At 37.8% G+C, this 72,089-nt stretch overlaps 1 protein-coding gene across 1 annotated transcript; it reads right to left on the reverse strand.

Annotated features, from left to right (window-relative positions):
* Positions 1 to 28,979: 28,979 nt before the first annotated feature.
* On the reverse strand, positions 28,980 to 29,900 carry LOC111891779 (uncharacterized). Its single transcript, XM_023887840.3, has one exon. It carries the CDS (start codon positions 29,512 to 29,514, stop codon positions 29,080 to 29,082), a length of 435 nt encoding a protein of 144 aa, XP_023743608.1. The 5' UTR covers positions 29,515 to 29,900; the 3' UTR covers positions 28,980 to 29,079.
* Between the last annotated feature and the right edge of the window lie 42,189 nt (positions 29,901 to 72,089).

A 72,089-nucleotide genomic window follows, 5' to 3' on the forward strand; every position in this document is an offset into this window, starting at 1 on the left:
CAGTTTCTTGGGCACTCCACTAGATGATAACTAACAAGTACAAATGACACACATATCTAACAAATCAACACAACCTAACGTCATACTCGATACTAGGATACCGGTCTAACAGATTACTACAACATAGCAACATACTAAATATCAACAATCTAAGTAATGCATGATCGTATATAATTAGAGGTGAGATAAGCAACCGGACAGGTGATCCTACTCTAGAATCACAACCAAACAAGGAACAGGTAAAAGAGCCTAGATCAAGAGTCGATAATCTATCCTACATGAGTACGTATATTCCCTAGACATTCTTCTACTAAAAGATAATCAAAACTAGTGGGACGACATTAGTGCCTTCGACCCACAAGTACAGTGAGGCGAAACTCACCTCGATATGCATGTACGTCACCACCATAGTAACAAAGAACTCTACTAGCTTCAACTCACTTCCAATCACCTACAGAAAGATACTTGAGTCAATCCTTAACCACAGGTCATAGTTACTTGCAACAGTGACTACTTCACATGAAATGACGATTAGGGTTCCACATGAAATGACTATTAGGGTTAAGTAAGGACACTTAACCCATTAATGACTTAACCAACTAAGAGTAGCGTTGATTAAAGTTTGACCTAGTCATTCTCGGGTATAATAATAATCCAAGCAACAGCCCAAATACGTGCTCTGATCATTGCCCAAATTAGGGTTTCCTGATTCTAGGATTTCCCACATAAAATCATGACTAGGGTTAGTGTTCCACACTTAACCCATTAAGGACTTAATTCATTAAGTCCAATACTGTATTAAGTTAATACTTAATCATAGGGCATTATCGAGTAAACTTAAAGTCCAATTAACAGTTCAACAAGGGTCCCAACAAAACTTCAAAACTAGGGTTTTCTTGACATTAGGTTTTTCTAAACCCCAGTTAGGGTTTCCAATCCAAACATGTGCCACTCGGTCTAAGGTTAGATGCTTAGGTTATTTATTATTGAGTAAGTCGGACACCACCCACTGCTACCTCAGGCAATGGTGGTTGGCGGCGGTTGATGGCAGCAGCCACCCACTCGCGGCGATGGTGGTGGTTTTGAGTTAGAATCCGACCAAATAACTCCCACTACAACAACCATGCAGAAAACCACTCATACACATAATATTACACACACACAACCACCTTACACGATGACTGGTGGTGGCAGGATTTAGCAACAAAGCAATAGCCACCATGGTTGGCTACCATGGTGGTTTTCTTCGTTTTATCGGCCAACCAAGACGCACACATACACACACACACCTCACAACTTGTAGAATCAAAACACACACACACACACGTGCAAAACACAAACACCACCACTACCAACTTCTTGGAGGAGAAAGACAGTCGGAGGAACAATAAAAGGGACAGCCGCTCGGAGCAGCGGTAGCGGTGGCGATGCTATCAATTGGCAATATCGGTGGCATGGCAGAAAGCTATTCAGAGAAGAGAAAGGTTGAGCGACCCCAACCAAGAACACAACATCATCCACGAGCTTCCGTTCTTCCAATCTCCCCACTGTTACGATGTCGACCTCGTCTTCGCCGGCAGCAGTAGCGGCGGTGGTTGCTCGGTGGTTCAAGACTATGACAAAGGTGATGGAGGTGGTTGGAGATTGGAGGGATAATGTGGAGGCTGAGAAGGTATTAGGGTTAGGGTTTGTTTAAATGAGAGGTCAAGGGAGGGGTGTCGGGTTTTAGTCTCGACTCCTACTTTCAAACTTAAACTTGTTTTTCCACTTTTAGCCCCCCTGCCACAAACATTTTCAGATTAAGTCCATTAATTACCAAACATCCCCCCAGCTTCCATAATTCTATTCATAACTAGTCTGAAAGTTACACTTCAACCCTCGATTTCCATAATTTATAACATCTAACTCCTTGAGGCTAACACTTTCATAAATTATTACAAATTTAGGACTACAATGATATATATATATATATATATATATATATATATATATATATATATATATATATACATCTTGGTGTTTTAGGGTTTATTTATTTACTATTTTATTTATTTATTTTGTTTATATAAATGGCATGTTACAGGAGAGAGAGAGAGAGAGAGAGAGAGGTCTCATGTTATTTTCTATTATTAACAAGGTATAAATAAATAAAAGAGAAAAGAAAAAGGGTATTGGAAAGGGTAAAAAAATCTTTTTATATGGATAAGGGACGGACATTGTAATTTCTTTAAACCATAGGTATGCAAATTGACAACTTTTCAAATTATGGACAAAAAAGGTGAATTTTACCAAAATACAAGGACCAGAGTTCTAATTAACTCTTTTATTTATATACTAAATTTATAATTAGACAATTGATTAAGTGATTCGATGAGTAGTGGGTAAAGTGATAATCAACATGTTGTGTGTTTTGACAAACACATTTGTTAATTTAATATTCAAACTTGTTGATGTTTTAAATGTGATTTATTGAATATAGAATTTGCAAAAAGAAGGTTTTAAAGTTGAAATTGTAAAATTCCATCAAACAATTTTGATGACGATCGAAGAAAACCTTCTAGATAAAATCTTTAATCAAGACATAAACAATTTTGATGACAGAAGGATCACAATCTTCAAATGGAAGTAAGGTCTTTTTCTTATTTTATTTTGCATTCAAAAGATTTTACGTTGTTATATAGAAATTAAAAAGAAATGCATATAATTTTATAATTTGTTCGCTTTGCTACTTTAGGGGTCCAAATTTAGTAACTCATATAGGGCCCCGTAAAATGTTAGAGGCGGGCATGTGCACATATGAAACAATTGAACTGTATCAATATGCCGTGCATTAGCACCATACACCAAACAAACATCAATAGTTCCATTCAACTGTCGCAAGAACCACTTGACCACTTCCTAATGAGCTTTTCCCCGATTGCCTCTAACCACCAAAGAAGTACCAACAAGTTCAGACTGATCACAATAGAATGACCGCAAGACTTTCTCAAAGTTATGAGAAATGTAAAACCGTCCTGCTCTTCTATAACTCCAAATCTCCATCCTTGCTATCTTCCTTTCAGCTCCTAAATCGTTCATCACAAACTCATTCTCCAGAAGATTCTTCAATTTGTCTTTCCTGGTATCAACATCACTAGACACTTCTTCTAGGGGTTGAACAAGGGATTCATCATTTCTATGTTGTTCCATGCCACCATGTCGTTCCCCGTTTATCACAAAAATGTTTGGGGTTTCTGATTCAAACTCCACCTTCTGGCTAGCATCCTGATCATTCATCGCAAGACTTGTACCACCTCCTCTCTGGTTACACATAGTAGATTCAAAGGTCACATCTCTGCTAATAAAGAATTTTGGAGTTTGATCTTCTATACACCACAGACGATGACCTTTCCCTCTAGATGCACATTCTAGAAATATGCACTTCATTTCCCTACACTCCAGTTTACCATCATCCACACGAGCATAAGTAGAGCATCCAAACATTCATAAAAAGTTTTCTTAGAGGGTTTCCAGACCACACTTCTTGAGGACTCTTAAAATCAATTGAAGTTGAGGGAGATCTATTTTCCAGATAGCAAGAAATGTTGACTGCTTTTGCCCAAAATTGCTTTGATAAACCAGCAGATAATCGCATGCACTGAGCATGCTCCACCAGTGTTTGGTTCATCCGTTCTACCAATCTGCTTTGTTGTGGTGTTAGTCGTACAGTGTGATGCCTCACTGTACCTTCTGTATTTCAAAAGTTGTCAAACGAAGCCTTGCAGAACTCCAACCCATTTTCTGTTCTGAGTGACCTGACATGGTTCCCGATATGTTTCTCAACCATCGTCTTCCACTCCTTGAGCTGCCAAAACACTTCATCTTGGTCCTTTTTCTTCAGAAAGTACACCCAAGTCTTCCTTGAGTAATCATCAATAAAAGTCACAAAGTATTGACATCAACCATGAGACTCCACATGAGAGGAACGCCATATATATGAATGAACACACTCGAGAATCTACTTGCTTAAGTGTTGAACCTAAGTAAACTTCACCCTGCTTTATATCTCTTGAACACGAGCTTTACCAGCTTCAGCTTTTCCAGTTGCATCTCCGCTCGCTCTGGCCATCGGTCTGAGGGTCGTATGTTGTACTGAAATACAACTGAGTACCCAACTCCTCATGAAACTTCCTCTAGAACCTGGAGGTGAAACGATCATCTCGGTCAGAGACTACCGAAACTGGCACTCCGTGCCAAATACCACCTCCTAGACATAAGTATCAGCTAACTTCTTTGTGGATATGCTGCCTGCAATCGGTATGAAATGTGCAATGTCGGTTATTGTATCTATAATGAACCAGATAGAATTAACACCATGTGTCATCCTTGGCAATTTCGTGATGAAATTAATAGTGATCTCCTCCCACTTCCACATAGGAATGGGTAACGGCTGCACCCTGCCCTGGGGTCTCTGATGCTCTCCCTTGACCTTCCTGCAAGTTAGGCATTGCTCAACAAACCAAGCTATCTCCCTTTTCATACATGGTCGTCAATAACTCAACCTTAAATCATTGTACATCTTCGTGGCCCCCGGATGGATAGAAAAATTTGACTTATGCACCTCTTCTAGTACCGTATGTCTCACCCCACCTAATGTCTTGACCCAAACCATACCACATTGAGTCAAAAATCCATGACTATCCCTGATAAACAAGGGAAATTGCCCCCTGATCCGCTTGACCTTCCAATTCTCCTTTTTCAAAACCTCCACTTGAGCTTCCTTGATCAAATCCATCAAAGGCGAGGTGGGAACCATCCTCAAGAAAACATGTCTGACAGGAGTACACACCGCCTTGCGGCTCAAAGCATTAGCTACCACAATGGCCTTCCCAAGGTGGTACATAATCTCACAATCACAATCTTTTACCACGTCTAACCACCTCCATTGTTGCATGTTCAAATTTGGCTGGTCCATCAAATATCGCAATGTGGTCGGTGTAGATAGTACACCAGACCCCATACAAGTGCCTCCAGATCTTGAGGGCAAAAACAACGGCCCCTAATTCCAAATCATGAGTGAGGTAGTTCGCTTCATGAGGCTTCGTCTGCCTTGAAGTGTAAGCAATCACATGCTTCATCTGCATAAGAATAGCTCCCAAACCCGTAAAAGAGGCATCATAGTAAATCACAAAATCATCCAAACCCTCAGGGAGTGCAAGAATCGGAGCCTCACACAATCTATGCCTCAGAGTCTCAAAAGCCAAATGCTGATCAGGCCCTTACCGAAAGGTCACATTCTTCTTTGTTAAACGGGTCAATGGCACAACAATCTTGGAGAAATCCAGAATAATTCTCCGATGGTACCCCGCGAGACCTAAGAAACTCCGAATCTCCGAAGTGGTCCTCGGGACCTCCCAATGCATCATAACCTCGATCTTGGTCGGGTTGACCAAGATTCCTTTTTGGTTGACAATGTGCCCCAGAAACTATACCTTACACAACCAAAACTCACATTTGGAGAATTTGGCATACAACCTCTCCCTCCTCAGCATCTCCAACAGCTCTCGTAAATGCTCCTCGTGCTACTCCTTGGTCTTGGAGTAGATCCAGAATATCATCAATGAAAATAATCATAGACTGATCCAACATCACCCTGCAGACATGGTTCATGAGATCCATGAATATTGATTGTGCATTGATGAGCCCGAAAGGCATCACCACAAACTCGTAATGACCATAACCAGTTCTGAATTCTATCTTCTGCACATTCTCGTCCCAGACTCTGATCTGGTGGTATCCTAACCGCAAATCAATCTTGGAAAACCAAGATGCATCTTTAAACTGGTTAAACGAATCATCAATCTTTGGGAGTGGGTAACGGTTCTTCACCGTTAGCTTATTCAATTCCTGATAGTCAATGCACATCTTGTGTGACCCATCTTTCTTCTTCACAAATAGGATCGATGCTCCCAACGAAGAACTGCTCAGACGAATAAAACCCTTGTCTAGCATCTCCTACAGCTACATAGACAACTTTGCATCTGAGGTGGTGACAGGCAATACGATGCTTTAGCTATCAGAGCCACACTAGGTACCAAATCAATCTGAAACTTGACCTGCCTCTTGGGAGGCACTCCAGGAAACTCCTCGGGAAAGAAATCAGGAAAATTTCGCGGCATAGGTACCCTTCTCAACTCTGTGGCCTCAACCCGCGTGTCATAAATATAAGCTAAGAACCCATAACAACTCTACTGCAGATATCTCCTGACCCTCGTAGCCGAACAGAGAGCTGGCCCATGAAAAGCTCTCTCACCAGTAATAACCAATTCTCCCCCCACTTGGGGTTCAAACTCTCACCAGCTACCGCTCACAATTAATTACGACCCCATTGGGGCTCAACCAATCCATCCTGATGGTAACCTTCGATCCTATCAAGGGAATCGACACCAATTCAATAGAGAACCTCTCGCTAAACATGTTCAGGACACACCCATGGAAAACCCTTGAAGCAATCATGGTATGGTCATTCTCAATCTCTACCTCTAGAGGGGAATCCAAATTCATCGGAGTGTCTCGAAACTTCTTGTTAAGTGCATGAGATACAAAGGATCGGGTAGCCCCCGAATCGAACAGAACGTGCCCAGTGAAACCATTGACCAAAAGGTCCCTATACAAGATCAATATAAGCATAAGCATAAACAAGGAAAGCGATAAAAGATAGGGTTAGAACACATACCAGTAACTACATCCGGAGCTGTACGAGCCTCGTCGGTGGTCAGCTAAAAAACCCTGCTCTTCACCACAAGAGCCTCCGCCTTGCCCCGACGGCCATGGATAATCCTCAGGGTGGCTGGTGCAGATGTCACCACTGCTTTCCCAGACAACCTCGGACAATCATCCTTTTTATGGCCGGTCTAATTGCAATGAAAGCAAATCAGAGCCCTCTTGGGTCAATCCTTGCTCACGTGACCCGACTGGCCACAACTGAAACATCATGAACCTGCTGATCGGCAAGCTCCACTATGCGGCTTGCCATACTTGGCGCATTGGCCCCGACCCTGCTGGCCTCTACAGCGGGTATCGGAGGTCTTGGGTCTCTTAGCCTGACCAACAGCTGTCTGAACCTGCTCCGGCTTTCGCTCCGTCTGGAGCTCCAACTCAATCTCCCGCTCGTGGAATTCTCGATCATATCATTCAGGGTCTTGCACCCCGAGAAACTCACAAACTCCCTGATATCATCCCTCGGAATTTCCTGATATCACTTGTTCCTCATCTCCTCACCCACAGGGTACTGCGAGACCAACAATGCTCTCTCCCTGAATTTTGCGGTAATCTCCGCCACAGTCTCTATAGTCTGGCGAAGGTCCTGAAACTCCCTCGCCAGATGTTGCACCTTGATAGCTGGTGCAAAATCCCTCTAAAACCTCTGAACAAAGTCTTCCCATGTCATCATAGCCATTGATGTTGTCCCTACTGCTCGGGTAACCTCTTCCCACTAGTAACGCACTTTGTCCCTCAGCAGGCAGGATGTGAATCCCAACATTGCCCCCTCAGGGCAAAAGCTCATACATTGAGCATTCTTTATGTCAGCGATCCAACGACGGTTATTGATGGGGTCCTTTGTTGGATTAGGTGTCTAAGTTCATAACTATTTCTGGAATGTACTTGACCCGATTAGCATGGTCTATTTGGGTTGCATGGCCTTGCAACACTTAGATAGACTAAATGAGAGAAAGGACACTTAAGGTTTATTAATATATTATAAGTTCTAATATATTAATAATATTATTTAATTAGTATTGATCAAAGAAGTAATTTGGAATTAATTAACTGATCAAAAAGAAACTAATTAAATATATGGGGTTGACTGTGTAAATCATCTATTCTTGTATAGTGAGCTAATGATCCATGGTTTGTATGGATTAGGTTAAAACCCATAAGGTGCTCCATGGATAGTCCATGGAGGTTACAAACCCATGGATCATGGAATATGGAAAGCCATGAAAATTAGGGTTTCCATGGTGTAACCCTACTTGTGTCACAACTATATAAAGACCCCTTGACTAGCAAAATCGGACTACTACAAGAAAGTACAAGAGGGCTAGCCGAATTTTGAATGTTAGTGAACTTCTCTCAAGGTTATTCCAAGTGTCGTGGTGTTGTGTGAGACATTTGAGGCATCACACTTGAGGTGCTAGGCTTACAAGGTTCTCAAGATATCCAAGCAACAAGAAACATATGTTTTTCTTACTAGCTTTATGATTCAAGTTCCCCATGCTATGCTAAATAGGTTAAGAACCTTGGAAATCAAATTTGCATGTATCTTAGTAAAACATAGATCCAAGGTTTCTAGGGTTTCTAAGGTTGCATGTACACCTTAGGAGTGTTAGAATGCTCAAAACCCTTCAGTGGTATCAGAGCCCAGGTTTGTTTTCTTGATACTTGATGCAAACTTGTTGGAAAAATTCAAAAATGTGCAATCTGCTGAGTGAACTCGCCGAGTCCATGGGCGGACTCAACGAGTTCATGTGAAAAATCATCCTACTCGTCGAGTAGGTCCGTGCACTCGAAGAGTAGGGGCCCCAGAATGCAGATTTTCGTGTTTTGCTGCTGGAAATGGACTAGAAACATTACCCTAAACTGTTTTGGTGTTATAAAACTTGTTTTAAATGGTGTAATGGTTATGCTAATCCATTTTCAAAAGCTATTATAAAATTTTCAAGTTTTATATGGTTTATTTATGATTCTTGAAATTGTTGATAAATGTTCATAAACTTATGAGTTTAGAAGATCATAGGAATTATTTGTAACTTGCTTTTTAGTTTGATTCTTGATCATTATTTGTTTTAATGGAATCCATAATTTGTCCTCAAGTTATGGATTACCAAAAGTCACTCTTTTAAAGTCAATTATGAAACGCATCGGTTACATAAAATGAAAAGTATCTCATTTTAATAAACCATTAACTCATAAGTTATGAAAGATGAAAAGTTTTGAAAGTTACAAAACTTACCCTCAAGTTTTGGAACATGTAAAGTCATTTTAAAAAACTTTAGTTCCAACCCCTAGAATTTTAAAAGTTAAAATTCAACCCTTATACTTTATAATATTATAAGTTTAATAATAATTATATATGTATAAGAACAAGTCGTTTTACCGTTAGTAGGCCTCATTAAAGAAGCCAATCTATAAGGGGGTATAAGGTTACCGCCTATTAAATGGTAGCTTAATGGGTGTCCACTCTCACCCACCGCTTCCTTGACCAGTGGAGGGTTGTTAGCCGAACGGGTAGGACAAGGACTTTAAATCCTCATTAAAAGTATGATGAATGTAAAGTAACTAAATGTTTTTATAAATTCCCAATCTTGGTTACTTTAGGAAAATGTTAATAAGGTGCTAAGCCATGAAATTACACTTTTCAATTTGCTTAAGTCGTTAGTGGAGCGTATGTGGTTAACCGGTACACTAACCTGGACTTAACAAGGTAGGCAAAGGGTGGCTTAAGGTTTATCATAGGTCGGTGGAGCGCGTGTGGTTAACCGGCACATCGATTGAGTAATAAACATTAAGAGTACCAAGTAATTTGCATGGTTACTTCACACCTTGTTTTGTTATCCTCGGCATCCCAGTTACAAAACACGAAGGGAACACTCGAGATTGAAACATGCCATTGAAAAGTTCAATGAATCTCAAAGAATCTAGGAGTTTCAAAACCAATTAAAAAACCTATAATTTACTTCATTTTTCATGGTGGAAACTGATGAATCGTCATTCACCTACCTTCAAATATTTTATAGCTTGGATTACGGCATCCCTCTTCTAAGTTATAAACTATTGTGTTGGGTCATAGCCTTAATATTACATCTGGGTGTCTTATTAAAGACTATCTTTATATCTAATCTAAACTTGTCTTTCTTCCTTTTTATATGTCTTCCAACAATGCTGCTTCTGGCTCAAACCCTACCGGATCCTTCTCTATCATGAACCTTTGTGGGAGAGTCATCTTTAATGGATCCAACTTTATGGATTGGATCAGGAACATCAGGATGGTTATGAGGACAAGGAATATGTCCTCGACAAGGAGCTTAAGGAATTTGATTCGTCTGCTACTCCTGAGGAGATCGCTGAATACCAGGCACATGAGAGAGATGCTACCAAAGTGGCATGTATCATGTTGGCCATAATGACAACCAACCTCAAAAGTCCTATGAGGACTACTACCCTTTTGAGATGCACCAGGACTTGATGGACCGCTACCATCAGAGTGCTCGTCAAGAGTGGTATGAAATCATCTCATCCGTGATAGCAACCCGGATGAAGGATGGTGAACCCATCACAGGCCACATGCAAAAAATGAAAAGGTATGTGGACCATTTGCTGAAACTGAATGTGAACTTTCCCGAGGAGTTGGCAATGGACATCATTTTGCACTCCTTACCTTCGTGTTATGATAAATTCCAAATGACATACCTCACGGACAAGGAGGAAGTTACACTCAGCAAACTTCAAGGACTCTTGAAGACCGCTGAAAGTGGTCTTAAGAGTAAGTCGGTTGTTACTACTCCTACTCCTACCACGGCCCCTATCTTGGCAATCGAGGAAGGCAAAGGAAAGAAAAGGAAGAGCCCTTCGAATGGTACCAATGGAGAGTCCCTTGATAGCTCCTCTTCAAGTGGAACCAAGAAAGGATTCATCACTCCTTCTGCCAACCCTAAAGAGGTTGGATGCTTCTATTGCCATGAAAAGTCGCACTGGAAGCGAAACTGCCCAAAGTACCTGCAAGACGTTAACGATGGGAAAGTAAAACCCAACCATGCAGGTATTTACACTATATTGTCTAATAACTTACCCCATTCTAATTCTTAGGTCCTTGATACAGGTTGTGGTATTCACATATGTACTGATTTGCAGGGACTTAGAAGAAGTGAGAATGTGGAGCATGGGAAGATAAACTTGATCGTAGAGAATATGAAAGCTTCACCTGTCACCAAGATTGGAGTTTATTCTTTGTTTCTAAGTAGTGGGTTAGTGTTAGATTTGAATAAGCGTTGTTACTCGTCCGAAATGGCGAGAAATATTATTTCCTTTCATGGTTTGTACAAACAAGGTTTTACCTTTTCGTTTGATAATGAATGTGGTGGTATTAATGCTTTCTTTAATAATGTTCTTTATTTTAAAGCATTACCTTGTGATGGTATGTATGAAACTGTGTCGGTTATAGATAACCTAGGAAATAATGGGTTGTGTATCGATTCTTCCACTAACTTGGATAAAGCATCACTATGACATTGTCGTCTTGGACATGTAAGCAAGAAACACATAGGCCAACTCCAAAAGGATAGAGTCTTGGAGTCATTTGACCTAAAGTCGGATGATAGTTGTGAATCTTGTTTGCTTGGGAAAATCACAAAGTCACCTTTCACTGGTTCTTGTGCTAGGGGTGAGGGATTGTTGGATCTCATACACACTGATGTGTGTGGACCCTTCCGAAACCGCCACAAGGGATGCTAACCGCTTCTATGTGACTTTTATTGATGATTTTAGCAGATATGGATATGTCTACTAAATCAAGCATAAGTCAGAAACCTTTGAAAAGTTCAAGGAATTTAAACAGGAAATGGAGAATCAGTTGGGCAGGTTAAGATGCTTTGATCCGATCGAGGTGGTGAGTATATTAGTACAGAGTTCCTTGACTATCTTAAGGAATGTGGGATTGTCTCACATTGACACCTCCTAGGACACCACAGCTTAATGGTGTGGCTTAGAGGCGCAATCGAACCTTGTTGGATATGGTTCGTTCCATGATGAGTCAAGCTTCGCTACCAATCTCATTTTGGGGGTATGCCTTAGAGATTGCCGCTCATATCCTTAATCTAGTCCCTACCAAAAAGGTTGCCAAAACACCTCACGAGATGTGGATGGGAAAAGTTCCCAATGTGGACTACGTTAAGATTCGAGGTTGCGAGGCTTTCGTGAGGCGCGAGACTCACAATAAGCTCGAACCTCGAAGTGAGAGGTGTATTTTCATCGGCTACCCATAGAAATCCTTTGGTTACATCTTCTACAGACCCAATGATAATGTGGTCTTTGTAGCAAGGAGAGGAGTCTTTCGCGAGAGAGAGTTCAAAAGCCAAGGAAACAGTGGGAGGCAAATTGAACTTGAAGAAAATCAAGAGTCAAGTGGTGAAGGAACCTCAAACCCTAGCAATCAACCTGAGGAGGAAACTCCCATTGATCCGACGGGAGAGTCTGTACCTCTGAGGCATTCCCCGAGAGTTCTAAATGCACCTGAGCATTACTATGGTTTCCATATTACTGCGGAAGGTGATACACTTATCAGTGATAGTACACTGGTAAGTTTGGATGAACCTAACAGCTACATATAAGCCATGGCAAGCCACGAGTCTACTAAATGGAAAGAGGCTATGGACAGCGAGATACAGTACATGTATGACAATCAAGTTTGGAACTTGGTTGAAAATGTACCAGGTCATAAGACAGTCAGGTGCAAATCGATTTCCATGAAGAATATCGACATGGATGGTAATGTACACTTATAAGGTGCGACTGGTTGCAAAGGGCTTTTCTCAAAATCCCGGAGTTGATTATGATGAAACCTTTTCACCAGTAATGAAGATTAAGTCTATTAGGGTTATGCTAGCCATTGCTGCATTTCACGATTATGAAATATGGCAAATGGATGTCAAAACCGCTTTCCTTAATGGAAAGTTTGCTAAGGATGTTTACATGAGTAAGCCAGATGGTTTTGTCAGTGCAGAGTACCCTAATAGAGTGTGTATGCTTGAGAAATCCATCTATGGATTGAAACAAGCACCTCGCAGATGGAATCTTTGTTTCGATGAGAAAGTCAAAGAGTTTGGTTTTTCGAGGAGCGAAGATGAGTCCTTTGTATATGTCAAGGCTAGTGGGAGTATAGTTAGCTTTTTGGTATTGTATGTAGATGACATACTACTCATAGGAAATGACATCCCAACTCTGTAGGAAGTGAAGTCCTGGCTTGGGAAGTGTTTCGCTATGAAGGACCTTGGAGAAGCTGTCTATATCCAATGGATAAGGATTTTGAGAGACAAGAGTAAAAGACTAATTGGAATTAGTCAGAGTACCTACCCGGAGAAGGTGCTGAATAGGTTCAACATGCAAAATTCCAAGAAAGGAGAGTTATCGATCCATAGTAACGCCAAATTGAGTAAGACTCAGAGCCCGAGTACAGAGGATGAGATAGAAAAGATGAGTCGAGTACCGTATGCTTTCGCTGCAGTCTCGATCATGTATGCTATGACTTGTATTCGTCCTGATGTGGCCTTTGCGTTGAGCATGGTTAGCAGATATCTGGGGAACCCTGGCAAGGGTTACTGGACTGCGGTAAAGAACATTCTCAAGTACCTACAAAGGACTAAGGACTGGGTCCTTACCCTCGGTGGGAGTGATGACTTGAGAGTATTAGGGTATAGTGATGCCAGCTTCCAGACTGATAGGGATAATTTCCGCTCTCAGTCAGGCTAGGTCTTTACCTTAAACGAAGGAGCAATTTCTCGGAAAAGTTCCAAGCAGGAGATAGTGGCTGATTCAACTTGCGAATCAGAGTATATAGCGACAAGTGAGGCAGTAAAGGAGGCTATATGGCTAAATAACTTCATTGGAGACCTTGGAGTTGTACCAACTATAGAGGAGCCTATAGAGATTTTTTATGATAGTGAAAGTGATCACGGGAGATCCAAACACATCAACATAAAATACCATTTCATCAGACATCAAATAGAATAAGGACTCCTTGTGGAAAAGAGGGTATCATCGGATGAGAACCCAAAATATCCCCTCACGAAAGGACTGGGTAGGGTTAAGCATCTCCAGCATGCGAGGTGTATAAGGCTGAAGGATGATATTAGTTTTAGTAGTTAGATATCTCGGAAATGTGTAAAGTGTAATTGACATTTGATGATGAATAAAGTTGTTGTTTATTTATGAGTAAAGCATTTCTATCTTTTGTCAATCGTTTACTATCGTTTCATTTTTCATGTTTTGACTTCCAAAGTAACTATGTTATGCTATTTCATATTATTCAAATTCTCCACAGTCGGTCATATGTTGGAAGTAGATATGAATCAAGACTGTCATGTAGTTGGTTGTAGATGTTTAAGATGTTGGACATAGCAAAGTGTTGCTACAACACTCATAAGTGCTCATAAGTTATGAGTATTGGATTCAACCCACGCTCACTAGTATCACTTCATGGAATTTATCTCGAGTGATCGTGAGACGGTAATATCATATAAGTATTCAAACCTAGAGATATGATTTGTTGCCTATGAGTTGGTTATACATTGATTGTACGAAAACGCATTAGTAACTCGATGTTATAAAACGTGCCTTTGTGTATGATTCAAAAAGCAGTAGAACAAGCATATGAGTCGAAGTTTATCTATTCCTTCTTGGATGAGAAGCGATATATGGACCCCTCGATGATTTTTTTTGACCTATGTACCGGGCCCGGTCAGAACTAAATTGATGTGTTCGATTAAGTTCTATGTCAAACAAATCGGAAATTGGGAAAAAAACTACTGGACAATAAGTAAGACTATGTGCCATGTATTTGTCCGGCTGATATATAGAATAGAGGATTATATGATCACTTATCTTAAATGACGGATCATCATCATCTCAGTTCCGCGAAACCTTGAAAGAGCTACGATTGCTGATCGGTTCTTGAAGTCATTCTTGCAGTTATAGTTATTAGACTTATCCAAGTGGGAGACTGTTAGATTAGGTGTCTAAGTTCATTACTATTTCTAGAATGTACTTGACCCAATTAGCATGGTCCATTTGGGTTGCATGGCATTGCAACACTTGGATAGACTAAATGAGAGAAATGACACTTAAGGTTTATTAATATATCATAAGTTCTAATATATTAATAATATTATTTAATTAGTATTGATCAAATAATTAATTTGGAATTAATTAACTGATCAAAAAGAGACTAATTAAATAATGGGGTTGATTGTGTAAATCATCTATTCTTGTATAGTGGGCTAATGATCCATGGTTTGTATGGATTGGGTTAAAACCCATAAGGTACTCCATGGATAGTCCATGGAGGTTACAAACCCATGGATCATGGAATATGGAAAGCCATGACGATTAGGGTTTACATGGTGTAACCCTACTTGTGTCACAACTATATAAAGTCCCCTTGACTAGTAAAATCGGACTATTACAAGCAAATACTAGAGGGCTAGCCGAATTTTGAGTGTTAGTGAACTTCTCGTAAGGTTATTCCAAGTGTTGTGGTGTTGTGTGAGACATTTGAGGCATCACACTTGAGGTGCTAGGCTCACAAGCTTCTCAAGGAATCCAAGCAACAAGAAAGGTATGTTTTTCTTACTAGCTTTATGATTCAAGTAGCCCATGCTATGCTAGATAGGTTAAGAACGTTGGAAATCAAATTTGCATGTATCTTAATAAAACATAGATCCAAGGTTTCTAGGGTTGCATGTACACCTTAGGGGTGTTAGAATGCTCAAAACCCTTCATCCTTAACTTCAAAGAACTTTGGTGCTCTACACGCCTTAAACTCCCTATATGAGGGAGTTCACGCCCCAATTTGCCATGAAGCAATATTGGCTCGAAAGGTCGTGAGTCGCTCCTCCAGGAGCTCCAAAATCCCCTACTTGACGGTACCAAAAAACATAGGGTAGCGTTAAGAATACCTTGAGTAACCTCGACTGCAATAAACTCACGCAGCCTCTCATCAATCGGTTAGAGCCAGAGCCAAAACTTGATTCTGATCTAGAGTCAGATTCTGTATGTTTGACTTTCATTTGGCCCATAAAACTAACTTCGAATCCAAGAAGGAATAGATAAACTTCGACTCATACGATTGTTCTACTCCTTGTTGAATTATACACAATGGCACGTTTTATAACATCGAGTTACAAATGCGTTTTCGTACAATCAATGTATAGCCAACTCATAGGCAACAAGTCATATCTCTATGTTTGAAGACTTATATGATATTACCGTCTCACGATCACTCAAGATAAATTCCATGAAGTGATACCGGTGAGCGTGGGTTGAATCCAATACTCAGAACTTATGATCACTCATGAGTGTTGTAGCAACACTTTTCTATGCCCAACAACTTAGACATCTACAACCAACTACATGACAGTCTTGATTCATATCTACTTCTAACATATGACCGACTGTGGAGAGTTTGAATAATATGATATACCATAACATAATTATTCTGGAAGTCAAAACATGCAAAATGAAACGATAGTAAACGATTGACAAAAGATAGAAACACTTTACTCATAAATAAACACAAATTTTATTCATCATCAAATGTCAATTACACTTTACACATTTCAAAGCTATCTAACTACTAAAACTAATATCATCCTTCAGCCCTATGTGCCTCACATGCTGGAGATGCTTAACCCTAGCCAGTCCCTTCGTGAGGGGATCTGTTGGGCTCTCATCCGATGATACCCTCTTTGCCACGAGGAGTCCGTATTCTATTCGATGTCTGATGAAATGGTATTTTCTGTCGATGTGTCTGGATCTCCCGTGATCCCTTGGTTCCTTGGCTAAGGCAACTGCACTTTGACTATCATAGAATATCTCGATAGGCTCCTTTATAATTGGTAGAACTCCAAGGTCTCCAATGAATTCTTTAGCCATATAGCCTCATTCGCTGCCTCGCTTGCTGCTATATACTCTGATTCGCGGGTTGAATCAACCACTGTCTCCTGCTTGGAACTTTTCCAAGAAATATCTCCTTCGTTTAAGGTAAAGTGTAACACCCCAATTTTTGAGTCCAAAAATTTTGTTTGTAATTAAGTAAATTATATATTCGTTTACTAAAAACATTGTCAATATTATGTCAACCCATAAACCATCATGAATAAGTCTAAATATCACAACATCGAACAGTAGTATAAATCAGAGTACAATCCCAGAAAACTCAATGCGGAAATCAAATGTGTGTGTGATGCGTTGCTACGCCGCCGACTCCTCCCCCTTGGATGAAGGGGTGCCTGAAACCAAAACTGAAACTGTAAGCACAAAGCTTAGTGAGTTCCCCCATCATACCACATACCATACAATCACATAACATACATACTGCTGGGCAATTCTGGGGTGCCCGACCTACCAATATCAAGCCATTCTGGGGTGCTGACCTACCCATGTCAAGCCATTATGGGGTGCTGACCTACCCATGTCAGGCCGTTCTGGGGTGCCGACTACCCTCTGGTCTATCTCAACCAACATCGGGGACTATTTCACCCCTACCTCTATCATACTATAACAATATATAATCATACGGTTAGTCATATTTGGGGTACTGACCTACCCTTCGGTCCTAACGACCAAGTCAGGGAAAAGCTATTCCCTGCTACTACCACTAACTTACATAGCATATCTCATAAGCATATCTCATAAGCATATCACATAAGCATATCTCATAAGTATATCACATAAGCATACCAAGATAATTATCATAAAGACAATTATCTACCAATTACCCTTGTTGGTGAGCCGGCATTGTGGCCTTAGACCCACCCCTACTGGAAGGTATCTCACCTCGATGCCGTGTAGCGTCTGCACTGTCCTCGGTGTGAAAGTTGGTTCTCCTCGACTCCTCAATCCCTACACGACAACCCTTTTAAGTTATCAATTTGTACCCACAACCCCTTCAAGGGTCAAGTTGAATACAAATCAAAGTCAAAGTCAAAGTCAAAGTCAAACCCTGGTCAAGTCAACTCTTTGGTTTACCAGACTCGCCGAGTTGGTCCGCCAACTTGTCGAGTCCCTTCGTCCACATAATACTACAAACCCATCCCCACTCGTCGAGTCTAGAAAGAGCTTGACGAGTTCACCTTCAACAACACTTCAGTCAATCTTCAACCAACTCGGTGAGTTCTTCCTTGAACTCGTCGAGTTCATCTTTAGCATATGAATGCGTCCAGTCTATGACTCCTCGATTTGTAAGAAAAACTCGTCGAGTCCATCTTCAAAGACTGGGAGATTGCCTTGGACTCGTCGAGTGTGTGCTAGCACTCGTCGAGTCCCATGATTCTCAGGTCCCTTAAGAGCCTAAACAACTGAGGAACCATCCACACTATCATCTGGTCCTTCGACAGAAGGCATTTGGTGGTCATTACATCTCGACTCGTCGAGTCCAAAGAATGAATCGCTGAGTTCATCCTTGACCATTACTATGCAGTCGATTTAAATGGGTTTTAACACATCAGAACTATAGATCTGGCCTCCTAATTTCCATCTTACACGTAAATTCGAAAGCTTGATGCACATGCATGGGATCTTTGGCTCAAAAAGCCATAACAAATGGTCTACAAGATGCATGGGGTGTTTATGGCAACAAAGTTGGCATCTTTATGCCATAAATACCCTCAATGGCCCCAGATCTGAAGTCATAACCTCGTATTACACTTCACAACCCAACAATGGCTTAGAAAGCCCTAAATATACCAAGATCCAAGCCCTAAAGATGATTATTTACATGGAAGATCAAGATATGAGCTTTTTACCATAAATAAGTTGGAAATGGAACAAAATCTTCGGATCTCCAAGCTCCCCCTTGAACTCCCAAGTTCCTTTCCTCTTCTCAAGCTTCACAAACCACCAAAATGCACAAAATGACCTTAGAACACTCAAACAAGGCTAGGATTTTGAGTTAGGGTTTGCTCTGGACGATGGGGGATGAGTTGAGGGGTTATAATGTGTTTAAATAGGGTGCAAACCCTCAATTTTGGGTTTCACTTAAATAGCGTCTACTCGCTGAGTCGGTCTCCCGACTCGTCGAGTAGACTACTTAAACTTCCCACGGATCACGACTCTACTCGGCGATTTGGTCCTCCAACTCGTCGAGTCCTAGAGAAAAACATAGTAAATACTTGAATTAAAGGCATACCTGAAATTGGGTGTTACATAAAGACCCAGCCTGACTGAGAGCGGAAATTATCCCTATCAGTCTAAAAGCTAGCATCACTATACCTTAATACTCTCAAGTCATCACTCCGACTGAGGGTAAGGACCCAGTCCTTAGTCCTCCGCAGGTACTTGAGAATGTTCTTTACTGCAGTCCAGTGAGCCTTGCCAGGGTTCCCCTGATATCTGCTGACCATGCTTAATGCAAAGGCCACATCAGGATGAGTACAAGTCATAGCATACGCGATCGAGCCTACAACGGAAGCATATGGTACTCGACTCATCTCTGCTATCTCAGCCTCTGTACTCGGGCTCTGAGTCTTACTCAGTCTAGCGTTACTCTAGATCAGTAACTCTCCTTTCTTGGAATTCTGCATGCTGAACCTATTCAGCACCTTCTCCAAGTAGGTACTTTGACTAAGTCCTATTAGTCCTTTACTCCTTTCTCTCAAAATTCTTATCCCTAGGATATAGGCAGCTTCTCCAAGTTCCTTCATAGCGAAACACTTCCAAAGCCAGGACTTCACTTCCTGCTGAGTTGGGATGTCATTTCCTATGAGTAGTATGTCATCCACATACAATACCAAAAAGTTCACTATGCTCCCACTAGCCTTGACATATACACAAGATTCATCTTCACTCCTCGAAAATCCAAACTCTTTGACTTTCTCATCGAAACAAAGATTCCATCTACGAGGTGCTTGCTTTAATCCATAGATGGATTTCTCAAGCTTACACACTCTATTAAGGTACTATGTACTGACAAAACCCTCTGGCTGCCTCATGTAAACATCCTCAGCCAACATTCTATTAAGGAAAGTGGTTTTGACATCCATTGCCATATTTCATAATCATGAAATGCAGCAATGGCTAACATAACCCTAATAGACTTAATCTTCGCTACTGGTGAAAATGTCTCATCATAATCAACTCTCGGAGTTTGAGAAAAGCCCTTTGCAACCAGTCGCGCCTTATAAGTGTGTACATTACCATCTATGTGGGTGTTCTTCCTGAAGATCCATTTGCACCCGACTGTCTTATGACCTGGTACATTGTCAACCAAGTTCCAAACTTGATTTTCATACATGGATTGTATCTTGCTGTCCATAGCCTCTTTACATTTAGCAGCCTCAGGGCCTGTCATGGCTTCCGTATAGCTGTTAGGTTCATCGAGACTTACCAGTGTGCTATCACTAATAAGTGTATATCCTTCCGCAGTAATTTGGAAACCATAGTAATGCTCAGGTGCATTCCTAACCCTCGTGGAATGCCTCAGAGGTACAGACTCTTATGTCGGATCAACAGGAGTTTCCTCCTCAGGTTGATTGCTAGGGTTTGAGGTTCCTTCACCACTTGACTCTTGAATTTCTTCAAGGTCATTTTGCCTCCCACTATTTCCTTGGCTCATGAACTCTCTCTCGCGAAAGACTCCTCTCCTTGCTACAAAGACCACATTATCACTAGGTCTGTAGAAGGGTAACCAAAGGATCTCTGTGGGTAGCCGATGAAAATACACCTCTCACTTTGAGGTTCGAGCTTATCGTGAGACTCGCACCTCACAAAAGCCTCGCAACCCCAAATCTTGATGTGGTCCATATTGGGAACATTTTCGGTCCACATCTCATGAGGTGTTTTGGCAACCTTCTTTGTAGGGACTAGATTAAGAATATGGGCGGCAGTCTCTAAGGCATACCCCCAAAAAGAGATTGGTAGCGAAGCTCGACTCATCATGGAACAAACCATATCTAACAAGGTTCGATTGAGCCTCTCAGCCACACCATTAAGCTGTGGTGTCCTGGGAGGTGTCAATTGTGAGATAATCCCACATTCCTTAAGATAGTCAAGGAACTCTGTACTAAGATACTCACCAACTCGATCGGATCGAAGCATCTTAATGTTCCTCCCTAACTGATTCTCCACTTCCTGTTTGAACTCTTTGAATCTGTTAAAGGTCTCTGACTTATGCTTGATTAAGTAGACATATCCATATCTACTAAAATCATCAATAAAAGTCACATAGAAGCGATTAGCATCTCTTGTGGCGGTTCTGAAGGGTCAACACACATCAATATGAGTGAGGTCCAACAAACCCTCACCCCTAGCACAAGTACTAGTGAAGGGTGACTTTGTCATTTTCCTAAGCAAACAAGATTCACAAATATTATCTGACTTTAGGTCAAATGACTCCAAGACTCCATCCTTTTGGAGTTCTCCTATGCGTTTCTTGCTTACATGTCCAAGACGAAAATGCCATAATGATGCTTTATCCAAACTAGCGGAAGAATCGATACACAACACATTATTTCCTAGGTTATCTACAACCGACACAGTTTCATATACACCATCACAAGGTAAAACCTTGTTTGTACAAATCATTAAAGGAAATAATATTTCTCGCCATTTCAGACGAGTAACAACACTTATTCAAATCTAACACTAATCCACTACTTAGCAACAAAGAATAAAATCCAATCTTGATGACAGGTGAAGCTTTCCTATTCCCCATGATCAAGTTTATCTTCCCATGCTCCACATTTTCACTTCTTCTTAGTCCCTACAAATCAGTACATATGTGAATACCATAACTTGTATTAAGGACCTAAGAATTAGAATGAGGTGAATTATTAGACAATATAGTGTATATACCTGCATGGTTGGGTTTCACTTTCCCATCCTTCACATCTTTCAGGTACTTTGGGCAGTTTCGCTTCCAATGCGACTTTTCATGGCAATGGAAGCATCCAGCCTCTTTAGAGTTGGCGGAAGGAGTGACGAAACCTTTCTTGGTTCCACTTGAAGAGGAGACATCAAGGGACTTTCCCTTGGTACCCTTCGAAGGGCTCTTCCTCTTTTTTCCTTTGCCTTGCCCGATTACCAAGACAGGGGCCGCGGTAGGAGTAGGAGTGGTAACAACCGATTTACTCTTCAGACCACTTTCTACAGTCTTCAAGAGTCCTTGAAGTTTGCTAAGTGTAACTTCCTCCTTGTTCATGTGATATGTCATATGGAATTGATCATAACACGAAGATAAGGAGTGCAAAATGATGTCAATTGCCAACTCCTTGGGGAAGTTCACATTCAGTTTCAACAAACGGTCCACATACCTTTGCATTTTCTGCATGTGGCCTGTTATGGGTTCACCATCCTTCATCCGGGTTGTTATCATAGAGGAGATGATTTCATATCGATCTTGATGAGCATTCTGATGGTAGCGGTCCATCAAATCCTGGTGCATCTCAAAAGGATAGTAGTCATCATAGGACTTTTGGAGCTCGATTGTCATTGTGGCCAACATGATACATGCCACTTTGGTAGCATCTCTCTCATGTGCCTGGTATTCAGCGATCTCCTTAGGAGTAGCAGACGACTCAAGTTCCTTAAGCTCCTTATCGAGGACATATTCCTTGTCCTCATAACGAGTGACCATCCTGTTGTTCCTAATCCAATCCATAAAGTTGGATCCATCAAAGATGACTCTCCCATAAAGGTTCATAAGAGAGAAGGAGCCGGTAGGGTTTGAGCCAGAAGCAACATTATTGGAAGACATATAAAAAGGAAGAAAGACAAGTTTAGATTAGATATAAAGATAGTCCTTAATAAGACACCCAAATGTAATATTAAGGATAGGACCCAACACAATAGTTTATAACTTAGAAGAGGGATGCCGTAATCCAAGCTATAAAAAATTTGAAGGTAGGTGAATGACGATTCATCAGTTTCCACCTTGAAAAACGAAGTAAATTATAGGTTTTTTAATTGGTTTTGAAACTCCTAGATTCTTTGAGATTCATTGAACTTTTCAATGGCATGTTTCAATCTTGAGTGTTCCCTTATTGTTTTGTAACTGGGATGCCGAGGATCACAAAACAAGGTGTGAAGTAACCATGCAAATTACTTGGTACTCTTAATGTTTATTACTCAATCGATGTGTCGGTTAACCACATGCGCTCCACCGACCTATGATAAACCTTAAGTCACCCTTTGCCTACCTTGTTAAGTCCAGGTTAGTGTACCGGTTAACCACATACGCTCCACTAACGACTTAAGCAAAGTGAAAAGTGTAATTTCATGGCTTAGCACCTTATTCACATTTTCCTAAAGTAACCAAGATTGGGAATGTATAAAAAAATTTAGTTACTTTACATTCATCATACTTTTAATGAGGATTTAAAGTCCCTGTCCTACCCGTTCGGCTAACAAACCTCCACCGGTCAAGGAAGCAGTGGGTGAGAGTGGACACCCATTAAGCTGCAAGTTAATAGGTAGTAACCTTATACCCCCTTATAGATCGGCTTCGTGAATGAGGCCTACTAACGGTAAAACGACTTGTTCTTATACATATATATATATATATATATATATATATATATATATATATATATATATATATATATATATATATATATATATTATTAAACTTATAATATTATAAAGTGTAAGAGTTGAATTTTAACTTTTAAAATTCTAGGGGTTGGAACTAAAGTTTTTAAAGTAACTTTACGTGTTCCAAAACTTGAGGGCAAGTTTTGTAACTTTCAAAACTTTTCATCTTTCATAACTTATGAGTTAATGGTTTATTAAAATGAGATACTTTTCATTTTATGTAACTTATGTGTTTCTTTAATGGACATTAAAAGAATGACTTTTGGTAATCCATAACTTGAGGACAAATTATGGATTCCATTAAAACACATAATGATCAAGAATTAAACTAACAAGCAAGTTACAAATAATTCCTTTAATCTTCTAAACTCATAAGTTCATGAACATGCATATCAACAATTTCAAGAATCATAAATAAACTATATAAAACTTGAAATTTTGATAATAGCCATTCAAAAATGGATTAGCATAACCATTACACCATATAAAACAAGTTTTACAAGACCAAAACAGTTTAAGGTAATGTTTCTAGTCCATTTCCAGCAGCAAAACTTGAAAATCTGCATTTTGGGGCTCCTACTCGTCGAGTGCACAAACCTACTCGATGAGTAGGATGAATTAACTCATGGACTCATCGAGTCCCCCCATGGACTCGGCGAGTTCATGTTGCAGAATGCAGAAAACTGAGTTTTTTCAACAAGTTTGCATCAAGTATCAAATAAACAAGCCTAGGTTCTGATACCACTGAAGGGTTTTGAGCATTCTAACACTCCTAAGGTGTACATGCAACCCTAGAAACCTTGGATCTATGTTTTTCTAAGATACATGCAAAATTGTTTTCCAAGGTTCTTAACCTATCTACCATAGCATGGGGAAATTTTAAATATAAATGCTAGAAGAAGAACATACCTTTTGTTGTTTGGATTCCATGAGAACCTTGTGAGCCTAGCACCTCGATTGTGATGCCTCAAATGTCTCACACAACACCACAACACTTGTAATAACCTTGAGAGAAGTTCACTAACACCTCAAAATCGGCTAGCCCTTTTTCTTGCTTGTACAAGTGCCGATTTTGCTAGTCTAGGGGTCTTTATATAGTTGTGGCACAAGTAGGGTTACACCATGTAAACCCTAATTGTCATGGCTTTCCATATTCCATGATCCATGGGTTTGTAACCTCCATGGACTATCCATGGAGCACCTTATGGGTTTTAGCCCAATCCATAAAAACCATGGATCATTAGCCCACTATACAAGAATTGATGATTTATACAATCAACCTCATATATTTAATTAGTCTCTTTTTGATCATTTAATTAATTCTTTGATCAATACTAATTAAATAATATTATTAATATATTAGAACTTATAATATATTAATAATCCTTAAGTGTCCTTTCTCTCATTTAGTCTATCCAAGTTTTGCAATGCCATGCAACCCAAATGGACCATGCTAACCGGGTCAAGTACATTCCAGGAATAGTTATGAACTTAGACACCTAATCCAACACCAACAACACAATAATGCACTCTGATGGTGTGCCTAGGGCAGCACAACAGAACCGCGTCCAAGCCCTAGAGCCGGCACACCAGCCAGACTCAGCCCAGCAGGCTCAGCGCCCGCTGGCGCCCCCGGGAGCGAAACGGACAGGCGGAAGGCTCACGCCCGCCAAGTAAATCGCTCCTTGCTCTAAGACAAAAGATACGGTCAGGAGACAAAGGGCAGGATCAAAGCATTACCATCGGAGCCAATGAGAGCGCTCTAGCAGTTGAGGGAGCACGACCCTCCAATCAGCGCCTCTGACCTTGTCTCCTCCAAAAGTGATCATGTCTGGTACGGACCAGGCAGGAGCGCTAGGTATAAAAGGATGTGCACAAAATACCAGCGAGGTAAGCTCTCTAACCAATCCTGGGAGAATAAACACAAACCCTAAAGTCATCCTAACTTGACCGTCAGAGCGTTCTCCCGGGAACCCCTCCCGGGAAGCGGCTGACGGCCCTTGTTCTTTGTGATCTTGCAGTTATAATCAGGCAACCAAGAAGATCTCATCCCAGAGTCAGAAGCAAGGTCTCATCCGAGACAAGGTCCATCACACTCCAAAGCCCAAAATGGCCCAAGTTATGCAACAAACAGTCCAAGCCCCAAAACATAACTAAGGCCCAAAAGTGAACGGTCCAAACTCCAACATTTGGTCCTTACATTGTGACTAGTTCATGGTCACGTCGTAAGCACCAACTCGACCCAGTCCTGACTCAGCGGGTCAACTCAGCCTCTCAATACGATTTCGATTCTTGTCACATCGCGACCACACCCTGAGTCACATATTGACCTAATCTGGACAAATAGTCGGGAAGGTAAGTATTCTCTCGACGCGACAGGCTTAATCCTCACGTTGTGAGACTTGTACTAACCAGCTTTGAGCATTAAGCTCTTATTCCTTACAAATATATCTTAGGAATTTTCATAGGGTCTTCTATTACCCAAAGGATGATAAAAATCTTAGCTTTTTAAGTCATGCATGTCCAATGCATGACTCAAGCTCTTATTAGGCCAAAAGTGGGAAAAATGAGATCTAGACTCATGCTTGGAGTCTCAAACTATACCAAAACTCAAATCCACAGAATATATTATAAATAATGACTCAATGATCCATAAAGTTGCCAACTTTATGGATCCCAACCTTGCAGTCCAATACAAACATGCAAAAAGAAGCATATAACTTAGATCTAGCATGCAATAGGTAGAAAGGTCCAAACTTTAAGACTTACAATGGTCCAAAAGCTCCCAAAGATTGCAAGGTAGAAGCCAAAACACCAAAAGGTTGCTCAACCAAGGTCTTCTTCCACTTCAAAGAGTAATTAGTCACCAAAGAATGCTTCAAGGATCAAAAAAATGACTAAGGACTTCTAGAGGGTCGAGATTAGGGTTTTCAAGAGGCAAAAGAGTGTAGGAGGCTAAGGATGGGCAACCCTAGTCCTCTCGTTCCATTAAATACCCGAAATATTAGGGTTTTGTCATCAAGCCTAACTCACATCATGATCATTCAAAGTCTCACGTCGTGATAATCAAAATTACGGGTCAAATAGTCAATGGCATTCACGACATGACCTTTATGTTTCACGTTGTGACCTTCAACCAAACCTAAAAAAATTCAAAAAATTAAATACCTCCATGATCAGAGTGTTACAATCCGACCTCCTTATATTTTCACCAATTCATGAACTTCTATGTAATGGTCATACACAAGCAAACACATAATTGATTATTCATGATAATTAGCTATATAAGATATATCTAGGATCATTATCTATGATCAATATAAATTACCAAGCAAAATTATAATCAAATTATGCTTCTAACACAGCTAAAGTTGTTACATTTATTACTTTTTGTAAGATGTGATTAATCCCAACTTTAATAGTTTAATGATCATAAACTACTAGGTAATGAAGTTCATTCAATTCAAATCATCATTAAACTACACTTAACTTGAATTAAAGCAACAAAGATGTAAACTTTAACATGCTAGGTAATGATAATCAAACACATGCATTGACCAACTTCATAAAATCCATATATAAGCTAGAACTGACACATAGTATTAGGGTTCATCTACATTAAACGAAAGACTAATGATTAGCTACCCATAGCAGAAAATAAGCACACAATCACATAAGATTTAGACATGTTTAATCAATTGCAAACCGAATGTAATGTGTATTCTTCAAAATCTTTATCTTCAATCCATCTCCTTTTCAATAGATGTTTTTCACATTTTTTTTTGACCTCTGAACTCGATTATCTCTCCAGAATATCCAATTCAACCTCTTAAAATCGAATATGTAAAGGAGTATTTATAGTTTCCTTAAATCACATCTTAAGTCGTGAGAGATGGGGTCTAACATCGTGAGATCAATAGATATTCTAAATACACAAGGAAACCCGCTTCCTATGTAGTTATCTTCTAAAATAATCATTCTCATGTCGTGAGCTTATAGTACTCATGTCGTGAGCTATATTACAAGGCCACAATTTTAGAATCTTGTAATTGCAGTTGTTCGCATTTCAAATCCCTTTTGGAGCAAGCACACTTTCACATCCAATCGCCTTTCACTCCGATTCTTACATTGGTTTCGATCTTCCTGTCACATTGATATTTATTTTCACATCCAATCGTAGTGATATTCATTTCCGCATCCAATCGTTGTGATATTCATTTTCGCATTGAATCGGATCGACGCTCCTTCCATTCACATCCTATCTCCTTCTATTCACATTCATTCGCATCTATGTTCCACATTTACAGCTTCAGTCCTCCAGATTCCAAGTTTTGTTCGTTTTGACCCTTTTTCTTCAAGAGTGTTCCGTTTAACTCTAAAATAGAATTTAAACATTATAAGTACCAAATATCTTCATTATTAACTAAAATGTAGCATAAGTGTATTAAAATGAAGCATAAATATATGAATACATATGACAATATCAGATGTTCATATTACATCCTTATGAACTAATTTGGACAGTTGACATTACATCCTGATGAGCTGACAACTCCGACCATCTTCTATATGGTCATTGAACTGTTTTTCAACTAGCCCATATGATAGGTGTTTCAGTTTGAGCTTGGACCTAATCAATCTTTCATATACTGTCGTAATTCATTCCTTTGACGTCGGAATTTCATTAAACAACGAGATCGGTCCTAAAACATCAAACAATTTCTCTAGTGATGTGAATAAACTATTGTAGAAAAAGTTAATGGCTTATAAGGGTAAAGTTTAGGTTTTGTTCATTGGTGAAAACAATAAAAGAGAAAATGAACTTGAATAACCCACCTAACTGATAAGTTACCATGATTTTTGTCAACAAACCTATAAACTAGTTATTATCGATTAAAAGATGGTGCAAGATAAAAAAAAAACGATATTTAATTAGGAAAATTATGCTCGGTAATTGGCTATAAAAACACAATGAAATAAGTGTTTGATGAATTTGTAAAAAACAAATTAGTCGATGAACATTTTTATAATTCCGATGATTTTGTGAATAATAAAAAAAGAATATAGCACTATTTTTGTAATTTGGATTCAATTTCAATAAAGCAACGATATGTTTCAATTATAAGTTTTTATTTTTTTTATTTTTTATTTTTTTTATTTTTTTTTTAACTATTAATATATACATGAAAAAGATTTACACGCTATAAGCCTATAAATATAATACTCGTTCTTTTATGATAAACATTTTGAGGCCCTAACTATAACCAAGCCCTAGAATGTTGTACAAAGTTGTCTATTAATTGGGCCGGGCCTTTAAAAAAATCCAAACTTGTTCTTTAGTTCCTTTGCTAAGATCCACTTTCCTTTAGCCCAATACTTATCACAACCCACATACGATATTGATTTTAATCCGTCTCTTTTACAAAACTTTTGCCCAAAACTTCCCTATAAGTAATTCAAGCCTGCTGTCTTTAGATATCAACCCTAAAAACGAATTCTTTCATTCACACAAACTTCATTTTAAAATTTGAAGACATCTCCTTACAAAATTCTCATGAAAGAAAACATATATGATAAATGGTCGTTTCAAACCCACACAAAATTTTGGTCCTAATCAGCCATGCACTCTCGTTACCCAACAATATCAAATTATCAATACTTAATTCAACATGTATGTAGAAACATTCTTGACATTAAGGATTTTATAAATTTCACCATTACTACAATAAATGTAGAAACATTCTAATCGTACTTTTCTCTCCAAGAATACACCAAAAAAGACAACCAAGAAGTCGCAAGGAGAGTATCGCCAACGACTTGCTTAGGCCAATCGCTAGCCAAATCTTCGAGTTTCCTCTCAAAATAAATTCTCCACAGAGCCATTGACAAGTGAAGAATCACACACCCTTTCGCGAAAAAGCTTTGAAACTCTCGATCTTTAACGAATGCAACCATGAAATAGATCAATCCAATGCCACAAAGAAGCAATCCCACGAAAGAATGAGATGTCTGTATCAACAGCTGATCATGTGGCGTCGATCCGGATAGTTTCCGAGCAGTCTCGATTCCATGGCCGAAAACCGAGATCTCATTTAGGTAAAACATGATCAAGCCACCGCATGATATGGCGATTGAGGAATGGAGAAGACAGATTATGAAGAAACCAGATGATTCCATCGATCGGAAACAAATACCCAGGTTCCTGATCTTCAAATTGGAGGAAAATTGTTGGAGAAACTGCTGGGTTTATCAATGTTGACTAGAATCGTGTTGATGGGAGATGAAGATGGAGAATACGATACATGGCGATAAAAGGAAATCTGGGGTTAATTGTGGAAACATGTACAATGTATATTAGTATATAGAAGGAGATGATAAACCCTAGATTTTGATTTTGGGTTGTTTGTGATGTGATCTGATCTGAAATAGGGATTGGAGAAAGGAATTGGATGTATCGATGCGAAGATGATGGGGGATGGGAGTCGTGTTGGAAGGCGTGCATTGAAAATCACTAAATTGGGTCGGCGCTCTGTCGTCTATTATATTTTCTACCAACTTGCACAAAATGGTCTTCCAATGCTATGATAATATTCAAATTTTAAAATAGTCTTCCAATGCTCCGATAATATTCAATTTTTATATACTACTAAAAATAATATAGGGATAATGACTTAAAAAGATAATATATATATATATATATATATATATATATATATATATATATATATATATATATATATATATATATATATTATATACATTTACTTATTGAGTTTTTTATTCGTCCATATTTACCTTTTCAACTTGTTAAACCGTACACATTTAGTCCTTATGACCGACAACTCCAGAGTAATATATTTCTCATTTTGTATACATTTAGTCATTAATATTTTTGTACATATTTAGTAATTAATATATTTTTTGTCGCAAAATAAGTCACTTTTGTTTTTATATTCATTCAGTACTTATTAATGATTTCTTTAGTTTTTTCTCACGACATTTGATGTGGGATAGCCATATGGTGGTGGGATAGGTTGAGGTGGTCCTGCTATATGTTGTTGGTCAAGATACCTGATGCGGGCCGACTATAAGCTGTAGGCATGGCGGTTCGAGAATAGCGGTTGGGTTAAGACGACATGCCAACAAACCCTGGGTATTCCAGTCCGATGACTGATTGCACATGTTGCATGTTGGCATTCCAGTTCGATGACTGTTTGGACCAAGATATTTCAATCTGATGAGTGTGGACCCATTATGCATGATAATACGTCTGTTGTATTGGGTATTTTAGGGAAAACCCACTAAACTGTGTGCTTACCCAGTTGTTTATGTTTTCAGGTTCTGTCGTTGATTGGGGAAAGGCAATGCATGATTGTACACACTCATCAACAATATTGACGATTCCACGTTTCTTATATTACTCTGATTTTCGATAAATGGATTTTGAAATCAACGTTTTTTTTCTTAATAATGGATTTACAGTTATGGAGTTTTACCTAATTTAAAAATGACATTTTTTGTTATGAAAATGAGATATTACACATAAACATCAACGGCCCCATATACTTTATCAATGATTGTTCCACGTAAGAGGTCGTGAGAAAAACCTAAAAAAAATATTCATAAGTATTGAATGTGTACAAAAATAAAAATGACTTATTTTGAAACAAAAAATATTAAGGACTAAATTGTATACAAAAATATTAAGAACTAAATTGTGTACAAAAATATTAAGGACTAAATGTGTACAAAAATATTAAGGACTAAATGTGTACAAAAATATTAAGGACTAAATGTGTACAAAATGAGAAATATATTACCCTATTAAGTCATTTTTCCCTGCTAACCTGGAGTAACTGATCATAAGGACTGAATATGTACAATTTAACAAGTTGAAAGGGTAAATGTGGACGAAAAAAACTCAGTGACCAAATGTGTACAAACCGAAAAATATATTACCCTTTTAAGTCATTATCCCTATAATATATGTTAATTTTAAAAATAATATTAAATATGACGGTATATGTATTTAAAAACTTTAAATTTAAAACAAAATAAAAACAATAATGTATTATTAAATTTAAAATATATATATTTTTAATTTAAACAAATAATTCAAATAAATAAATAAAAGAAACTAATGAACTTTAATTTTAAAATTTTAAAATTAGAAGATAAATATATTAATGAAATTGATATCCATTTCTTATTATATTTATTGTATTTTTATATTAAAATATTATATGTAATTAAATAAAATAGGAAAACCGATAAAATGAAATTTGAAAAAAGGTAATTCAAAATAAAATAAAATGACATTTGACAAATTAAATAAGAGTGTGACATGTGACAAAAAAAATATTCATTTATCAAAGTATATATTCATTAAACTACGTTTACTTAAGAAGAAATATATAATTAAACAAGTTAAAAGATTTATATTATAAGTTAGGAAGTTGAGTAATATAAGACCAATGAAAGTGGCTTGGATAGAGGCCACACCATTCCTGTCACATTATCACAAACACCGTTCCTCTATTGCGGTTGAGTGCAATGGAGGCCGCACTATGGTACCCCAATGAAGCGTTCATCTCTTTTGATTTCCATTCCAATTGACCGTTAACGGTCAGATTTAAAAAAAATGTTTTTTTTCTTTTTATTTTTAACATTTAACCATTCCTATTTAAACATTTTACATCTTTACATTTTTTTTTATCTTTCGACTACATTTCCTCTCAAAAAAATTAAAAAATATCGTCTGATTCTTCTAGATTTTTTTAATGTGATGTTTTTTTTTAATGTGACGTAATGTAATGGTTTTTTTTAATTAATGACATTTTATTTTTGATTAAAAATAAAAGTTTTTTTTTTAAAAAAAAAGGTTGAGTGTGACACCACTTATTGGGTGTGACATGAAACCAGACGTTTGTTGTAAATGATGATGTCTCGCCTACGTGGCACTGCTATTTTATAAGGGAGTGTGACACCACTCTCCCGGCCTAATAAATATAAATGTCTTGATTGACAAATTTATTTATTTATTTGTTTTTGTAAAATAATCATAATGTATGTAACAATGCATAGTTGAAATCATGAAAAAGCATTTTGGAGTATGTTTTTTAAATATAAATTAATAGTTGGTTATTTGTGGTGTGCCTATTTTTATGTTTAATTATGATTAATTGTAACATTGTTAAAATCACGATCTTGACTGTGGGATCATACAATCATATGATAAATCTCATGCATGAAAAAAAAATCAGATCGTATTTATTGTAGGATCACAAGTAAGATAGTAGAATTTATATGTTTTTTGAAGAAAAAAAAGATTGTGCTTGAAAAACATATAAAATGAAATTATTTGAAAACCATTTAATCTATTGCAAAAAAAAAATAGTAATTACATAAACAATATTTAAATAACAATATAAGTCTAACGAGCCCTTATTTTTTCTTTGTGCCCTATACAATCTCTGCAAATCTCCTTCAATATGGCTTGGCCTAAGTTTTGGTTGAAAGTTCTCTCCTCACAGATTTGCCAGCGATCAACCTCTCACGAACCAACATATGAATACTCCACAATCAGTTTTATTGCTAGACAATTGTGCTATGTCTTTACTGTTGTATTAAGTATCTAAGGTCATAGCTAAATTAATATAATTTTAGTGAATAGAAAAAATTAAAGCCCTTTTCGGTTGCCCTTATAACCAAGAAAATAGTTAGGATTGATATTTAGGGAGAGAAATAAAATGTTTATTAATATATAATATGATTAATATATTAATTCAAAATAGTTAATAATTAGCTAAGAATTAATCAGAATTAATTTGAATTAATTTTAGGTTAATAAGAATTAATTAAGGGTGCAAGTGTTGAAATGTTATTGTTTAATAGTTGATCAATGAATGCAATTATAGAACCTCCCCCCTATGAACAGTTTTGAGGAGGGTTTGGAAGAGTTTTGGAAGCCTCCATCAAACAAGGAAACAATATTTGAATCAGATTAAAATACTATTATTTTTGTAGCGCCTGTAGATTCGGGCTAGTCAATTTAGAGACGATAAGCGTCAAAAATGATTTTTTTATAGATGATTATTTAGAATAAATAGTATTAACTAATACGTAGTATATGTCACAATGTTTCTGTATATATAAAGAACATTAAAATCTAAGTTATAACGAAGAAGTTATAACATGTAGAAGTTTCGCGACAAAACCGGAACGACACCGGGAATCGTAAAAAGTGAGTTTATGATAAAGTACTTTCTAGCCTTGGGGTCTAAACTAAAGTTGTAGAGTAGGTCTCCACCTACGTGTGGATATAAAGAATGTCAAAAACGGAGCTCGTATGCAAAAGTTATGGCCTTCCGAAGGTACAACTGTCTGAGAGCATTACATGTATCAGAAACCCTAATCTGACTGGACTCACGACGTGAGCATTAATTCTAACGACGTGAGGAGTCAAACGAATACTAATCAATCCTAGAAAACACCTGGGAAGTCTGCGAGATGACTCTTGGAATCTCACGACGTGAGCATATCATTCTCACGACGTAAGAAGTTGTCCGGACATGATTTGGAGCTATAAACACATATGGCAAGTCTACCAGATGATACAGCCATGGGTCACAACGTGAGCATTGGTTCTCACAATGTGAGAGGCCAAAATTCAGCCTATAAATAGCCATTTCGACCATAAGCTTCTTTACACCAAAACCTCTTTCCTCTCTTTCTCTTTCTCTCTCTCTCTCTCTCTCTCTCTCTCTCTCGTTTGCTGAAACCATTTCCCTTACCGAGCCTGATAACGGCGAACTGCTGACCACTGCTAGTTATATTCTATCCAATCATGCTTCTAATGTGAGTGCATAGTTACTTTCATCTTACACATAAATATGAAGTATTCAATATAAATTATGTGCTATGTGTGCACATTATCTAGATACTTGCTATCTATGTTGGATAAACAATTCTATATGTTGGGTTTTGAGCATTCTAAGACTCCTAAGTGTACATGCAACCCTAAATACCTTGGATCTATGTTTTCTCTATTATACATGCAAATATGAATATTCCAAGTTATTATCCTATCTAGCATACAATCTTTGATACTTGGGTAATAAAATAGATAAAATACATACCTTGTAGATGTAGCTTGTCTTCATGAAGCTTGAGTGTCTAGTGCCCCAAGTGTGACACCTCAAATGGTTCACGCAACATCAAATGCACATAGAATAACTTAGAGAGAAATGATACACTTCATGAAAATTGGCTAGCCTTTTCTATCACATATAGTGGCCGATTTTCCGAAGAATAAGATCTTTATATAGTGTGACAATTAGGATAAACCCTAATTGTCATGGCTTTCCATTTCCTTGGATCCATGGATTCAAATACACCATGGAGCATCCTATGGGTTTTACCCCAACTTGATAATCCATGGAGTCTTAGCCCACTATAAAAGTATGGATGATTTACACAATCAACCCATATATTTAATTAGTCTTTTTTTGATCACTTAATTAATTCTAGATTAATTCTTGATCAATACTAATTAAATAATCTTATTAATATATTAGAACTTATAATATATTACCAAACCTTAAGTGTTAATTCTCTTATTTTAGTCAATCCAAATGCATGATGCCATGCAACCCAAATGGACCATGTTGGGTCGGGTCAAGTCTTACCAATTATAGTTATGGACTTAGACATTAATCCAACAGTCTCCCACTTGGATAAGTCTAAAACTATTATTGCGTATGACTTCAGGAACCGATCAGCAATTGTAGCTCTCAAAAGCTTCTGTCGAACTCTGACCTTATCGATGAACTCTGACCTTTGTCAATGACTTGTCCATTAGATAAGGGATCATATATTCCTCCATTCTAGATATCATATGGACTGAGACATGGATTACAAATCATTCTCTCTGTCCATTTGTTGTTTCGCGATTTCCGATTTATGATGACTGACTGATTGAACAGATCAAATAAATCTTGGCTTAGCCAAGCACTCACATGTATCATCATTAAATCATCGAGGGGCCCACATATATCGCTTTTATCCCAAAGGTAAAAAGAATGGATAAACTTCGACTAATATGGCTTGTTCTACTACTTGTTGAATCATACAGAAAGGCACATTTTATGACATCGAGTTACCAATGTGGTTTCGTGCAATCAATGTATAACCAACTCATAGTAACAACTAATATATCTAGGTTTGAAGAATATAAGATATTATCATCTCATGATCACTCGTGATAAAATCCATGAAGTGATTCCAATGAGCACGGGTTGAATCCAATACTCAAAACTTATGAGCACTCATGAGTGTTGTAGCACCACTTTGTCCAACATCTTAGACCTCTACAAGCCAACCCATGACAGTCTTGATTCATATCTACTTCCAACATATGACCAACTGTGGATGGTTTGAATAACTTAGTCATTCGGGAAGAATGACCTAGTTTATTCTGGAAGTCAAAACATACAAAATGAAACACGAGAATAATTGAATCTGATATGGCATCAAAACCTATGAATATAAATAAAACACCTTTTATTTATCACCATACTGATTACTCATTATTCATTGTTTTGATTTTATCAACTTTATACTTGAATTAAAAACACTAGTTGTCCCATGCTCCAAGCATGTACACTATGTCTTTCTAAACAATAGCTTTGCGATACACCAAGTATGCACTCTATGTTTGTCTATGATCCTTTGTGAAATAAACCTATTGAGCAAACTTTCAATGATTCTAATTTCACACTCCCAAATCGAAATCTGTTAGATTTTAAACTTAAAAGCACTACCCTCCTGCAATGAATGTGTACAAAGTCACAAAGACTTGTCAACAACAATTACAGGGTATTCCAATGAAGACCTACCCCATTGACACAAAGCCTTATGTTCAAAGTATGCATTGCTTTGAACATGCTTCTTGCACTAAGTTTTTCTAATCTTATAGAGATTGCTTCTATCTATAGAGACAACTCCATATTCCCATTTTGACTATCATTTCTGAACAAGAGTTGCCTCTTTTAAGAATATGTCAATATGGTCCTTCCAAAAATTAACAACATACTTCCAACTGTCCCTGAGCAACCAATCTTTGGTAAACCTTAGATTGTCCTCGACAATTGCTTAATCATTTTAGTCATATCCAATTCTAGATCTTTTCCCTCTTAATGCCCCAGGCATTTGAAAATTTTAGAAAGGAAAAATATTATAGCACATGTAATCGATCTTGTACCCAAAACAAATGGGACACGATTCATGATGTCTCACATAAAAACATGATTCTAGACCAGTCTTTTGCTACAATATTTTTTATTTGCTATGTTCTCAAAATTTGACTATGAAGAGGGATGCCGTAATCATAATCGAATTTTGAGAACGCAATGTATATAATTTTCTTAAGTTGAACCAAACCAACATAAAATTCATATATATATATATATATATATATATATATATATATATATATATATATATATATATATATATATATACTTGATTAAGATGATTAAAATCTCAATCTAAACCTTTTAGAATTTAAATGAAGTATAATTTCCTCTCCCTTAAGTATAGCAAAACAACCTTTTTTCCAATTGAAACTTCTTTTTTCTATAATTAACATTGCTAACTTGCAACCTTTATCATAATTATCATGATCCAACTAACATGATGAGTATTAGCAATAACACTTATGCTCCTACTAGCTTTGACATATACTCAAAAATCAGCTGAACTTCTAGAAATCTATACTTTATTGACTTTCTTACCAAAGTTCAGATTTCTGAGACGAGATTGCCTTGATAAGACTTTATCAAAATCATACACCTTATCTTAGATAGCTCACAGGTGTGTCTAAACAATTTCTGAACTATGAAAAGGGATGTCATAATCATATTCCCAATTGTTTGGACCTTTGCTATCTGCTTCAAATCTACTTGGTGGAAGTGTTTCCTCACCATCATTTTCATGAATCGGAGAGAAACCTTATAACCCTTAGATTTTATGGTGTATGTGTTCTCATCCATGTGAATTGTCAAAACCATAGTCACAAGACAAGGATAATGACAAATTCAAACACAAATGGACTGAACTCAATCTTAATTTCTTGCCACCTGACAGCTCAAGGGCCTGCCATTGCTTCCAAGTTGTTATGCAACCAATCAAGAACTCTAAGAACTCATATGCAAAGCCAACTTTTACTGGAATGGGCACATAAATTGAAATATGTCAACACGATTGGTTATAAACCTCACGTCGTGTGCTAGTGTTAAACTACATGTTTTTATTCTTGATTAGATCTTGAAATTCTTTTCAGGATCTTTAAGACTCCCATTGTCCTCTTGACATATAAGTCTATCTTGCCAAATATTCAAGAGATAGTGCAAATTCTTTATCAAGACAAACACTTCACACAATTGGCCTGAGTTGGTCTTTTTTTTTTAATCCAAAACATCACAACTTACCAATTTCAAATGTACAAGAGTAGGACACACTTTACTCTTACATTTGACTAGTGTTAATAAACCGTCCTTTAAGATATGTCACTCAAGTTACAATCTTGGAGTATGATTCTAAGAATTCTTTTTGGAATGAGGTATGAGTCATCTTCTTGAGAAACTCTTATCCTTCTGCCTAATTTGATTCTTCTCATTCGTTCTGCCATACTTCGAAAATTTTCCAATGTATCAGAATTACACTTAAGCTTATAAGTGTAACCATATTTACTAAATTTTAGTAAATCATGACGAATAGTCTTATAGATCTTTTGTGGTAGACTTGATCAGTGCACAAGAATGTGTACTCGATCCTTTAGTCCTTCACTTGACTCACATATAAATGTGAACAATTAACTAGTCTTAATTTTCCAAAGCTGAAAGTTCTCATTCATCATACTATACAACCTATGCAGTTATCGCGGTCAAAATTTCAATAGCGGTCACATGCCGCTATTTGAGATCGCGGTTATCGCGGTGGTATAGCGGTGATATAGCGGTTTTTTAATATTACATATAATTTATAATTTTATATTATATTTATATAGAATTTATATATTTGAGTATTAATACTATAAGTCTATATAGAATTGATATCATCAAACCTAAAAAGTCATATAAAAACTTAACATAATATTCTATTATATTAATATGGAAACTAGGTAGTGTAAAAGTGTCAAATCGAGTTTAATTGGATTGCATGGATTCAATATCGTATTAGTAGGCCGTGGTTGATTTAAGGAATTAAGTCCCAAGTCGTGGCCTCATAGGCGTGGGTCGATTTACAAAAAGCATTAATGGAGTGTGACCATGGCAACTCAAGTTGGCGTGAGTACAAAAAGAGATGAGTAAAAGAGTTGTCGATAGACGTAGTTGCTTTGAATGCTTTTAATTATGTTATTTGTTCGGGCTTTTTAAAATGAAAGTGTAGTGAAATCATTAAGACTAGTTTTTCTTTGAAAAAAGTAACCAAATGGCCAAAAATGTGAACAAAAATGGAATAGCACCCGTAGCGCCGCTATAACGGTTATTGAAATAGCGGTAAATAGCGGTGAATAGCGCCGCTAATAGCGGTACCGCGAAATGAAAACGCTAAATTGGAAATAGCGGTTCTTGACCTCCGCAAAATGCTATAGCGCCGCTATAGCGCGCAATTGATAGCTTAGTATACAACTTGTATGATTCCAAGTTTCTATCGAACTGAAAACATGGGTGATGACAAGCTTTCCTTATTTGGTAAATTTAGACACTACCACAAATGAAAGAATCAAATTCATATTGCTAGAAACATACAAACATCATGTTTTCATAAATGCCATTGCAAGGAGATATAAAATAATGTAAAACAAAACTTTTTATTCATTTGTAAAATGCGGAAATTTTTTTCCTTACAATGCAACTTTAAATGAAACTATAATATTACATGTTTCCTAGAAATCTATCATAACTCCTAAGAGTAGCTCAAGAATCCGAGCTTCAATCAAGCAATAGAAATCCATCTTCGCGATCAGATTCAACATACTCTTTCTTTAAGTTTCCTTCACTTTTTGCTTTTGATTCTTAAAACATCAACATATGACCTAGTCACATCATGTAATAAGAATCTCAGAATAGAAACTTAACAGAGTTAGATAGTGGACTTTACCTGAAGTAGAGTCAAACTTATTGACTTTAACATCGTTAGGTAAAATTGGCAGCTTCTCAACTAATGCCCCTTCCTTTGGCAAGAGAAACATATGGACTCTTTGGAATGGTACATGAGACTATCGCAGACTTAACCTTTCTCTTTACCATTTGGTCAACCTAGTTGACTATGGTCAATCCCTTTCCATTGGGAAAAGAATGCTTTTTCTGGATTTCCAGTGTCACCATTGTCAATGTCCATAAAGTTTTGGGAAGTTGATCTACTAATCAAATTTGCTTTACCAAAGCTCCAAATCATTGCTGATACAGCAGTACCAAGCAAATAGATAAGATCATTAAGGGTCATTTCATAGTCTATTTCAAAATAGTCCCAAAGGTAACTCACTATGTGACTTAGAAAGTGAATGAACATCAAACTTTCTTAAGACTTTGACACCCAACTCTCCTGGCTTGTCCATATGTGACTTCATCTCCAAGATGTGAGCACACATAGACTTTGCTTGCCAATAGGGCTTGAGTGACCTTGAACTTGTGGGTTAGGGAGAATAATTGGAGGAGATGAAGGAAGTGAAGTTCCAAGAGATTTGGGAAGATCATAGATGTCGAAATTAGATATCTTTTGGGAGATATTCAAGATATATGATTTAAAGTCCTTAATATAACACCCAATATGAAATATTAAGGCTAGGACCCAACACAATATTTTTATAACTTGGAAGAGGGATGCCGTAATCCAAGCTATAGAATATTTGAAGGTAGGTGAATGACGATTCACCAATTTCCACCACGAAAACGAAATAATTTAATTAGGTTTTACTTGGATTTGAAACTCCTAAATCTTTTGAGATTCATTGAATTGTTCAATGGCATATTTTAATCTCGAGTGTGCCCTTCAGGTTTTGTGACTGGGATGCCGAGGATCACAAAACAAGGTGTGAAGTAACCACGCCAATTACTTGGTACCCTTAAGTGTTTACCCCTCAATAGATGTGTCGGTTAACCACACACACTCCATCGATACTATGATAAACATTAAATTACCCTTTGCCTACCTTGTTAAATATGAGTATGTATGCCGGTTAACCACACATGCTCCACTAACCGACTTAAACAAAGTGAAATGTGTAATTTCATGGATCAACATCAAATTCACATTTTCCTAAGTAACTAAGATGTCACACCCCAAAACCGAGAACGGCGGAATACGTTCTGGGGTGGAGGACATCATGTACAATATCATAACAATTGCATAATAGTAAAAACAAGCGACAACAACCATTGTATTTATATAGTAAGTTTAATTACAAACATGTTCTGTAAAGTTTAATAGACACCAAAAGTATAAAAAAATAAAAGATGGGTCTTGTATGTGCTCCATCTTCTCCAAAAGCTGCACCAGTACCTGTCTATCTTTGACCTGAGGATACAAGTTATTTTGAAAACGAGTATCAGCATAAAGCTGGTGAATTCACAAGAATTTAGTGTCGTTGTTTGTGTAAAAGAGTTTTACGAACATATAATATAAAAACTAAAACTTATGTTTGTGAGCAGTAGAAATCCCTAGAAAATCCTATATTTTCCAGAAATGTACATTTGTAAGTTAAATCCTTTGAGTGTTTAAAAGTATTATCATTGAAACCTTCAGTTATAAAAGTACAGTAATAAATCTCATTTGAGTAACATAGCTGAAGAAATGTTATGCCTGCTAACAGTAGTAGCGGTGCAACTTTAGTTAGTAATAGGTATTTAATTACTTCGGGATATTAGCTTAGACTTTAAGTCTTAGTGTATTAATTTGGATATAGGTGTAACCCTTCATGTAACCAACTGTATGATAATAGAGAGCCCGATGACCTTCTCGGTCATACGTAGTGTAGTGATGTAGTGCCACCCCTGGGCCTGGTCGGCTCAGACTGTAGTTAACAGTCGGGATGTAATAACGTCCGTCATGTATAGATCTATACACGTGGTGTTGCTTCCCTTCCGGGAAGCCCTGGTCACATGGTGTAAGCGCGGTAGAGTGCCTTATAGTGGGATAGTGTGTTATACTCTGGATTAGTGTATTCTCTTGTGTTATAGTATAGTAGACTTTTAGTATAGTTCATAGAGTGTTCCCTTATACGTGTATTAACTTGTAATAATAGCAGTTATAGTGAGTGTAATAGTAGTAGAGGTAACGATCAGTAGTCTTAACTATACCTATTATAGTTAAGTAGAGTGTATGATTTCATGCCTTTGAATAACAAAGGTATTGTATAAGACGAAGACTTTCATATCTAACACAAATATATATGATATATAACTAAGAAATCAACGACAGTCGGACGGACAACAGATACCCTAAGACCACATCAAACAAGAATAGGAAATAAGGCTAGCTATCGGTCCTATGTCCTTTAAGTCTTACTTATATAAATATATTAGTGTAGATATATTTTAAAAGAAAAGTAGTTTAAACACAGTTTTGAAAATGGTTTATCAACAATTAAATCTTAAAAATGCATTTGATAATTAATTAAAATAGTTTTATTGGTGAGTAGCTAAAAGTGTAGAAAAATCCCTTTTTGATGATAAATTGTGAATCACATATGATTTGATAATAAAACATGTAGCATTATACTTGTATCCCCCCCTAAAACATGTAAACACATTTAAAAAGGTTCATTAAGGGGTATGAACTCACCTGCAATGAGTAGATCGGGTGGATGTGTCGGATGAGCGTTTGGTGTCAAGTAGAGACTTGTACACCCTTTATGACCCTAGTAACATATGAAGAGATATGTTTACAAGTAATTAGTGATTTAAACTCTAGTTATACACATATAGACATCCTAATGTGATTAAAAGCCTTATGGTTGAGTGCTAGAAGACTAATGGGTTGCAAGGAAAGAGTATAAGACCTCACCATGGAGTTTACTCTTCTAAAACTCACCTTGAGTGAGTTTACGGTTGGGGGACCATTTCCACCATGAGTTTACGGCCGTAAACTCATGGAAGAAGTGGGTTTGAGTGCTAAAAGGGTTCATACACAAATAGGGGTAGTTCTAGGGCTTAATCCGAGGCTGAAGGGGGTGTTTAGGGTTAAAGGAGGGTACTCCCTTGGAGTTTACCGTCCAAGGACCACTCCTGGGGAGTTTACGGCCGTAAACCCCATGGGTTACGGTAGTAAACTCTTGGACACCATCCATTCTTTGATTTCGAGGTCCTTGGCTCATTTCTAACAATTTCTAGTGAGGGGAATACGGCTTTTTAGGGGTTTAAATGGTCATTTGGCATACTTTGAGGGAGTTTACGGTCTAAGCATATGCTTGGGCCGTAAACTCTAGTTTACCCTTCAAATGATGATTTTTAGGTGTTCCAAGTCCGAAATAGTAAGTCCCTAAGTCATATCTAAGCCTAAAATGTGGTTTGGAAGTGTTTTGGGCTTGATTTGCATGCTTAGAGGTAGTTTACGGTCTAAGCATATGCTTGGACCGTAAACCCTCTTTCAAGCCCTCAAACTTAAGGATTCGTGGCTCAAACACTTCAAGGTTTAACCCAAAATTAGTTTCTAAGCCTAAAGGAGAGATTTAGGGCATTTTAGGCAAGTTTTTAGGGGTTTACGGCCTAAGGATGCTCTTAGGCCGTAAACTCCTTTTCTATGGCCTTCTTGAATGATTTTTGTGCTATATCAACATACAATGGGTTGTCGAACAAGTTAGGGTAAGGGAACTTACGTTTTGGAGGCGGAAACTTGCGATTTTTGGAGAAAACGACCTTGAGGAGAGAGAGTAGAGAGAGAAAGAGTGTCTAGTGTTGGTAAAAAGTCCAAAGGAGTGTCCACTCACCCTTATATAGGGATTGAGTGTTGTACCCGGTATACAACTACCCGATACTTATGTTTAACGAAGTTTAAAGTTTTTTCCCGGTTAAAAGGTCGTAATTAAAAATAAACTTTTTCCAATTAAATGGAAAGATAATTTACGCGTTTTTATTTATTTGATTATGACGATAATAACATAAAATGAAAATAAAATAAAACATTTATTTATTTGTCAACCCGAAATTAAAGGAACTTTTATAAAATAGAAACGGAAACAGGTTATAACGACGGAATAAATTTTGGGTTGTCACATTATCCCCCCGTTAAGGAAATTTCGTCCCGAAATTTAGAGTTCAAGCAGCTAAGTTATTACAGTACTACTAAGCAAAGAGATGGGGATATTTGAGTTTCATTTGATCCTCGCGCTCCCAAGTGAACTTCGGTCCTCGTTTGGCGTTCCATCGAACCTTAATAATTTGGATGTGGCTTTGTTTCGTTCGTTTGACCTCCCGATCCATAATCTCCGCAGGCTCTTCCACGAATTTGAGGCTCTCGTTGACTTCGATCTCGTCGAGTGGGATTACGAGAGTCTCGTCGGACAGGCATTTCTTCAAGTTTGAGACACGGAAGGTAGGATGTATGTTACTTAGCTCGCGGGGTAGGTTGAGTTTGTAAGCTATGGGGACGATTCTAGCGAGAATCCCAAAAGGCCCTATGTAGCTTGGGTTCTGCTTTCCATGCTTTCCAAAGCGTATCGTGCCCTTCCAGGGTGAGACTTTCAAAAGGACTCGGTCTCCCACCTGGAATTCCAAAGGTTTTCTTCGTTTGTCTGCATAGCTTTTCTGTCGATCCCTAGCGGCTTTTAATTGTTCGCGAATCTGTACAATCTTTTCGGTCGTTTCTCGAATGATCTCCGGACCCGTGAGGGTGCTGTCAGGAACTCGTCCTTTAGCTAACTGAGTGTCACCCACCTCAGCCCATCACAGAGGGGATCTGCACTTCCGACCGTAGAAGGCTTCAAATGGAGCTGCCTTGATGCTCGTATGATAACTATTGTTGTAGGAAAACTCCACAAGGGGTAAGTGTGTATCCCACGCTTTACCAATGTCAATCGCACAGGATCGCAGCATATCCTCTAAGGTTTGGATCGTCCTCTCACTTTGCCCGTCAGCCTGCAGATGGTAGGCTGTACTCATGTCCAGCCTCGTCCCTAATGCTTTTTTGCAGTGATTGCCAAAATCCCGAAGTAAACCTTCTATCTCTATCAGAGATAATAGATACAGGGACACCATGCAGTCGTACTATTTCCTTAATGTATGTTCTTGTGAGTTTCTCCATCTTGTCTGTTTCTTTGATGGGTAGGAAGTGTGCGGACTTGGTCAGTCTATCGACGATGACCCATATGGTATCTAGCCCACCCGTTGTCTTGGGTAGCTTAGTTATGAAATCCATAGTGATCCGCTCCCACTTCCACTCTGGTATCTCCGGTTGTTGGAGAAGACCTGATGGCTTCTGATATTCGACCTTGACCTTTGCGTAAGTAAGGCACTTACTCACGAAGGAAGCAATCTCTGCTTTCATGTTAGGCCACCAGTATAGCTTTTTGAGATCCAGATACATCTTATCTGAATCTGGGTGAACGGAGTATCGAGTGTTGTGTGCTTCCTTCATGACCAAGTCTTTGAAACCACCGTGGCGAAGAGTCCAGATTCGGTCCATGAGATAATAGGCTCCGTCACCCTTGACCTCCAAGTTCTTATCCATTCCACGCAGGGATTCTCCCGCCACATTCTCAGGCTTTAAGGCTTCGAGCTGAGCCTCCTTAATCTGTGCGGATAGATGCGAATGGATAGTCATTGTTAACGAATTGACCCTTCGACCAAAATACTCTTTTTTACTTAGGGCGTCTGCTACCACATTGGTTTTCCCCGGGTGATAGCGAATCTCGCAGTCGTAATCATTGAGTAGTTTGACCCACCGTCATTGTCTCATATTGAGCTCCTTCTGGTTCAGTATGTGTTGGAGGCTTTTATGATCAGTGTATATTATGCTCTTCGTTCCATACAGGTAATGTCTCCAGATCTTTAGAGCGAATACAACCGCCCCTGACTCGAGGTCGTGAGTGGTGTAGTTAACCTCATGTGTCTTCAGCAGCCTTGAGGCATAGGCGATGACCTTACCTCGTTGCATCAAGACACAACCGAGCCCTTGGTTCGATGCATCGCAGTATTCCACGAAATCTTCTGTCCCTTCAGGAAGGGATAATACCGGTGCGGTGCATAGAGCTCGCTTTAGGGTCTGGAATGCCTTCTCCTGTTTCTCTTCCCAGTCAAATGTTACTCCTTTCTGTGTCAATGTGGTAAGAGGTTTCGCAATCCGGGAGAAGCTCTGAATGAATCTGCGGTAGTAGCCAGCGAGGCCCAGAAATTGATGAATTTCTGTAGGCGTCTTCGGTGCTGACCAGTTCTCGATAGCTTTAATCTTGGATGGGTCCACGTGGATTCCTTCCTCACTAACCACATGTCCTAAGAATTCAACTCTTCGGATCCAAAATTCGCACTTAGAGAACTTTGCGTATAACTTCTCCGATCGTTGGGTTTCTAGGACTCGTCGTAGATGATTCTTGTGTTCTTCCTCGCTCCGAGAGTAGACGAGTATATCATCAATAAAGACGATGACGAACTGATCTAAGTATGGATGACACACCCTATTCATCAAGTCCATGAACACTGCGGGTGCGTTAGTTAGTCCAAAGGGCATCACTACGAACTCGTAATGTCCGTAACGAGTTCGGAAGGCTGTCTTCGGAACATCCTCCTCAAGCACTCGTAACTGGTGATACCCGGACCTAAGATCAATCTTGGAAAAGTAACTCGCCCCTTGTAGTTGGTCGAATAGGTCGTCTATACGGGGAAGAGGGTAGCGATTTTTGACCGTGAGTTTGTTAAGCTCCCTATAATCGATGCACATACGGAAGGATCCGTCTTTCTTCTTCACGAACAAGACCGGAGCTCCCCAGGGTGAGAAGCTCGGTCTTATAAAGCCCTTGCTGAGCAGCTCGTTAAGTTGGCCGGATAGTTCTTGCATCTCTGCAGGCGCTAAACGATAGGGCGACTTAGCTACGGGGGTAGCTCCTGGGACTAGGTCGATTCTGAACTCAACCTGACGTTTGGGAGGTAAACCTGGAAGCTCCTCTGGAAAGAGATCAGGGAAATCGCATACAACAGGGATGTCTTTTGGATCTCTCGCTTTCTGGCTTGTGTCGACGACGTGTGCAAGGAAGGCACGATATTCCTTACGCAAGTATTTTTGGGCTTGAATACTCGAGATGATACGAAGGCTCGTACCGGGTTTGTCTCCGTAGATCAACAAAGCTTTGTTATTCGGTGGATTTAGGCGGATGGCTTTGTCGAAGCACAGGATATCGGCGTGATGAAGACTCAACCAGTCCATGCCAACAATGACATCAAAACTCTTGATCGAGATTGGTATGAGATCGATTGGGAATGAATGATCGTCTAATGTGAGGGTACAACCTATGTAAATTTCGTTAGAGCTTTCGGTCTTTCCGTTAGCCATTTCTACGACGAATGTTTCTTTTAGTGGTTGCGGGTATTGCTTAAGTAAGTGTTTAAAGTTTTGGTTTATGAAGCTTCTTTCTGCACCACTATCGAATAACACAAATGCATAAGAGTTGTTGAGAAGGAACGTACGCGTGACTACTGCGGGATCCACTACTGCTTCATTGTGGCCAATAGCGAGTAGTCTTCCTGTTCCTCCCATATTCCCAGCCTTCGTACAGTTTTTCTTGAAATGGCCAGCTTCGCCGCAGCCATAGCAGGCCTGGCTCACTCCCGAACTGGGGACTTGAGAGATAGGTTTGGGTTGGGATCTGCAAAGTCGGACGGTGTGGCCCTTCCAGCCGCAGTTGATGCAGTGTAATTCATGGCAGGGGCCGTTGCGATGGAAAAGGCACTTGGGGCACTTGGGCAGGTTCCCAACATAAGTTTTTGCTGGTACCAGGGTAGCAGGAGTGGTGGCAGCATGGATTTGGGTGGTGTCGTGGCAGTTGTGGTTGCTGTTGCTGGAGTGGAAGGAGTTTCATGATCAATCAACCTGTGGGCCAACTCCTTGGCGCTATCAAAGGTTGTAGGATCGGAAGATAGAACATTTCCTTGATACGAGGGCACTAAACCCCAGATGTATCATTCGATTTTCTTGCTCTCAGAAGGAATCATGTTAGGGCACATACCTACCAGGTCGCAGAACCTGGTCGTATAAGCCACTATGTCTGTTCCCTTCATCTTGAGGTTCCAAAGTTCCTCTTCAAGCTTCTGAACCTTACCTCTAGGGCAGTACTCCTTTCTCAGTAGGTCCTTTAGTGTGTCCCAGCCCATGGTGTGACAACCCGAAGTTTGCACCTTCACCGAAACCCGTTTCCGTCCATAAAATTCATCTTTTTCGAATTGTTTTCGTTTAAGCTTTTAAATTGGGTCATTATTTTTGAGACTTCTATTATGACTTAATTGGTATCCAAACATGTTAGAAACTCATGAAAACATCCCAAATTATTTTTTAGAAAATTATTAGTTACGACCACGTTGAGTTACGACAAATTAATCGGGTACGACCAAAAGCTCCATTTAACATCGGTATCGGGTAGAATTTCTCCAGGCCATTATCTCAAACCCTATATAGGGGATTGAGTGACATCATTTTGAAGCTTTTTCTCTCTCTTAAAATACTTTCTCTCACTACTCTCTCTTTAAAAACTCGAGTTTGATCCAAAAACCCCCTTTCAAGCTTCAATTTGGTAAGTAATCTATCCTAGCTTGTTATTAAGCTATCTTATCATGAAAATCTATGTTTGAATCACCCAAAACACTCAAGAACATGTGTTTAAGGTTTAAGAACCCTTCCAAAACCGTGAACACCCCTAAAGAGGTTTTGAAGCCCCAAAACCCTTCCAAATCACTTCTAGTGCTTAGTTATGGCTTAGAAATTTGCATGCATGAGCTAAGGACCCCAAAATCTCACCAATTGTGGTATGGACATGAGTTTATGGCCCAGGAACATTCTTGGACCGTAGACCCTCATTCATGGACCATAAACACCCTTTTAAGGTGTTAAATTGCCCTTAAACACCTCCAAAGGCTTCCATGAGCTTCCATGAGTGCATAGAACCTTATATTCCTTCATGAGATGCACCAAAACACACACAAATGATTCACACTTGAGTTTATGGCCTAAGAACATTCTTGGAAAGTAAACACCCCTCCTTAGACCATAAAACCCCCAAAGGGTGTTAAAATGCCTTTAACACCTTGTATGGCTTGGAATTGGACTTAGAACTTTTTATGCTTAACCTACAACCACTAAAACCCATGAATCATGGAAAAACATGAGTTTATGGTTATAAACTCATGTGTTTAAGGTAGTAAACTCCTGGAGAACATCTTCATAAACCGTAAACTCCTTATCCAAGGTCATTTCAAGTCCCGATCACTTCCTAAGCCATGGAATCAACCCTAGAACCTTCCCGTGTGCATTGTAAGACCATTTGGCATCCAAGAACACACCACCCATGAGTTTACGGCCGTAAACTCATGGGAATATGATCATTGGACCGTAAACTCCCTTAAGGGCTTATTCTTGAAGAGTAAACTCCATAATCAGACTCTACACACCCTTAGATGCCACCCGGGTCACTCCAAACACTTGAATTGAAGTGTTTTCGCACCTCATAATGTTTATTCATTTTAAAGTAGTATATCAAGGCCTAATTAGATACATTTTATGTATCTATTCATATTACATAGGAATCTTGTGCGTTTGCAAGCCCCGAACTGACGTTTAGCATCATAGCCGACACATTCCTCGTCCGGTGAGTTCATACCCCTACTCTTTTTCTGTGTTTTTCAAATGTTTTCAGGGGGGAATACAAGAAAAAGTACAAGGAAATCTTGTACTCAAACTTAATATTTCAGTTCAAATGTTTATATTCTGTATGTTTTTAATATCGAAAATTGTGTTAACCAAAAATTTGAATTGCAGAGTTAGCTTTCAGACTAATCATAGATTTCTTGATAAAGTGTTATAATCTATGTTATATTTCATAATTTACGAATAATTCATACTAATCATCAATTAGGATTAATACTAATAGAATACGAATACGAATACGAATACGAATATGAATACGAATACGAATACGAATACAAATACGAATACGAATACAAATACAAATACGAATACGAAAGTATAGTTAGAAACAAAGCGAATATGAAAGTACAATTAGAAACAGAGCGAATACAAAAGTACAGTTAGAAACAGAGCGAATATGAAAGTACAGTTAGAAACAGAGCGAATACGAAAGTACAGTTAGAAACAGAGCGAATACGAAAGTACAGTTAGAAACAGAGCAAATACAAAAGTACAGTTAGAAACAGAGCGAATACGGAAGTACAGTTAGAAACATAGCAAATACGAAAGTACAGTTAGAAACCGAACGAATACGAAAGTACAGTTAGGAATAGAATACGAATACGAATACGAATACGAATACAAATACGAATACGAATACGAATACGAAAGCACGCCTTTGGATACATTCGAGCGTAGGACAACTAGGATATCAGAATACCTAACTAATACGACAAGTATGATAGATACTTGTACATTGCATTTGGGTTCAATAACTAAACTTTACTTTTAGGAAAATAAGGGTTTTTCCTGGGATAACTGAACTGTTCTTAACTAGACCGTGTAACTAATGGATAACTAAACTTTACTTTTAAGGAAAATAAGGGTTTTTCCTAGGATAACAAACTGTACATAACCGGATCGTATAATAAATGGATAACTCAACTATACTTATAAGAAAATATGGGATTTTCTTGGATAACAAACTTTTTCGGAAAACCAAAGGAAACTTGTACATTTTCAGAAAACAAACCTCTTATGAACTCACCAGCTTTATGCTGATTTTCAAACTGCTTGTATTCTCATGTCCACATTAGGTAGGTACCCAACGATCCTTTTGGCAAAGACGGAGTACGTAGAAGACATGTCTTTACTTTTGTTCATATGATATATATATGTATAACACATGTAACTCTTTGTTTTCAGACAATGTAAATGTATCTATGCAATGTAAAGTTTTGTGTTTACTATGCTTACTATGTACATTGGTTGCGATATTCATGACGTCCTCTGCCCCAGAATGTTTCCGCCTTGGTTTTGGGATGTGACAGATTGGTATCAGAGCCCTTGTTTATAGTGAACTAGTATACCAAACCTTACATGGTATAAGACTATAAACACTAAGGGCCTATGTGCTCTGAACTAAAAGTATACCTTAAAATATAAGTATTTTCAAAAGTATACAAGTATACCTAACGTCGAAATCCGTAACTACAAGTAGAACAAAGCATAAGTAAATGGGTGTTGTACGCTGCGGTTAAACCTGGGCAGTTATGTAGTCGTGTCTAGGACCAATATAGTCTGGCCAACTATATTCATTCGAGACACGACCAACATGTTCTTGGGAGTGACTGTGGTATGCGGCATGCCTAAAACTTACCCAATACCCAAACAACGAGCCATCGTTACATCGAATCATGAAATACTATGGGAGTATTTCTCGAGCCAAATCCATTATAGAAGATCTCATTCCAGCGTTGCTCCTTAATCATCCCTTTAGCGATAGTTTAGTTGCTTTGATAACTCTTTCCTGCCTTATCGCTTAATAGAATTCTATGTCTGTCTTAATGAGATATCCACGGTCCCTGTCGTGTGAAATTTTGCAAAAATTGTGGCCAAGAGGGTCACCTTGCGTGAAGTTGCAAAACACCAACCAATCAAGTCTCCAGAGCAGGTATCAGTCAGGCCTGCTATGGTTACGGCGAAGTCGGGCATTATAAGAGAAACTGCCCCAAGACAGCAACAACTGACAACACTGGAAGAGTCCTAGCTATAGGACAATGTGAGGCAGCCGCCGATCCCACCGTTGCCACATGTATATTCCTCTTCGACAACCCTTATGCTTGCAATCCTTTTCAATTCTAGTACTGAAAGTTAATATGTTAACTATTCATTCGAACATCTTCATAAACATAGTCCTCAACTAGTAACCGAAACGTTTACCGTCGAGATAGCTAACAGTGAGAAAGAGAGCATTAGCGATAAACTTAGTTCCTAGCCTATGTGATCAACGAGAAACAGGAAGTTAAAGACCTTGAGAGCGTCCCTGAAGTCTGCAATTTTTCCTGATGTCTTTTCCGAAGAGCTCACGGGAATTCCCTTCGAACGCCAAGTAGAGTTTTGCATCAACCCAATTCCCGAAGCAAACCCTATAGCCAAATCTCCGCATCGATAGGCTCCATCAGAGATGCAGAAGTTACCCAGTCAGCTTCGAGTTCACAAGAGTGATGTTCCAAAACAACATTCATGATTCGATATGGTCACTACGAGGATGTAGTGATGCCCTTCGGTCTAACCATTTTCTTTGGTCAGGTAATAAGCGAAGAAGTCATGATACATTTTGAAACGTGTAAAACTTAACCCTAAGTACATAGAACTTTTCGAAATCCTCATTAGGATCGATCCGTAGCCTACAAACTCCGACTACCCTTAGAACTTAGCAGCATCCATCCGGTATTCCACGTCTCTGTCCTTAAGAAGTGCCTATTCGACGAAACCCTAGTAATCCCTTGATGAGACCGAAATCAACGAAAGTCTGAACCTCATCAGAGAACCAATCGAAACCATAGATCGAAGGATTAAACATACGAAACAAAGCCGTATCCCGATAAGTGAAGGATCCGAATTCACTTGAGAGCGTGAAGATCCGATGAAACAGAAGTATCCGTATCTCTTACCAAATCCTTGAGTCATATCTAAAGTTTGAATTTAGGGACGAAATTCCCTCTGACGAGGGGATAATGTGACAACCCGAAGTTTGCTCCATCGCCTGAACCCGTTTCCGTCCATAAAATTCATCTTTTTCGAATTGTCTCCGTTTAAGCTTTTAAATTAAGTCATTATTTTTGAGACTTCTATTATGACTTAATTGGTATCCAAACATGTTAGAAACTCATGAAAACATCCCAAATTATTATTTAGAAAATTATTAGTTACGACCACATTGAGTTACGACAAATTAATCGGGTACGACCAAAAGCTTCATTTAACGTCGGTATCGGGTAGAATTTCTCCGGGCCATAAACTCAACCCCTATATAAGGGATTGAGTGACATCATTTTGAATCTTTTTCTCTCTTTTAAAATACTTTCTCTCACTACTGTCTCTCTAAAAACTCGAGTTTGATCCAAAAACCCCCTTTCAAGCTTCAATTTGGTAAGTAATCTATCCTAGCTTGTTATTAAGCTGTCTTATCATGAAAATATATGTTTGAATCACCCAAAACACTCAAGAACATATGTTTAAGGTTGAAGAACCCTTCCAAAACCGTGAACACCCCTAAAGAGGGTTTTGAAGCCCCCAAACCCTTCCAAATAACTTCTAGTGCTTAGTTATGGCTTAGAAACTTGCATGCATGAGCTTAGGACCCCAAAATCTCACCAATTGAGGTATGGACATGAGTTTATGGCCCAAGAACATTCTTAGACCGTAGACCCTCATTCATGGACCATAAACACCCTTTTAAGGTGTTAAATTGCCCTTAAACACCTCCAAAGGCTTCCATGAGCTTCCATGAGTGCATAGAACCTTATATTCCTTCATGAGATGCACCAAAACACACACAAATGATTCACACTTCAGTTTATGGCCCAAGAACATTCTTGGACTGTAAACACCCCTCCTTAGACCATAAACACCCCCAAAGGGTGTTAAAATGCCTTTAACACCTTGTATGGCTTGGAATTGGACTTAGAACTTTGTATGCTTAACCTACAACCACTAAAACCCACGAATCATGGAAAAACATGAGTTTATGGTTATAAACTCATGTGTTTAAGGTAGTAAACTCCCAAAGAACATCTTCATAAACCGTAAACTCCTTATCCAAGGTCATTTCAAGTCCCGATCACTTCCTAAGCCATGGAATCAACCCTAGAACCTTCCCGTGTGCATTGTAAGACCATTTGGAATCCAAGAACACACCACCCATGAGTTTACGGCCATAAACTCATGGGAATATGATCATTGGACCGTAAACTCCCTTAAGGGCTTATTCTTGAAGAGTAAACTCCATAATCAGGCCCTACACACCCTTAGATGCCACCCGAGTCACTCCAAACACTTGAATTGAAGTGTTTTCGCACCTCGGAATGTTTATTCATTTTAAATTAGTATATCAAGGCCTAATTAGATACATTTTATGTATCTCTTCATATTACATAGGAATCTTGTGCGTTTGCAATCCCCGAACTGACGTTTAGCATCCTAGCCGACACATTCCTCGTCCGGTGAGTTCATACCCCTACTATTTTTCTGTGTTTTTAAAATGTTTTCAGGAGGGAATACAAGAAAAAGTACAAGGAAATCTTGTACTCAAACTTATTATTTCAGTTCAAATGTTTATATTCTGTATGTTTTTAATATTGAAAACTATGTTAACCAATAATTAGAATTGCAGAGTTAGCTTTCAGACTAATCATAGATTTCTTGATAAAGTGTTATAATCTATTTTATATTTCATACTAATCATCAATTAGGATTAATACTAATAGAATACGAATACGAATACGAATACGAATACGAATACGAATACGAAAGTATAGTTAGAAACAGAGCGAATACGAAAGTACAGTTAGAAACAGAGCGAATACGAAAGTACAGTTAGAAACAGAGCAAATACGAAAGTATAGTTAGAAACAGAGCGAATACGAAAGTATAGTTAGTAACCGAGCAAATATGAAAGTTCAGTTAGAAATAGAGCGAATACGAAAGTACAGTTAGGAATAGAATACGACTACGAATACGAATACGAATACGAAAGCACGCCTTTGGATACATTCGAGCGTAGGACAACTAGGATATCAGAATACCTAACTAATACGACAAGTATGATAGATATTTGTACATTACATTTGGATTCAATAACTAAACTTTACTTGTAGGAAAATAAGGGTTTTTCCTGGGATAACTGAACTGTTCTTAACTAGACCGTGTAACTAATGGATAAATAACTTTACTTTTAAGGAAAATAAGGGTTTTTTCTTGGATAACAAACTGTACACAACCGGATCGTATAATAAACGGATAACTCAACTATACATATAAGAAAATATGGGATTTTCTTGGATAACAAACTTTTTCGGAAAACCAAAGGAAACTTGTACATTTTCAGAAAACAAACCTCTTATGAACTCACCAGCTTTATGCTTATTTTCAAACTGCTTGTATTCTCAGGTCCACATGAGACAGGTACCCAGCGATCCTTTTGGCAAATACGGAGTACGTAGAAGACATGTCTTTACTTTTTTTTTATATGATATATATATATATATATATATATATATATATATGTATAACACATGTAACTCTTGTTTTCAGACAATGTAAATGTATCTATGTAATGTAAAGTTTTGTGTTTACTATGCTTACTATGTACATTGGTTGCGATATTCATGACGTCCTCCGCCCCGGAACGTTTCTGCCTTTGGTTTCGGGGTGTGACACATGGCATTGGTTGTTACTAAAGAGAGTGAACTGACGTGGCCATTCCACCATGTCAGGGCCCTTTCAGTGAAGGTGGCAGCAGTGAACTTGATTTTGCTTTCTTCGGGGCATGAACACATTTCAAAAACAGCTTCTGCTCTTTCGATCCATTGGGACAGAGCAAGGATTCCTCCGGTCCCACTGAAAAATGTGGGTTTACAGTTCATGAAATCTTTATAAGTACACCCCTGTGTATGTGAGGGAATTTCACCATGTCTGGAGTTGGTGCCCATTCCGGCTCCACTAGCATCGCCAGAATTCATTTGGGTCATGGCTGCCGTCACAGCTGTTTGAAACAACACTGGATCAAACTGCGGAGGAGGAGGTGGTGGAGGTGGAGTTTGAGTCGCTGGTCTGCCTCTGTTTGGGCGCTTGCGAGGAGGCATCTTTTACTGAAAGTTCATAGAGATGATGACAATAGTAAGAGTCTATTGCAAGCATAATAAGAGTGTTTCATGGACTAAATCATCATAGCCCAATAATCAGAGAGAGAGAGAGAGAGAGAGAGAGAGTCATAGCAATAGAGTAGTTAACGACCAATTTACTGGTATTAATGATGTAATACAAGTTCGGGAAAAGTGACCTAACAGTAGGTCTTACATCAAACCATAAGGAAAATGTTGGCAGTCCAGAGGCCTAATTAGAGTACTTTCAAAGTTAGGAATGTTTACAGACAAGTGCTCTACTAAGCATAGAAAAGAAAAGGCTAGTCCTTAAACAAAAGAGTGAGATGTTTCGACATCTTCTACTGGCGACGGGTACCCATGGGGCGAACCCTCAGATCAGCTAGTTGGCGCATCAATTCCTGAAGATGTCGTTCATGAGCCCTCTGACGTGCTCGGAGTTCCCTAACTTCGGCTCAGGATGCAGCTAGCTGTTGCTGCAGAGCCTCGTTGGTCCTCCTCGTCCTATCCATATCTTCTTCAAGTTGGTGGATGCGAACAATGTTGAGATTTGAGTTGGCATCCACTTGTACAACTCGGCCAATGGCTGCTTGACCTTGCTCAACATTCCTGGCAATCCTTCGGACCATGATAGGCAGAACTCGGTCCGCTGATTCTCCCTCACTTATGTTGTAGAAGATTCGGTCTCCATTGTAAGGTAAAGGCTGACCCTGCTCCTCGCTCCATCGGTTCAAGGTTATTGCCCACATGGGAGTGGGACCTTGAAATGCCGGACGGGGGTTGGGGTTTGGAGCTACAGGGGGTAGGTTGTTAACTTCTGGCTCGGAGCTAGAGCTATCCGAGAAGCTTTCTGCATGGTGATCATCCAAAGGGATCGGGTGCTCATCTTCTGGCTCCTCATCGAGCCATCCTCCATTGCCTTGGTTTGGATAATATGGATCGCCGGGATGGTGGAAGCCAGCCATGCTATCTACGCAAGAAAGGGGGAAAAGAAAGGTTAATAGACATACTCATTTAGGATACTTATAAGATGGATCGTTATGAGTCGACCCAATACTTGCGTAGTGCATACCAATTACATGTAACTGAAGCAAGATAGTCCTTCGAATAAGCAACCCTAACTTCAGATCCCCAATCAAATAAGAACAGGAAATGAAGCAAAGGCCACAGATTCTGAGTCTATAGCGCCCTAGTCACATGTAACCGTGGTGTATCCACTTAGCAACTATTGTCCTACTAGTAACGACCCTTTTAGTTATCACATACGTAGTTAGTGGAATGCAGAATACTCCTATAGTATTCTTGTTCTAACGTTCTTGTGGTAGTGTTGGTAAGTTTTTAGACTTGTTGCAACACCACAATCACTCTTAAGCACATGCTAGTCACTCCTAGAAAAATGTAGTTGATTAGGCTACATCCACCCAAATGTGACTATATGTCTCTAAGCTTAATTGTGCTGTTCAACAATCTTAATACTTTTGTTCTATTTTAGTATGATACTAACCCTTTTGTAGTGGTGAATGTATATATATATATATATATATATATATATATATATATATATATATATATATATATATATATATATATATATATATATATAATTAATTAAATATTTTAGTATTTAGAAGTATATATTCTTGGTCAGAGTGTTTTAGTCCCGAAGTGTTTATAGTTCCTATATCTTTTATAGGTTGATATACTTGATTCACTATAAACAATGCTCTGATACCAATCTGTCACACCCAAAAACCGAGAACGGTGGAATACGTTATGGGGTGGAGGACGTCATGTTCAGTACCATAACAATTGTATAATAGTAAAAAACAAGCGACAACAACCATTGCATTTATATAGTAAGTTTAATTACAAACGTGTTCTGTAAAGTTTAATAGACACCAAAAGTATATCAAAATAAAAGATGGGTCTTGTATGTGGTCCATCTTCTCCAAAAGTTGCACCAGTACCTGTCTATCTTTGACTTGAGGATACAAGTTATTTTGAAAACGAGTATCAGCATAAAGCTGGTGAGTTCATCAGAATTTAGTGTCGTTGTTTGTGTAAAAGAGTTTTACGAACATAAAATATAAAAACTGAAACTTATGTCTGTGAGCAGTAAAAATCCCTAGAAAATCCTATATTTTCCAGAAATGTACATTTGTAAGTTAGATCCTTTGAGTGTTTAAAAGTATTATCATTGAAACCTTCAGTTATAAAAGTACAATAATAAATCTCATTTGAGTAACATAGCTAAAGAAATGTTATGCCTGCTAACAGTAGTAGCGGTGCAACTTTAGTTAGTAATAGATAATTAATTACTTCGGGAGATTAGCTTAGACTTTAAGTCTTAGTGTATTAATTTGGATATAGGTGTAACCCTTCATGTAACCAACTGTATGATAATAGAGAGCCTGATGACCTTCCCGGTCATACGTAGTGTAGTGATGTAGTGCCACCCCTGGGCCTGGTTGGCTCGGACTGTAGTTAACAGTCGGGATGTAATAGCGTTTGTCATGTATAGATCTATACACGTAGTGTTGCTTCCCTTCCGGGAAGCCCTGGTCACATGGTGTAAGTGTGGTAGAGTGCCTTATAGCGGGATAGTGTGTTATACTCTGGATTAGTGTATTCTCTTGTGCTATAGTATAGTAGACTTTTAGTATAGTTCATAGAGTGTTCCCTTATACGTGTATTAACTTGTAATAATAGCAGTTATAGTGAGTATAATAGTAGTAGAGGTAACGAGCAGTAGTCTTAACTATACCTATTATAGTTAAGTAGAGTGTATGATTTCATGCCTTTGAATAACAAAGGTATTGTATAAGACGAATACTTTCATATCTAACACAAATATATATGATATATAACTAAGAAATCAATGACAGTGGGACGGACAATAGATACCCTAAGACCACATCAAACAAGAATAGGAAATAAGGCTAGCTATCGGTCCTAAGTCCTTCAAGTCTTACTTATATAAATATATTAGTGTAGATATCTTTTAAAAGAAAAGTAGTTTAAACACAGTTTTGAAAATGGTTTATCAACAATTAAATCTTAAAAATGCATTTGATAATTAATTAAAACAGTTTTATTGGTGAGTAGCTAAAAGTGTAGAAAAATCCCTTTTTGATGATAAATTGTGAATCAAATATGATTTGATAATAAAAATTGTAGCATTATACTTGTATCCCCCCCCCCCCCCCCTAAAACATGTAAAAGCATTTAAAAAGGTTCATTAACGGGTATGAACTCACCTACAATGAGTAGATCGGGTGGATGTGTCGGATGAGCGTTTGGTGTCAAGTAAAGACTTGTACACCCTTTATGAACCTAGTAACATATGAAGACATATGTTTACAAGTAATTAGTGATTTAAACTCTAGTTATACACATATAGACATCCTAATGTGATTAAAACCCTTATGGTTGAGTGCTAGAAGACTAATGGGTTGCAAGGAAAGAGTATAAGACCTCACCATGGAGTTTACTCTTCTAAAAATAACCTCGAGTGAGTTTACGTTTGGGGGATCATTTTCGCCATGAGTTTACGGCCGTAAACTCATGGAAGAAGTGGGTTTGAGTGCTAAAAGGGTTCATACACAACTAGGGGTAGTTCTAGGGCTTAATCCGAGGCTTAAGGGGGTCTTTAGGGTTAAAGGAGGGTACTCCCTTGGAGTTTACAGTCCAAGGACCACTCCTTGGGAGTTTATGGCCGTAAACCCCATGGTTTACGATAGTAAACTCTGGGACACCGTCCATTCTTTGATTTCGAGGTCCTTGGCTCATTTCTAACAATTTCTAGTGAGGGGAATACGACTTTTTAGGGGTTTAAAGGGTCATTTGGCATACTTTGAGGGAGTTTACAGTCTAAGCATATGATTGGGCCGTAAACTCTAGTTTACCCTTCAAATGATGATGTTTAGGTGTTCCAAGTCCGAAATAGTAAGTCCCTAAGTCATATCTAAGCCTAAAATGAGATTTGGAAGTGTTTTGGGCTTGATTTGCTTGCTTAGAGGTAGTTTACGGTCTAAGCATATGCTTGGACCGTAAACCCTCTTTCAAGCCCTCAAACTTAAGGATTCATGGCTCAAACACTTCAAGGTTTAACCCAAAATTAGTTTCTAAGCCTAAAGGAGAGATTTAGGGCATTTTGGGCAAGTTTTTAGGGGTTTACGGCCTAAGGATGCTCTTAGGCCATAAACTCCTTTTTTATGGCCTTCTTGAATGATTTTTGTGCTATATCAACATACAATGGGTTGTAGAACAAGTTAGGGTAAGGGAACTTACGTTTTGGAGGCGGAAACTTGCGGTTTTTATAGAAAAACGCCCTTGAGGAGAGAGAGTAGAGAGAGAAAGAGTGTCTAGTGTTGGTAAAAAGTCCAAAGGAGTGTCCACTCACCCTTATATAGGGCTTGAGTGTTGTACCCGGTATACAACTACCCGATACTTATGTTTAACGAGGTTTAAAGTTTGTATCCGGTTAAATGGTCGTAATTAAAAATAAACTTTTTCCAATTAAATGGAAAGATAATTTATGTGTTTTTATTTATTTGATTACGATGATAATAACACAACATGAAAATAAAATAAAACATTTATTTATTTGTTGACCCCAAATTAACGGAACTTCTATAAAATAGAATATTCTATTAATGGAAATGGGTTATAACGACGAAATAAATTTTGGGTTGTCACATAAGATTGGGTATTACTAAGAGTTTAGTTAATTAGTATTTATCATTAATACTTTTAATGAAGGGAGAATTATAGTCCTTGTCCTACCCGTTCGGCTAACGACCCTCCACCAGTCAAGGAAGTGGTGGGTGAGAGTGGACACCCATTAAACTGCCATTTTATAGGCAGTAACCTTATACCCCCCTTATAGATCAGCTTCGTGAATGAGGTCTACTAATGGTAAGACGAATTACTCTTATACACACACACACACACACACACACACATATATATATATATATATATATTATTAACTTATAATATTATAAAGTATAAGGGTTGAATTTTAACTTCTAAAATTCTAAGGGATTAACTTGGAATTAAAGTATTCATAAGTGAAAACTTTTCAAATTCCAAAACTTGAGGGCAAGTTTTGAAACTATTCAAAACTATTTAATTCCATAACCTATGTGTTTAAAGTAGTTTTAATTAAGAAAACTCTTCAAGTTCCATAATTTGAGGACAAGTTATGGAAGACTTTCAACCATTAAAGAATGTAACTCTTCTTCTTTTGTAACTTATGGAACTAATTAAGGTTACACATTTTTATTATTTAATGAAGAGACTCTTGAACCTACATAACTTGAGGACAAGTTATGGAGTCATAAAACCATTTAATGAGGACAAGACTCTTCATTTTGTAACCTTTGCCAACTTTTATGAGTTGTAAGAAACTTAAATGTGACCTTTCATGTAACGTGAGGACAAGTTACACAAAGATAATTCACATCAAATTTTTTCATGTAATTGACATAACTCTTAAACTAATACAAAACATGAATCTATTGACAATTATCTTTGAAATTGGATTAGTATGAACATTACCACATCAAAAACAAGTTTATAAGTCCAAAAACATCTTAGGGTAATGTTCCTAGTCTAATTCTAGCCAAAACAATCGAATATATGTTGTCAGGGGGTCCAACTCGTCGAGTGCATAAACCAACTCGGCGAGTTGGATGCTTTTTGCCTTGGACTCGTCGAGTCCCTTCATGGACTCGGCGAGTCTGCTGAGCAGGCAACAACAAAATTCGATTTTTCAGCCAATTTTGCAGATATAATAAGAAAACAAGCCTTGGCTCTGATACCACTGTTGGGTTTTGAGCATTCTAACACTCCTAAGTGTACATGCAACCCTAAATACCTTGGATCTATATTTTCTCTATTACACATGCAAATATGAATATTCCAAGGTATTACCCTATCTAGCATACAATCTTTGATACTTGGGGTAATAAAATAGATAGAATACATATCTTATAGATGTAGCTTGTCTTCATGAAGCTTCAGTGCCTAGTGCCCCAATTGTGACACCTCAAATAGTTCACACAACATCAAATGCACATGGAATAACTTAGAGAGAAATGATAGACTTCATGAAAATCGGCCAGCCCTTTCTATCACACATAGTGGCCGATTTTTCCTAAGAATAACATCTTTATATAGTGTGACAATTAGGGTAAACCCTAATTGTCATGGCTTTCCATTTCCTTGGATACATGGATTGAAATACACCATGGAGCATCCATGTAGCATGCTATGGGTTTTAGCCCAACTTGATAATCCATGGAGTCTTAGCCCCTTATAAAAGTATGGATGATTTACACAACCAACTCATATATTTAATTAGTCTTCTTTTGATCACTTAATTATTTCTAGATTAATTCTTGATCAATACTAATTAAATAATCTTATTAATATATTAGAACTTATAGTATATTACCAAACCTTAAGTGTTATTTCTCTCATTTTAGTCAATCCAAATGCATGATGCCATGCAACCCAAATAGACCATTCTGGGTCGGGTTAAGTCTTACCAATTATAGTTATGGACTTAGACATTAATCCAACACTATACATGTTTTAAGTTATTTAAACTGTATATGTATTTTATATCTACAAATATGTTGGGTTAAACATGGGTAGATGAATTAGATGATGTGTGATTAAATAAAAATTGATGAGAGGTCTCGATGTTTAAAATGATCTAATCATCTAGCAGAGTATAGACAATGACCACATACTGTGATAGACAGTCCACTGGAACATTAGCAGGCTCATAACCTATATGTGTTTTTGAACTACGTGTTCATTAGGTATTATAGAACTAAGTGTTCACTAGGTGTTTTTGAACTAGATGTTCATTAGCTATTTTTGAACTAATTGTTCACTAGGTGTTTTTGAACTAGTTGTTTATTATGTATTTTTAAGCTAAGTGTTCACTTGGTGTTTTTGAACTAGATGTTCCTTAAGTATTTTTGAACTAAGTGTTTACCAGGTATTTTTGAACTACGTGTTTACCAGATGTTTTGAACTACGTGTTCACCAGTTATAATTTAATAACCCTGACAGCTATGGACTTAGTGCTTGTCAGATAAACCCTGGCAGTGATGGACTCCGTGCCTATTCCTTAGGAAGATCCTTAGGAATGAATGAATGAAGGACATATGATTCTTAAGATAGATCTTTAAGAATAAAGAAGATAATGGGGATGGGTAATTGGGTTTATTTTTTGATGATTAAACATAATTATTATATTGTTGTAGGTTGAAAATCCTATATGTTCAACAGGTTTCCCAACCTGACCCACTCAGCTTATTTGTATCACAGGTGTCGATACGAATCTACATTACACTGAGAGATTAAAAGAGATGTGAATCATTAGTGTAAATGAATGTAAGGTTTTTTTATGCTTATGCTTCTGTATTGACAATGATATCCCAAATTTTTATGTAAACAAAATACATTTCTTTAGAAATGCTTTGATAATATGTTTATCATGTTTTTCTAGGAACAAATTCTGCAACACTTCTCTTTGAAAGATTACTCTGATTTTATTATAAAAACATCAACGAAATCGGTCTTTTCTGGTCTTAAAATTGGGGATGTCATAATTTAATATTCACATATAGGGTTTTAGGGTTATCTGACATCTATAAAAAAGGACTGTAACCCTTTGAAAGCCGGTACCTTGCCATACGCAAGAAGAAATTATTTTTCTCCATCTCCCTCTCTCCATATTTCGATCCTAGGGTTTCCTAGGGTTTGGGTGTGATACATTAGAAGCTTCCGCATTATTGAAGCTTGCTTTCCAAGGTTTTCTCCAAGAGTTTTTCTTACATCATTCGATTATTTCACAAGGTCTGATTCTAATCTAATAATTTTTGATTTAATAGGTTATATGTTGTTTTGTAAAGTATGTTTCTATAACTAGAGAAAATGCCATAGTATGCTAGGTTGCATGGCCCCATAAGCGTTTATGTTAATTTTTGTTGTGCAAATCCTTTTGTAGTAACCTAGAAAACCCATCAGTGGTATCAGAGCCTATGATTTTCTGTTATTAGTGCATATTATGAAACTGGAAATTGATACCTAAAGAAACCAAAAAAACTTGTCAAACGTAGGTCGCATCGCGCCTGTAGGCAGGAGCGACGCTCTTTTGGCTGCAATAGGGTTTCGGGATTTAATTGCCTTTTTTGAATGGCAGGATAATTACCAGTCATTAATTGTTATTTTAATTGATTAAAATCTGAACCTTAAGACTAGATAATTATGAAACCCTAATTCGAAAATTGAAGAAGTATAAAAGGAAACTAAAATTATTTAATTGTAAGATAATTAAGATAATGGATAATCCTTAAAAGATTTAATACAAATTAATTAAAAGATAAATATTAAATCTAAATTGGTTTAAATGACTATTTAACTAAAATTTAATTAAGTTAATTGAATTTAAACCTTGTATTATTAAAAGGTTTTAAAATACACAGACACACACACACACACACACACACACACACACACACACATATATATATATATATATATATATATATATATATATAAGAGTTATAATACTATATGTAAGACACTAAGTCAGTCAAACTAAGAGTAAGCCTCATTCATAAAAGTATGTTATAAGAGAGGTATAAGGAGATAACCTATAAAATTTACCGTCCTATGGGTGTCTTTTTCAGTCATCGCTTTTTTGTGTAATAAATGGTTGTTAGCCGAAAGGGTTATGATAGGAAACTAATCACATTATAATTATAGTATGAAGTATTAGACCATTCTTTAAAATCTCACTCTAGTTACTATAGGAAAAATGTGAAATTGTATGATAATTCAAGAAAATGCACATTGTTTCTTTGTGTGTCGTTAGTGGAGCGTGGGTGGTTAACCGATACATTAATTTGGGACTAAAAAGCTAAAATGATGGTACACAATCCAAAATCCAATAATCCATGATTTTTCAATGACAAAACAAAAATCCAATCATCCATGATTTTTCAATAATGTACAAAACACGGAGATAGTAGTGACCTCCGAACAACATTTCTATTCTAGGTTTGAGGTTTTCGATCCAAACACCTAACCTTATGACTATGGTTCAGCCCCAAATGAAAAGAAAATATCTATACGTCTAAAATACATTGAATGAGGAAGAAATCATATCTAGATTGTCGAGATTGAAGGCTCCATACAAGCCTTTCACCAAAAATGATTTCAACAACCCTAAAACTTCTGCTATGATCGACGATCTGTAACTCAAGTTTTAGAACTTGAAATTGAAATTCAGATGATCAAAACTAAAAGATCTTGCGTGCTTAAGAGTCAATTATAAAATGATATTGCTAATAACATATGATCCTATAGGGTCACACCTTATATCAAGTTACCACTAATTGATTATGTATTAATATAATTTGATTATTAATAAATAATTAAATATCAACACTTGTATTTTATTGGAAAACAACTTTTTGGGAAATAATGTTTTACCAACATATTGGAATTATTGTTCCTAGGAAATAATAATAAAGAGAATAAAACTAGTGAATTATCATATTTTATGATTATTTATGTCATGTATAAATAAGTGGATTCTTTGAGTAAACACTTAGTATATGTAACTGTTGCTACGTCGGGTGTTGTAATTGATTCTCCGGGAGTTGCTTTAGTTCATATGTCTATCAGGTGTACGTCATGGTTGAATTCCGACTATAAAACCTAGGTAACATCAAGAAACAAGACCGTTAAACTTGCCTCAGGTAGTGTTCCCCGGGAGCAAGCTCTGATAATCAAGTTAGATTGCTAGTGTAAAGCAAGTCAACTCCACCAAACGAGATGCACTACTAAAAAAATAGCCTTTAAAGACACACATTGCATGTCGTAAAAGCCCCAGATGATACGCAAATGCGTGTCGTAAAATAGCCCTCAAAGACAAACAATTGGGCTATTAAGTTGATGACCGAAAAACGAAAACTCAAAATAGGTACAAAAAATGAAAAACAAAATCTGTTTGGACAAAAAATTGCAAATATTAAGATTAAAAAAATAGTATAAATCGAAGGGTAAAATTGTGACAACCCGTTATTTTCAAATCTATAAAAGTCAACAAAAGTCAACCAAAGTCAAAACATGTCAAATAAAAGTCAAATTTATTGATTTGTTAATTGATTAAAGTTAAATTATTGATTTTGATATGAATAAACATGAATTAAAAAGTGTTGCAAAAATTAAAGGAAAAAAGCCATGAACTGAGAAATCTTGCATAGGGAACCTCCCCAACGAAAACGTGAGTGGCTTCTTAAATTTCCAGACCGAAAAACCTCGGTTTAGCCTTCACCTCGCACCGAAAACTCTTTTCCGCCGTAAATCCCTCGCACCGGAAACGATTCTGACCGAAAATTCGCATAAGCCTAACCGAAAACCTCCTCGGTGGGTTTTCCTCTTTTTGGCCGAAAACGAAAATATCTAGATATTTATTTAAGTTAAATCCCCTCAACTTTTTCTTCACATATATATGAATGAAAGAAAACATACACTCATTCTTGCACCCTTCACATAGAAATCAACCCAAATACTCTCAAAAACACAACCGAAAACTCCTCTTTTTCTCTCAAATATCATGCGAAATATGCATGAATCTTCTTATGATCATACTAAAATCTTCAAGTGTTCTTTACATTTTCTGAGTACACCTTCTAATCTCGTTAATTCACATCCAAAAGCACCCAAATCTATTTAGATTCAACCAAAAACACTTCAATCTCCTTATTTTTCACGAAGAACACAAAGAACACCAAGAACATGAAGAACACCAAGAGCATGAAGAACACCAAGAACACCTACAAACTATTCTATAGCTTATTGTAAGTTTTCTTACAATAATTAAGTTTTGTTTAAAACTTTAACTTAGTATTTAAATTATTATTATTTAATTTAAGTATGATAACATGTGTAAATATCGTCAGGATACAATAAATTATACATGTTCTAGCTTGGGGATTCATGGTGACTAAGTTGTATCCAACCAAAAACACATATACGAGGTGAGTTCATACCCCTGCGTTTTTACTATTTTTCACCTTTTTAGAGGGTGGGGGTAGAAGTCTAACACAAGAATATTGTGTTTATAAATAAATAATTTTTAAATATTTCTAAAGCGATTTTAAATGTTTTATAAGCTCTTTTTAACTTATATCTTATATTTTGCCAAAATCATATATATATATATATATATATATATATATATATATATATATATATATATATATATATATATAAGATTTAAAGGGCTAATAATTCACTTTATTTCATTTTTCTTGTTTAGATGTGGGCTTAGGGTAGAACTATTTGTCCGGATATCGTTTCGATTTTAATTATATATATATATATATATATATATATATATATATATATATATATATATGAATGTAAAAGTTACTCCAATAAGATTCATATCCTCTTTGTAACATGTCAAGTAAAGGGGGTTTTTCATGAATATTACATATCGACCAAAACACTCACATAAATTATAATAGGTATAATTTATGGAATTTTCATAGTATTTTTACTAGTCAAGTATACAAAGGTTAACAATATACTCCTGTACATATACGTTATATTAAAAGGGTACAAATGCAAAGTACCAGATTTTACTGATGGAGTACAAATGCAAAGTACTGGTTTATACTATTGGGGTACAAATACAAACTACCGGTTTATACTAAAGGGGTAGAAATGCAAAGTGTCAGATTTTACTAACGGAGTTCAAATGCAAAGTACTGATTTATACTAATGGGGTACAAATACAAAGTACCAGTTTATACAAAAGTGGTACAAATGCAAAGTACCGGTTTATAACAAAGAGAAAACAACAATATATTTACGAATAATGTATTATCAAATAATTTTATTTGATTATTAGCCGTATGAGTTTCATAGTGTATTATCAAATAATTACGAATAATGTATTATCAAATAATTTATTTACTAAGAAAATATTAGATTTTCTGAAAGATACATTAATGTTTTCAATAACAAAGAACATATCTTTTCCAACAAAATACTTATAAACTCACCAACTATAATGTTGACACTCTTTCAAACAACTTGTATTCTCAGGAAAGTTAGTAGACAGGTATTCTCTCAGATGTTTCGAAGACGGAGCATAGTAGCATCTCGTCTTATCTTTTGCTAGAGTATTAATGTAAAACAAGTAATGTTTTGAATACAATGTGAATACTATGTTATCAATACAATGGTTGTTGTTGCTTTGATTACTATTATACAATTGTTGTGATACTTAAACCTGACGTTCTCCGCCACCGAAGATTTCTGCCGTTCCGGTTTGGGAGTGTGATAGATTGGTATCAGAGCATTGTTTATAGTGAACTCATTATATCAACCTATAAAAGATATACAACTATAAATACAATGGGTCCGAAGTGCTCTGACTAAAAGTATACTTTTAAATATAAGTATTTTATGAGAAGTATACGAACATGCATACATACTAGAACAAGTTTCACAAGAAGAACAAAACAAAAGTATTTAGATGTTGTACACTACCGTCAAACCTTGACAATTATGTAATCATATCTGTGATATATATAGCCTTATCAACTATATTTATTTGAGATCGACCAACACGTGTTTGTGAGTGATAGTGGTGTTGCAACAAGTCTAAAACTTACCAACTCTATATACAAAGGAATACTAGCACCAAACATAAAGTTTAAAATACTATCAGAGTATTTTATATTACTATACAATAACTACAAGTCCAAAAATTTATCAACTTTATATACCAGAAACTCTAGAATCAAACATATAATTAAAATACTATAGGAGTATTTTAAGTACAATAACTAACTTATGTGAAAACTAAAAGACCTTTACTGGTAAGTCTATAATCACTGAGTGTATACGTTAATGTTATATACAATTGAGATTTTATAAACTTAGAATTTGTGATTTTCACTCTACTTCCCGTTCCTTGTTTGGTTGTGGTTTTAGAGTAGGATCACTTATTCGAAGGTCTCTTTGATCTTTAATTGTATATAATCTGTACACAATAAGTGATTATAGAAAGACCCAGTAAGGATCATTTTCGTAAAAAAATATTTAATTTTAATAATAATGTTTTTATTAATCTCGTAGATTCCTTAGACACTCCAATTCTCACACAAACAACATAGGTAGATGTAACCACTTTACTAAAATAAACAGTAGAGGAGTTGAGGAAGAACCAAGAGAGGGTTCTTAAGGAGGATTCCGAGAAAGAACCGAACAAAGAGAAAGGCACTCGGGAGATCGTTAATGAACCTTACCCTATCCGGAACAAATTAGAAAGCACTCTATACGTAACACTAGTAATTTATAAACTGATATAAGTTAGTGAGTTAGTGATTACACTACTTGCACTATGTGTTAAGTTTAATGTACCTTTCATCACAACTAATAACAGTACAATCAAGAGAGACACTCCCTTTCAAAACTTGTGAGACCCAATCAACTTAAGATTTCAATAACTATACTCGAGTTTGGTAAACTTAACATTTGTATAAAACCTATGTCTACTCATTACCAAGAATGCATCTTAGGGATACAGGTCGAAACATTGAGAATCAAACAACAAAATGAGAAATTTATATGTATATATAAATAGATAAATTACAACTAGCAATGACCATAAGTACTTACGATTTCCTTTCACATCATATAACAGAATCATGTCTTCACATGAAAATAACCGGCCTACCGACGAAACCCCAATTCTACTGTAACAGCCCGAAATCCAGGTACCCTTTTATTTAGCCCTTCATCTTTAATTGTTGTCATTTTAGGGCTTTTATGTTGGGCGAGTACGCTGGGCGTACAAGGAGTACACTGCGCGTACTCGCGCACTTCATTTATACGCATCCCCCCCTCAGGTACGCTGGGCGTAACTGGTCCAGACCTAAAAACCCTAATTTTTGGTGGTTGGCTATAAAAGGAATGAGATGGCTTGACTCCTCAGCCACCATCCCTCAGAAAGAAACCCTAAGAGAGTGTTCCTTCGTTCCTAGCCCTTTTGTGAGTATTCTAAGCTTGGTGGTGTCATTTCAAGGTAGCAAAGGAGAAGAAGAGTCCATGGTGAAGGCTAGAAGCTGGTGTTCAAGTGTAGATCCGGGCTTAGCAAAGGTTGGAGCTTCTTTCTAAGGTAAAAAGTTCGGATCTTGACTTGTAGATCTTGTGGTATGCTTTATGGACCATTTTCTAGGGTTTTGGTCCCAAAGGTGGAGACTTTATGAGCAAGTGGTCTCCATTAGCTTAGATCCATCATATTTCTGGTCCATTTGAGTTGTAGATCCATAAAAATGTAATCTTGGACGTGAATGATTAGCCGTGCATGAGATCTAGATCCTTGAGTTGAAATGGAAAGGTGTTAAGGAGTGTAAGAGCCTTTACAGCCATGCCAAGGCTTAAAGGTTCCGACTTTATGAGTAAGGATGCTTAAATAAGGCCGGATCTAGAAGTTGAAGTAGTGGCTTAACCGATTAAGACCAGAAATGAAGTGTGTATAGATCTGACTATTACGTTGGGCGTAACTCCCAGTACGCTGTTGCGCGTACTGGGTGGAGACCCCGACTCTTGAGTTGGCGATGTACGCCCCGCGTACATCAGTCTGTACGCCCCTCGTACTGAAGATGTTGACTTTTGCTGACTTTTAGGGTTTTGGTCAACATGTGGACTTTGAGTCAAGGGAAGGTAAAATGGTCCTTTACCCCTCTAAGGAATGTTAATAAGGGGTAAAGTCTAGTGGTGGAAGTCTATATTAATTAAAATGATATTCGTTATGATTAGGCAAGGTTGAGTCTTCATTTGGGATTCGGAGATAGCGAGCACGAGAGATTCTAGACTTTCCACGAGGTGAGTTTTCTCACTATACTGTACCCGGAAGGGTTTTATTGTGTGACTGGAAGGTCGGATATGTTATGAGTTGTATGCATCGTATATGATAAGTTAATCGTTTATATGTGCTATGTATGCTATGCTTGATATGGGCCGGAAGGCATTATGTTATGGGCCGGAAGGCATCGTGATGAGGACCGTAAGGTAGGACCGGAAGGTTTACCGAGTTGGGACGGAAGTCCCCTGAGACACATGGACCGGAAGGTCAGGGCCTAGAAAGGCGTATGTGCGTAAGAAGTATTTTGGGGAACTCACTAAGCATTTATGCTTACAGTTGTTGGTTATGTGTTTCAGGTACTAGTGAGGACCGTGGGAAGGCGCCGACGTGATCTGTACACACTGATGGAGGATTTATGATCTTGGGATTTATATGATTTGTATTATGATATGATACATTGGATCTTTATGACTTGTTTCAGATGAAAACATGTTTTTAAGAAATGAAAATTTTGTTTTGAAAATTTACGTTGTTACAAGTTGGTATCAGAGCCTTGGTTTGAGGGATTCGGATGCACCTTCGGGCGTAACTGAACTCAAACCGAGGATTTGAGGAATTTTTCAATTAATAAAGGCATAAAAATTTTTTATAAGAGATTTTGTAATAAGCAAAGGAGAAGCAGTGTGTACGGTCAGCCAGCGCCCAAACAGTAAAATTCCCAAAATACCCTTATAATATGTGTTATAAGATATGTTATGCATGCTAGAGTGGACTAGGTATTCATATTAGGACTAGAGTGTCCTGATTAGTGATGCCTTAGTCTAGGGGAAATCTGCTGCTATGAGATGCTTTGAGAGCGAGTAGGTAATCAGTGCATAGCAAGAATAGAGTACTCGTGATCCGGGGTCCAAGGAGGAGGACTTGGGGTGAACGCTGATGCGGTGTAGTCAGTAGTATAGGGCCCGTACTACTAAAGACACCGGATCAGTGGGCAGTCCAAGTAAGAATCCTTTGGGTATCGGAAGTCGAGTAGGGTTGCGTTATTGAGTGCGAGTATGCTCGATTGGGTCTCTGATATTTTTATGTTGTATTTCAGAGGCATCATGGTTGGGACACTCCACAGACCTAAGACGAACGGTGTGAGTGATGAGGAGATTCGTCAGATGATCCACGATGAGGTGGTTGCGGCAATCCGGGCCTAGATTCCGGAGATGTTTGGGTCTATCAAGACCACGCTGTTGGAGACTTTTGATGAGCAGTACGCCGCGGTGACTGAGGCCGCAGCCGCTGCAGCTACGGCAGCTGTGGCTGCTGCCATGCCTCAGGAAGGTGACTCGTTGCTGTTCCGAGAGTTCAGCAACCCGAAGCCACCCGAGTTTGATGGGACGCATGATCCGATCGCTGCGATGAGATGGATTGCTGACATTGAGGGATGCTTCTATACTTGTTCATGTCCGGAGCATCTGAGGGTATGGTTCGCTTTGAACCAGCTCCGCTTAGGAGCGAAGGATTGGTGGAAGTTCGTGACGGCGAACTTCACTCTTGCAGAGATTTCAGCGGTGACTTGGGAGAGGTTCACCACCATGTTCAGAGACGAGTATGTTCCCCCGGTGGAGAGGGAACGGTTGGTTCAGGAGTTCTTGACCCTCAAGCAGGGTAATGATTCGGTTACTGTGGTTACCCGGAAGTTTCATGAGAGGGCTATGTTCTGCCCTGAGCAGGTGGCTACTGAGCAGGCTCGGATGAGACGGTATCTGGGTATTCTGAGGAGGGACATCCGG

Source organism: Lactuca sativa, chromosome 8 (genome assembly GCF_002870075.4).
Source record: "Lactuca sativa cultivar Salinas chromosome 8, Lsat_Salinas_v11, whole genome shotgun sequence".
In the NCBI taxonomy this organism is placed as follows: Eukaryota; Viridiplantae; Streptophyta; class Magnoliopsida; order Asterales; family Asteraceae; genus Lactuca; species Lactuca sativa.

Coding starts and splice junctions, on each gene's coding strand:
- LOC111891779 (XM_023887840.3), bottom strand. CDS start 29,514: ATGGAATCATCTGGTTTCTTCATAATCTGTCTTCTCCATTCCTCAATC.